This window comes from Plectropomus leopardus, chromosome 5, assembly GCF_008729295.1.
Source record: "Plectropomus leopardus isolate mb chromosome 5, YSFRI_Pleo_2.0, whole genome shotgun sequence".
NCBI lineage: Eukaryota > Metazoa > Chordata > Actinopteri > Perciformes > Serranidae > Plectropomus > Plectropomus leopardus.
The window spans coordinates 6,288,968-6,356,006 of record NC_056467.1 but is presented as its reverse complement, the minus strand read 5'-3'; the positions used below and the strand labels follow the sequence as shown (position 1 = coordinate 6,356,006).

Sequence of the window (67,039 nt, the reverse complement as noted above, 5' to 3'; positions counted from 1 at the left end):
TTTCAAACTATCTGTCTTCTCTAGCTAGGATGTACACATTGTGTGCACTGACAACAGGCTACACATCCTGTCCTGAGTTCCCAAAACATCTTCAAGAAACTGAAACAAGTCCAGCTGCCAACAGAATAGCACTTATGGTTACTTGGTTTGAGTCTTGTCAACTTTGCAGGCCAGGTGTGTTGTAATGTTATTGGAATTATTATTGAATTTTTGAAATGCTAATTAAAACAACAACGCTAAAAAAAGTCAATTTTAATGTTGGTTATTGGTGTAGTATGTTTAGCCATAGTGAGACAGTGTCAATCAGTGCAAACAGTGTTTGTCACACAATGTTATGCTCAGAGTCAGACTTGTGTAGCAGCCATTTAGCAGTCTGTAAAGGTTACTGGTACCACTGCAAGCCTTCAGACATGCCCAGAAGAATTCAAGAGTATTGGCTCCAGTGACAAACCACTATATCCACATATAGTGGATTCTATTTTGTTAGTACTATATTGAAATATGTTGTTGAGTCAATGTTGCGACACCCTGTTCCTACACATGGGGGCGCTACATGAGCAGAAATATTGGAGCTGCACCATGTAAATAATGCATGAGACCACCTACTGTTAACTGTCCTGGGTGAGTCCCAGCAGGGGATTTTACTATAAAGCTGTCCTATTTGGAAGTCAGAAATTTGCATCCTCACTGCCACTAAGTTATTCATGTTTCAAGAAGCTCAAACCTCTCCTCATAAGCAGAGATGAAATTACTAAAATGGTGCAGAGGAATGCATTAAACCAGCTGTAATCCACAGTAGCTTACCCATGAGTCCGTTATAAAGCCAGCAGAGGTAACTGGGTCTATATATGATGATTACATACATGTATCGTTTGCAGTGATGATGTCACAAGTCAAAATGCATCACCACCGTCACATACTTACAGGAGCTTTATATGATTACATAAGCACCAACAGTTGCAGTATAGTTGGAGCCCTACAAACTGTGGCATGATAATAGAGATGTGGTTTATATAAAGACATAAATATTGGAGGATTTATTCATTGTTTACGATTGTCTATCATGTTATGCCAAACACTGAGTGAGCAATGATTTAGCTTGTGACTAAGCGCTCAGATGACTTCATTTTCAAGACTTGTCATCTCTGTGTTCTTTAGGCTTATTAGGTTAAACAGAGCACAGAGAGAAGCCGCCCTCTGTTTCTGTGGCACAGTAAATAGATGATTTACATCAATGCTTGGATTATTTGAGCGACGCAAACAATGAGTGGGTGAGAGCAGACTGGCTCTGGACCTCTCTGGCACCCAGTGCTGATGAGTGACAGCTGCTTGCAGGGGGTGGTAGAAGCTGACACTGTGTGTGTGTGTGTGTGTGTGAGAGAGAGAGAGAGAGAGAGAGAGGAGGAGAGAAAGAGAGAGAGAGAGTACTGAGTACTGAGTTGAAGGATTCTTGACAGAATTTCTGATATGACAGTTATTATGCAGAAAATGTCAGCAGATCTCAGGGTAAAAGCACACACACACACATACAAACTGCATGCAATCCCCTCATGGTAGCTTGTCATGGCCGTTTTGCCTCGTACACAAGCATTAAAATGGATCACTGCTTCACCTCTTTTCAGCATTACTCTTAAGATTTACATTACTGCCCCTGTCATTACTGCTGGAACCAGCTGTGTACTAAACAATAGGTAAGTTGCTGCACTAATCAATAGCAAACACATGCTATTAATCAATGTAATTACTTCCTCACAGCTCCAAGACCTGCAAGGTCACATTGCCAACACTATATTCATTGCAATTAGCAGCATTAGACCAACATCTGTGTGTGTGTGTGTGTGTGTGTGTGTGTGTGTGTATGTGTGTGTGTGTGTATGTGTGTGATTGTGTGCATGTATGTGAGTGTGGATATGTGTGTGTGTGTGTGTGAGAGAGAGAGAGAGAGAGACAGAGACAGAGAAAGAGTACTGAGTACCGAGCTGAAGAATTCTTGAAAGAATTTCTGATATGACACTTATGATGCAGGAAATGTCAGCAGATCTCAGGGTAAAAGTTTATATATACAATGCTGTGTGTGTGTGTGTGTGTGTGTGTGTGGTGGTATGGATGCATTATCCAATGCTGATCTGACAATCTAGGCATGGCCCATTACACAAACACCATTACCAAGTCTACGCTCACACTGCTATCAGACACAGCCATCACGCAGACAGTAGCACACACACACACACACACACACATACAGACAGTATGGACACACACATCACACTCTGAGGCACATCCTTTCTTTCCATCTCTATTTAATTACTTAGTATATACACAGTGATGCAAAGAGCAGAAAGTGGCAACAACTTTCATTTTGCAGACATCCACTTTGGCAACAATGTGACAAACATTCATGCCAATAAAGCTGATTTGAATTTAAAATTGAGAGAGAGAGAGAGAGAGAGAGAGAGAGAGAGAGAGAGAGAGAGCACTAATTGGAAGTGAAACAACATAGCCCGCAGTGATGTTTTCCATTCCCACACTCAAAGATCTCTTACTCTCGTCTTGTATTAGTTGCAATAAGTCATGCCGCACAAAAAAAATAATCACACACATTCTCTTGCATTATCAGCTTGCAGTATTCCCTTCTAAGTGATTACACACACACCTACATACCCTGCACCTACACCTACATACACACACAGAAAAAATAAGCATCTGGCCGCTGTATGTGCAAAAGTTAGGCCTTTAAAACATAAATAAAGAACAAGGGGCATCCTCCAACACACACACACATACACACATTTTTTCCTACCGGCTTTCAGACTCCATTAGGATGATATTGCCTTTTCAGCCACTATCATTTCTGGCACTTTAATTTTTACATATAGGAGGCAGTTTTTGCCGACTATGGCAATTTTCAGCTGTTATAAATTAGTCTTTTAACAGTGTATCCATGGCAACCATTCATCTCAATCTCCTATGTAAGCTGCTGCAGCTAACTTTATTACACAACATGATGCACAGTGCACAGGTAGGTGGAGGCACTGCGGTTGTACAGTTGATCAGCAAGGTGTGGTTGTTGGGGGTTGGGCAAAATAAACTAGTTAGTTATTATGGTTATTTTGGTAAATATAACCAAATTTGTAGTTAGTAGCTGTGTTTAGATGGTGTTTTGAAATCCCAGTTTGAAAGATCAATTATATCACACTGAAAGACGATTCTTGGACTTTGATTTTTAGAACGATGAAAAACAAAAGTACATTTTTAACATTTGACACACTATTACAGTGCTCAATTGCTTCAGTAAATGTTCTAAAACACTATCGCAGTTTTCAAAACATTTAGAGCAATCACATCATTTGTCCTGAAAGGGGGTCACTCAAAAGTTTTAACTCATCTGTCACCAAAATACCTCCCCCTCTGCATGACTGCAAGACAAAACAGTCAAATGTAAAAGGCACTCTGCCAGAATGAATGAGCACACTAAAACATGTTTCTGGTTTTCTGTCATAATGTTACAATGTCAGATGTTCATATTAAATTTGGCCAAAGTTTCAAATGATAAGGTAAATGTATGCAAAAGTAATTAGTGTGAGTTAAAACCTCAGGTTTCGTTCTAAAGACTCATTATGTTTTTGTTTTTTCTTCTTCTTCTTCTTCATCCTCAAACTGACACCAGATCTTTGTATGGTTATTTGCTCCAGGAACACCACTGCAAGTGTTTACATTATGTTGCCTACTTTAATTTAATTTAATTTGTTTATTGAATTAGGACAATGCACATTGATCAACATATCAGAAGTAAGCATTAATGTAAATATGCTGGAATTAGCACAATTGCTAACCAGCCATTCTCAAATTCTCACTGTCTATGTTCACATTTCTACCATGTCACCTAACAGTAATGTAAAACTCAAACTTGAAACAGGAAAATAAATATACAAAAAAAAAGCCTCCATACAACCAATGCTTTTAAAGAAGGATTTTACATCCTCCCTTTGAGCAGGCCATTGTTCTTCTATAATGTCTGCCTCCTCAACCTACATAGACCTCAGTTTCACCCCGAGGCATAAATGTGTTTGAGAATTTTTAGTCGAGGAGCTGCAGGGGCTGTAACCAATTTGTCATACCTTTGCCAAAAATGTGAGGATGGACATGCTACTAATTGCATTAGTGTAAAGATGAATCTGTTATTAGTTTTGTTGTTGTTGTTGTTGTTATTTTATGACAATACTAAATTACTGAAAATGACAAAACTTTTATGTTTCAACAGCCATGACAGTTGGCTTTAATATTTGGCATGGCAGCATTACAAGAGGTAAATGTTGATGAATACATCTAAGAGCTCTACAGATTGTTAGAAAAGCAGTGTAATCCATTTTGATCATTTTGATCATGGAGACTAATGTAATTCATCAGTGGATCAAATGAAAGTATTTGCACGTGTTTGAATTTTACATGGAAGCGACAAGAAATACATAAACTGTTGTGAGAAAAAGAAAATGCACAGCAGTACGATTTTCATTCAACAGTTGTGCCAAAGCAGCTGTGAAAAACTGTGATTAAATAACGACAGAGGCAGCCCGGATCAAAGAACCAGTGTGACATAAAACCATCTCATTTGGCCTCAATGACACTAACTTTGATTTTACTTTCATGTCAGCATGACGCACAATGAATGAATTACAGGAACATTATGTGAAGTTAAAACATGCACACACCATCACTAGAAAACGAGTGTCTGTCCACTGGAGTTTTACAACAGCTACAAAACACTGCTGATCTTCCCTCTTTGACTCCTCAGCAACGCACACTCACTGACTCTGTGCTCAGATCAGAGGACAATGGCCGGCTGAGAATTACTGCTACCACCGCTCAAGAGCTGAGTGCATGTGCGTGCGTGTGCGTGCACGCATATCCGCCCCGTTTCTCACGGCCCTATGAAGAAAAGAGGCCTTGTCTGCTTCCATTAGTGACCTGAGCTGCAGCAGCAGCAGTGATCAGGCCAGCTGACTGGCAGACAGCACTGGTTAGACAGCAGCCACCTCCAGGAGCTGGGGGGTGAGGGAGATTATTCTGGGAGGACAAAGTGGTACATAAGAAAAGAAGAGGCAAGGAAAAACGTAGTAAACAGGAATAATAAAGTTATTAAGTGTCAGCTGTTTCAAACTGTCAAAACAACCTTTTTCTTCATCTTTTGATCTGTGTAAATGCAAATGGACCTAAAGAGCAATAGTAAGTTAAAGGAATAGTTTTGGGAAATGTTATTCGGTTTCTTACAAGGTAAGTCATTTTTTAAACTACTCTTAAAAGTTGAAGGAGAAATTAGGGATTTTCACAGCCTGGGGAAAGATGCTTCTACGTAGTCTGGTGGTTCAGCAGTGGATATTTCTGTATCTTTTTCCAGATGGCAGCACGGTAAACAGACTGTGGCTGGGGTGGCTGCTGTCTTTCAGTATCCTTTGGGCTCTGTGCAGGCACCTCACTTCACCAATGTCACTAATGCTCTGTAAATGGGAACCAGTCATGTTCTGGGCAGTTTTAATCACCCGCTCTAGAGCCTTCCTGTCCTGGGCCGTGCATGAACCATGCCAGTTCGTGATGTTTCCAGTCAGTATGCTTTCTATTTCTCCTCTGAAGTTAACCAGAATTTTTTTCCGGAATTTAGCCTTTCCATAGGAAATAGAGCCTTTTCTGTGCTTTTTTAACCTGGGTGGTGATGTGTGATGACCAAGATAGGTTCTTAGTGATGGTAAATCATAGGAACTTGTAGCTGTTCACCTGCTCCACCTCGGCTCTAAAGATGTAGACAGGGTTTTGGATTTTGGATCCAGAAATGACCATATTTGGACGAGAGGGTGGGGCCATGGAGGAACGCAGGGTGGATATGCCTGAAAACCAGAGGACACTATCAGCAGACAGTCTGTCAATTAAAGTGACTTTGCCCTCAATTATGCATAACTTTAAATGTGTTACTTTAAATTCAAACAAGTGAGTTATATAAAAATTCACCCCCTGTACAGTTGTCATGAATGTTGAAATTAGCAATAGAGACCCAAAGCGTTTTTTTGTAAAGTTGTGCAATTTAACATGGGGGTCTGTGGGGACTCTGTTTTGGAGCCAGGCTCAAGTGGCCATTAAAAGAACTGCAGTTTTTTGGTATTTTGCATTGGCTTACTTCTTCTTTATCCAAGTTATGGAAATGCTTCTGTGCTTCACATTTTTATCGATTGACATTTTTACAGGTTTCACAAAATCTTGGTGGAAACAAAGACAAAAAGAAGTGGAGTTAGATCAATAACAAGAGACAGCAGTTGAGATCACCGGAGGCAGAAATGAAAAGAAAATGAAGGAAGGTCATAGAAGGAAGGATGGAAAAGACATGAGAAAAACAGTAGTTGTGAAAGCTAAAAAGCCACCACCTACAACAAATGAACAGGAGTAATATTATATTACTTTATTTATCTTTTGTACAATGTAATTACAATACAAATATGTAGGTTTAAATACAAAAATTCTGTAAATAAAGATTAAAAATAAATTCCACTGGTTTGCTTTGTTACCATCACTAAACTATGGTTTTACAATCAAGTTTATGAGGTCATTTAGTTTGCTTTAACGTGGAAACACAATTAACCTACATTTATAATTTTGGAGGGCGTGCAAACAAGAGTCTAAAATATATTTTCAATGAAATAAAAGCACTGATTCTATGAGTGAACCAGTCTGGTCTTGCAGAGAGAGGAGGGTAAAGAGAGCAATTTGGATTTGTTTTTGGTAGGGAAGAAATATTTATTTATCCGAATTTTTTTAAAAAAGGGAGAAAAACACTGTAAGGACCTGAGATGGTATAAATTAGGCCGGAGACACATAAATTTGAGATCTCTGGGAAGACAGCCTTTCAGATGGGATGGCTGCCACAGGAAGAGACCTAATGAGCTAATTAAACTGCAGGGAGTTAATGAGCAGGAAACCTAATCAGTGGCAGTCCACATCCATACAATTAAATTCCCAAGGAACATAGCAGGAGCATCTCTGGTCAGATACCAGTTTTTATATAACATACAGAAACCACCTGTTCGTTACACGTCACATGGAACAGCCCTTATATTTTTTTAGTTTGTAATGTTGCGTCTGTTATGACCGCAAGTTCAAACACAGAAGCTTTGTTGACCTTACTGAAGCTTTGTCTATATGGGGAGTTGCACATGAGACTTCAATTATGTAATAAGTAACATCTTTTAAAAATATAAGCAAAAGTGTTGTTTTTGAGGCGTTAGGAGCTGAGAAACATGTAATGGAAGTGGCTTAGCTTAGGGACAAAAGATGTAAAAACATCAGACAGTGCTCAGGTTATGAGCAACATGATGATTGAGTCTTTTTCTCAGTATCTTCTCAATATTTTTACACACCCCGTCTCCTTCTTATATCTTTTTTCACATCTTATCTAATTTTCCTTTCTTCAGACTTCCTCCTTCTCATTTTTTAAAGGTATGATTCCATTCTCCCCTTCAGTCTCTCACATACACATTACCCTTCCTTCTTTTCTCTAGCTATCTATTCTTCTGCTGTTCTATATTTTCTCTTCCTGTTCACCTCTGAATCAAATGTTCTTTAAGCCCCTTTCTTATGCACTAACACCCACTTACATATTGGCTTTTGTATATAAGCAGAAAGGTTATAATCGGCATTCACACCGAGGTCAAATGACTCTGCAGTAATTACAGGTATTTATCAGCTTCGGCTCCGAATGGCAGTGATGGAAAAACAACACCCATGTGAACATGATATTTTTAGCCCCTTTACTGGCATCATGCAGTGACGTGCCACCACAAAATATCATCCATCTCCATCCAAGCAGCACTCAAACATTGATCCAAATTGGTCTGCACCAAGTGTGAAAGATAGACTGAATAAGAGAGAGATATATAAAAATAAGTAGCCATCTTACCATTTTCATAGGCCTCCATGCTGCTTTCTACTGTTTACAACCTGTTTTTTGGCCTGTCTGTGACAACGAACGAGACACACCAAAAAAAAACCCAAAAAACATATACACAGAGGCCTACTCGTCAGCTGCAGAGGTGTGTAGACAGCTCTGGTCTACTGGCAATGGGAAAGAACCAGTGAGAATATATTTAGTTAATTTTAGTGGAAAAGGGTTATAAGGCTGCATTTGAAATGTATCCTTTTTTTCTCTCAGCTTCTCCATTTGCTAGGCCTCGATTTATGTCTGCTCATGTTCCTCATCTCTTTTCACCTCTAATCATCAATCCCAAAATCTGAAATAAATGCAAAAAGGTGGCTACACAATCATACTGTTCGTGATGAGACTTTACCCTGTGTTTGAACACATAAAAGGATAATGAGTGCTGGAATGTAGTGCATCATTTTTTTAAACTAGTTGCACAGTGTTGAAGAGTGTTGTTTTGTTTCCACTGAGTTGTTAACGTTCCTTGGGTTTGTGTGGAGAAGATGGGGTCCTTGTTGTGTGCATTGTCCAGTGTCTGTGTGCCGGATATCCTGAAGTGAGTAAACCTTGAAAGTAGGCTTTAGCAAAAGAAATGGGCTACAGAGCCAAAGTGATGCCATTTTGGCTCAAAAGGTCTTACCAGCACTGAAGTGTAAATATGTGAGGACTAACAGGCGGAAGAAACATGCCGCTATATACAGTAACTGTCTCACATGTCGCACTACACACTGCATTAAGCCCTAGCTATTTGGTTTGAGTTACATGACTCCGTTTCCAGACAATGCTTTCCCTCTACTACTGCCCAATCACACGTTAGCTGTCTGCTACCTGTAGTTTCCCTCCTCTTTACGGTTCAACAAAAATAAATACGGGGATGAAAAAAAAAACACGTTCCTAAAACACTGCTTTAAAAATTTGATTTTTAAGTATATATAACTTGTTAAAATAAAAATGAAGTACAATAAATAAAATAATTTGGCCATAAATCTCTACTATTAGTCAGTAAGTCCTTTTGGGTTGGTAGGGTGGGGTCTTACATCATTGGCTAGTCCGTTCAGGTATCCAAACTTTTGCTGTGCTTGGCTAAGATCAGCATTGGTCTGATCATCAGTCAACTCTTTGCCGCTCTACACATCTTGTCATGTAGCCATATCCACTAAATTCTGCACCGCAATCCTCCACCAGAAAAAATACATGGGTTTGGAATGCATCTGAGTGGAGTCTCCTTTTAAAGAAAGAAACCACTGAGCTGTGTCCCCCCTACAATGTCCTCAGGGGGGCACATACAGTACATCCAGGGACTTGTAGCAAGTAAAGAAAAGCCAGAGTGGAGAAGTGAAAGCAGGAAAGAGAGGTGGGTAGCAGGTGGGGTGGAAGGATTCAGTCCATCAAGTCTAGTGAGCTAGAGACCTGATCGTCCAATGGCAGCCCAGCAATTTGTCAACTTCTTCCAAAACTCTCATAGGAGGGTAAAGAAAGCAAATAGGATCATTATATCACTGACTCCTCTGAGAGCTTTTAGCAAGTTGCTAGGCTGCCACATGTCAGATGCGAGGCTTACTTTAAGGACCTGCATCGTGTTCTAGGCCCGCATTTCTCAGGCTTGAACTTCGGGGAAAGAGCTACAGCTTTGGGAGACCAACTCAGGCTTAAAGCTCAATCTCAAAAGTCTTTTGAAGATTGTTGGAAAATGGGTTGGCTGCTGCAGCTGGTGCCTTATTCCCTTGCTGCTGAGGTGCTGGTTTGGCCTCCAGTGCCGCCCACTTGGCCTCAAAACGATCATCGTCTTGAGAATCGCTAGCTGCTGGAGCTGTTAGCTGGCTGCCCTCTGGTGGCCAGCTGCTACTGCTTCCACCATTCCCACCACTGGAGGCGGTTCCATTCTGGAGGGCCATCGAGGCGCTGCTGTGCGGTGGGAGGCCATTAATGGCTGTCGATAATGCCGGAGTAGGAGAGAACGGTGGTGTGGAAAACCCTACAGGGTGCCCGACTGCACTCGGCACTCCTGTGTAAGAATGGTGCTGCCCTGTTGTTCCAAGTGGTCCCACTTTGGGTCCTCCTACGGCCGAGCCCATGGATCCACCTGCACCAGATGAGCCTGTAGCAGTGCAGAAGACATTAGCCACCATTTGCGATGGTGTGATGCCTACCACTGGCACACTGGCATTGGGATATGTCATGCTGCTGGCCAGGCCTGGCATGTAGGTCTGCATGGGCACGAATGCCGGTTGGACAGGTTGGCTGGCGAACATTCCCACAGGAGCTGGCGTTGTATCAAAAGCCAAGGGGAAGGGTTGCATGGAGCTTGGAAGGGAGCATGGGGGCCCAGGGAGGGAGGGCTGGATCATGGAGGCCCCGGACATACTCGGACCAGACATGGTTGGAATGGACATGGAGGGTAGGGACATCGGGGGTCCTGACACTGGAGGGCCTGGTATTAGAGGAACTGATGATATTGACATGGGCGGGAGGGGCATCGGCGCCTGACCTGAGAGAGCAGAGGGGCCCGAAAGGAGAGGTTTGGACATGGTGCCAAGGGACATAGGGACAGTGGTTACTGGGGCAGCTGATATAACTGCCTGACTGGACATCTGCTGACTCGACATGGGGGGTGGGCCGGGGATGGGGGGGATGGGGGGGATGGTGGGGCCAGGGGGAGGGGTCTGCTGAGCCTTGACGGCCTTGGAGACTTCCTCCAGCCATCTTTCAGCCTCGGAGGGTGTACGCCTGTGTCCACTCTGCATCTGTATCTGCATGGCCACAGAAACTGGAGGAGGAGAGTGGAGTGGAGGTTCAGGCTGCACCCAGGAAGAAGTCCCTGGAAGGATAAAGTTAAAGATTTAGAAGAATAATGTCCTCAGCATTAAAAGTGCACTGTTTACAAAAAATTGTTCTGATGTGGTCTTTCTTACCCTGCAGTGGTCCAGGTGGTGGAGGCAGGGCAGGGGGCACAGTGCAGGTTTGAGGGCCATTTGCAGACAAAGAGGGGTTGGAGAAGAGCTCGTCCGATGGATTGGTGAAAGAGGTGTTAATCTGACTACACAGGGCGTTAATACTACAGTCTCCCTCACCTGGCAACCCCATATCCATCTCTGGTACTAGCAAGAAAGGGGGGGCACAGAGGGGAAGTAGGTAAAAAGAGAATGGAGATGAGGAAAACAATGAAAAGAAGAGGTGGAATGGAAGAAGACAAGGATTGAGTAGAGGGACAAACAAAAAAGAGGAAGAAAAAATATTTATTTAGTTGTCCAAAAGACACTGTTAGCATCAAAAGCAACAGAAACTGGAGCAGATAAAGGCGGGCTGCTATTGACCTAAAAGGCATCCATAAACGCAAGATTCTCAAGACAAATATTGCATTGTGCTAATCAAAATGTCCTTACTAAAAATAAAAAGGTTCATACTCAATCACAAGAATGTCTTCAGGTCAGGCCAAACTGTGTAAACAACCTACTTTATACGTAGCATTATAGTCTATCAGCCTGTTATGTCATTGGCCTCTGTGTCTTGTGCATTGGGATGACTCAGACAGAGGTGAATTCAGCTTGGTTTATCTATGTTTTCAGACCAAATGTAACAGATATGACCAGTAAGGGATTAGATGGCATAATGTTCCTGTCTGACTTTAGTTTGGACCACAGTTTTAAACCTCTCCTGCATAGGCAGCAGATATAAATAGATATCATATCTAATTCCCTGCTCCATGTTCCCTGGTCCCTCCCTTCTCAACAAAGGCCTCAGAGAGAGAGGAATTTTGCTTTCTTCTTCTACTGCCTTCTACTCCCCTCCGGCCAAGTCACCAGAAGAAAATTTTGGCATTGCACGTTCTTGCAAACCACAAAAATGTTACATTGTACATTTCATATGAAGAATATCAACATTTTTAAAATTACGTAGCATTTCCATTGGGGCGTTTCCAGGCGCCATTGAGATGCCAAAGCCAGGTGTTTTCAGGGAGATATCGGGCACCTCAAACTATTATTGTGGTGGAAAAAAACAGGGTTTTTTTAGGGAGACATTAGGGCATTGTCTGCCACAATTGTGGTGCAAAAAAGTAGTATTTTTAGGGAACGATTATGGCATCCAAACCGGGTGCTGTTTAGCGAGACACTGGGGCATTTCCAGCTGTGATTATGTTGCCTTAATTAGGTGCAAGACATGGGTCTATTTTCAGCCGCGACTGTGTACAAAAAGGTATTTTTAGGGAGACATCAAGGCATTTCTAGCTGTGATTGTTGTGTCACAACCATGTGTTTTTAGTGAGGCATTAGGCATTTTCAGCTGCAAATGTGGCACAAAAAATGATCCGGATGATCCAAATGATTCCAGTCGCATTTGTGGCACGAAATCAAAGTATTTTAGGGAGACATTGGGTATTTCTAGCCGCGATTGTGGCACCCAATTTGGATGTTTTTTAACAAAACCTAAGAGCATTCCCAGTAGTGAATGAGATGCCACCACAGGGTGTTTTTTAGCAAAACATTGGGGCATTTCTAAACATGACTGTAGTGCCAAAAGATGGTCGTTTCCTTGATCAAGTGATTTTTGTGCCTAAACCTAACCAAATGTCAACCACAACATTGTCACAGTACAAAATTAAAAAACTAAAAAGTAAAAGAATGGCGCATAGCACATATTAGCATATGAAACATACAAAAGTTACATATCCATGGTTTGCAGAAATGTACAATGTCACCATTTATTCTGGCAATTGGGCTGCCTCCATTTATGCTCTACATGCAGTTGTCCAAAACTCTCGACAAAGAGGAGTCTGATGATGAAATTTGTGACATCGTAAGTTTTACAACATGCACTTGCAGAGGAATGAATGTATAGACGAGTGGGATTAAAGTGAATTAACTTGTTTACCACAAATGGGCCCATTATAGGTCAAACCCCAAACCTTCACAAGCCCACTCCTCTAATACATTTATATCTCTCATCTGTGTGCACTGTGTGGCTACAGGCCCTGAATTATACTGGAGGGTGCAAAGGGCACTGGAGGCATGTGTAAGGTCTCCCATTAAAGATTTCTCTGTGCTTTGTTCTATAAAGACCTACCCTGGGACCCTTCTCTTTCCCTTCCAAGTCAATGTCCCACAGAGTTCAGAAGCACTCTAAGCACTTCATGTGTGTGCGTCTCGATGTGTATGAGTGTGTTTCTTTCAGTGCAGTAGCAGGTTAAAGCTGGCAGAGGGCTTGCTGAAAGCTAACCGGGACAGCTGATTGACCTCACAAATCAATACAGACATTGTTCAGAGAGTCACAAGGGAACAGGGAGACAGTGTGGATTTTTGTGTGTGTGATGAAGAGAGGTAAAGAGAGGGCATACGGGATTCAAACTGCATCAAATCCACCACCACTGGATGCATACACTAACCGTCATGGGAGAATAAGCTACGGAAATGTAAGGAGTGAATACAATGAGAGTGGGAGTTGAATGTTGTGGTTTAGTATTCCAGCCAAAGGAGCCCCCCCATACAACTCTCTCATCTCTTCTAATTACTATAATCAGCCTGGCCACTGAGCGCTCTGATCCTGTGGCACCACACTGAGTGGGTGTGCCCATCTGTATGTATACCTGTGAGTGGTAAGTCAGTCATTATTAATTGTCTTTGGTAAAGAGTCTTTCAGAGTCACACAGACGAAGCCATCAGCGCCAACACTACTAGCAATAATAATAGCACTTCACGTAACTGCTTCTTATCTCAGCCTGCATTCAAGTGTTGGGATTAAACTGAAGAATTACACATTGTATGCATGATGACATGAATAAGAATACATCTGAGGTGTGCTGGAGGTGCATTCTGTAATAAAGACATAAAATCTCCTCAGATATTGGTCTCTGTCACCAAACTGAAGCCAAACGGAAAATGTAAATATGCTCCATTCTACAAACAACCATGACGCAAGTGGAACACAGAGTCCCATATGTGTACTCGTTGTTTGTGTGTGGAGGCAGCAGTAATGCTCCTTGATGTGCTGTTTTTATGCATTTGCAAATGAGGGATCCCCTCTGATTCTACTGCTGTCACTGGAGAGGCATTTTGATACCAAGTGTAAATTAAATGTGGATCAGTCATCTCTAGAAACAACACCAGTGTTAATGAGTGTCAGTTGATGTCATGGGCTGATATTAGTCTTCTGCATCTGTCAGTTTATACCATCAGCCTCACATAATATTTTAGTTTCTCTCAGATTACAGCTGGCGCATATTTATTTATTTACTGTATTATAGATCTGACGAGATGAATTATATTGATGATTACGTTTGAAACCTGCATCGTGCTGCTAAGCCAGCATCACCCCTTAAGAGTCAAAATTCTGTTCAATTGCTCTTTTACTTGCAATAAACTTGGAATGAAATTCCAGATTTGTTTGCTAGTCAGGGGCAAAATTAAACAAACTACTACAAGTAAAAATGGGACCCATTCAGGGCACTTCAATTTATGGCCACAATTATTCACAATGAAAATAAACTGATTCATGCAGGAATTTTTTTTTGTAGTTTGAATGTAAAAAATGTGTCAGAGTGCATTAAAAAGCATAGAAATAGAGCTTGTATATCAAAGTAAGTGCCATGGGAGGATCCACTGCAAACACCTGACAGAGATCCAGGCTAATTATTTATACATCAGCTATTAATGTTTATTTATTAATTGGCCCCAGGCCCGTTAAATAGATAGAAAATAATGCAGGTTAAAGCATTTCACCTCATAAGAGGTAACACCATCATCAGCATTAACAATATGTTATTTGGACCTTTCCCCTGACTAACAAAAAAACAGAAACCCCTCCCAGTATTTCAAAATAATATAACAGTATTGAATTGGTGCAACTTGTTTTATCACAAGCAACTCAAAGTGCATACGAAATTTAATTTTGTGTACCTAATAATTTTCACATAGCCGACAAAATTGAGGTTGAGTTTGCAATTGCTAAAATAATAAGAAACAAAAAAATGTTGTACTTGAACTTTCAAGACACTCACTCTTTTTGCACATACAGCTATTAAATGCAATTATTACCACCAACTTGGTTGCTACTAAGGGGCTCATACTGAGCCTTTATTCCCCCCTGTGCTTTTTTGTCTTTTTTTCTATAAAGTTCACGAGAGAGCTAAAATAAATTAAGTTAAAAAAAAAATTCCCATCTTGCTTTGTTGTGAGTAACCTAACATTAGCAAACACAAAAATCAGTGATAACACCAACGCATGCTCTAACAACACCTGAACAACGATTCAGCAATAATTTAACTGAACATGCTGCAGCTTTGTTGCTCATAGTGTGAGCTCAGCATAACAGATGACTTTTTCCACAAAAGGGTCACAGCAGCCAAAAATTGGGGCCTCTGTTTGGGTCAGATGGCCAGCCTTTCCTTTTATCAACATTTGTGAATCCAACTTCAAGAACTTCCCAACTCACCAGGGTTCTTGTCCTGGAAGTCAGTCTTGCGTTGCAGTGTAGATGGCAGGTCATTGAGGCGGAGTGACAGCTGCCTCTTGAAGGGAGAGTTCTTCTGACTGAGGGCTGGGAATCCCCGAAATGAGCCCTGACGCACCAGCTGCTCAATGGGCGCATGGCGGCGAGGGATGGCGTGAGGTCCGCCAGGCTCCGGCCGCTCCATGGGGGATGCTGCACCCTCAGGTGGGGAGGCTGTGCCAGGTGGGAGGGCTGGGATGGCAGAAGGTTGGTCTGGAAGAGGAAGTAGGACCACTGTGATTTCCATTCAAACCCAATTACTGATGCATATCTGTCTATGCACACATCTTCACAGAGACATGGTTAACCCCTTATATATCGGATCAAGTTATTGCACTGGATAGACGGACCTTGTTTAGAGCCAACAGGACACAAGACTCTGATGCAAATTCAAACAAAATGCACTGCAGGAATTGTATGATGCCATCAGCAGCAACATGTGCAAGCAACCAGATATAATTTTCATAGCAGCTGGTGATTTTAATCATCTCATCCTTCAACACCAAAGATTTAGCAGGATCATGGACAAATTTTAAATTCATTTTTTAAACTTTGTTTAAAAAACATTTTAAGACTCAACTCACATTTCCCACTGTTTGAGGGGTACTTGAAAGTAAGCGGAAGACAAATATGAAAATTTGGACAAAAAAATAGAAAAGGCATATAGTATCCTGATAATCATCAAATTTAAAACTCTACAACACGATACGTTACGCTAAGTTACAATACACTATGTTAGGATATGATGTTACAAAACGTTAGGATACGTTGCGTTGCGTTGCGTTGCATTACGTGACGTTACGTTACGTCACACATACATTTCGTTTAGAAAGATATACATTCATTACATCACAGACAGAACAAATAGTTTTTGAGTGAACATCCAGTTCAGTCAAAAACATATAATTGAACCATCTTTTAACAATAAAATGATCTTTTGCGTTGTGTGAAGTGGGAGTTTGCAGCCTATTTTTGCAGTCTCTTTTATTATTGGTTATCCAGCAGTTTCTTTGGATGCTGCTGGACACAGTATTTAAGATTATCCCAATTTTTGAAATTCACCATTATCAACTGATTGCGTTTTTTATTGCGATCCGTGATAAAATTGTATATCGTCCCATTCCTCCTTCAAAAACTGATCTGAGTATGTGTGCACACTTTGAAATGTCCTCCTACCTTTCTTCTTGTCGTGCAGTTTGTCATCTCTCTCGCTGCTGCTGCTCTGCTGGCAGGAAGGGTTGGAGCGGAAGGAGCCCTCACGCACAAATGAGGTGCGGCTAGCGTCAAAAGAAGCCGTCACGCCGCACTCCTTCTCCCTGCGCTGCTTCCTCTCCAGACAGGCGGCAAAGGCACAGCCAACTGCATGGCTCAGTCTCTCCCCCTGGTGGAGCAAAAATCAAACAGTTTAAAGGACATAAATCTGTACCTGAACTGTCTTCATTTTCAGCACTCTTGGCTGTTTTTTAATCTTTATATGCATAAAAGTGTGATTGTCGTTCAGGTCAACCTGCAAATCAAGTTCAGGCATTCACATAACATACAGCTGTCGCACTGAACATCGGATTAGGGTGCAACTATCAACCTCAAATCTCCTTTGCTGTCAAACGTCAACATACTCCATGGCACTGAATGCAGCTGATTCCAGCCTGCCATTTGCAATTTATTTTAGACTTTCCCACCACTTCTCTAACAGCCTCTTTCCTATTCTGACTCCTTCTCACTTTATAGACAGCCGTGACTGCGGTGAGGGAGACAGTTCCGTTTAAGATGAGCAGATAGAGATATGGAGAGTGTGGTGGAAATAGAGACAGACAGAGATGGACAGATAACTCCACAGGCTTCTGTCTAATCCCTTTTCCTAATCCCACAGGTCTGTGCAGCGCTCTCTTCTGTCCACATGAATAATCCAACTCATGGTCTAAACTGATGAAACCACCACAGGGTTGAAACCACAACACACCATTGTGTCTATTGCAGTTGTCTTTATATTATAACCTCCTCATCCCAAAATCAATAAAACGGAAAGACCAGAAGTTAGAAAACACGCTAATTCTGACAGCTAAACACAACTGAGCTGTTGGTGCTACAAACGGGGTTAATGTGTCCAAATGATACATGCATGCCAGATCGCTCCCTATGTTAAAGGTGAAATTAATCATTAAATTAATGATTAATCTATTTCTATGAACTGAGTTATTGCTTTTATGTATAAAATATGAAAAAGATTTTGGGGAGTCAAAGATTATGTTTTAGTCTCAAACTTTAAAGTACTTCATTAAAGTACTTAAACAAGAAAATACTGACATTTTTCAGAAATTACTTAAATAATTAATTGTATTAAAAAAATAGAGTTTATTCTTTTTTGTTAATCAACTAGTTCATTTCATCTTAAAGGTAAGTGTAGATACTTATCATGCATTATAAGCATTCAACCTCTAGTTTATAACAAGAGCATCCATAAGAACCTTACCCCTTCTAAATCATTATAAGTCACATCTATAATGTCTTATTTCTATTGATATAGTGCATCAGTAATTATTATATCTGTTTATAAGTGCATTCATTAAGTATTATGAATGTATTATAATTCACTATGAATGCCTTCATAATGAGTTATAGATTTGATCTTCATAGAAAGTGTTACTGCAAGTTTTCCTGGGAACTGTAGTTTTATGTTTGCTAAACAATTATCTGAAGTTCACCTTTGTTAAATTAATAAATGTTTCAAATTCTAATACTAATTCAGTTCAGCCAGTCAATCCTTGGCTCCTTTACTATGCTTCTCAAAGTGTCCTCGGTCAAAACACTGAACCCCAAATTGCTCCTGAAGGCTGAGCCGCCAGTGTTTGGGTGTGTATGATTAGATTAAATGCCCTTGAGAAGATTGGTACGATGCGTAATAGTCTGTGTGTGAATGTGTGTGTGAATGGGTGCATGTGGCATGTAGCGTAAAGTGCTTTGAGTGGCCGGAACACATTTAATTATTTTTTTCAGACAGGTGGATGAAAGAAATACTGAATGAGAGATTACACCGAGATTGCAGATACTAGTGCAGCTTCTGTGACTACAGAGAAAATCCCTGCAGGGGTAGACGGGAGGTTAATTGTCCCCTCACCGAGTCTTTGAGAGCCATGAAGCAGTGGCACATCCACCGTCTGGTAGTACCATCTCGGCAGATGTAGGAGAAGGCCTTGTCATAGTTGCGATCAGGTGCGCAGAATGAAACCTTCTCTATGGTCTGGTCCACAATGAGGTCCTAAGAGAGACAGAGAGACAGTGAGGTCAGAGACAATCAGATTTGACAGCTCACACAATAAAGCCGAGCCAATCGAATTGTTCCAGCAGGTAGATTGCATCAAATCACATCTGATGGGGTTTTGTCTTCCTTGCAGCAGATTAACCAATGACAGACAGGAAATATAGCACACCAGCTTGTACTTGACATGCTGCTTTCAACCTCAGCTAACCCCATGAAAACTCCCACCTATTTACACATCCACCATCGACAGAAAAGAAAGTGATGACTAACGACACTGAACCCTCTTTTCATCTCGGGGATGTTTCCACCACTTGCCCTTCCTTCTATAAAAAGGTTATTCAGCCTGTCTTGGTGTCTATAGTCACTGCGGGGGAAACTAAAAGGGGCCCTTCTCTTTCTCTGTGTACATTAAGGGGCCCCCTGCTCACCTCTTTGACTCACCAACAAACAGAAAAACAAGGAAAGAAAGATGAGAGGGACAAGAAAGGGAAAGACGTTTCACACACTCATCCACTCATTTCCACCCTCTCATCTGATGTCGCTGAAAACAAAAAGAGGAGAGGATGAGGAGAGCTGAAGAGGAGGGGACGAGGACAGGAAAGCGGGAGAAAAGACGGAAAAAGAGGCAGAAGAATAAGAGTCCATTCACTGTGGGCCAATTAGTGAATGGAGGGGGATGCTGGTACGGAGGTGAAAGGCTGAGCACAGAGCAATGTGTTATGTGTGTGTCTGTTCATCGCTGGTACAGTAGCTCCCTCTGTGTTACCAGAAACACATTATACTGTGTTTTGGTGTGTTTTTCTAAGATTCAGGATGCTCATGTATGGTGCGTTTTTGAAGAAAAGTACAACAAGAAAGTGTGTGTTTGTGAGTAAAAGTGACTCAGGTCATGTCCCGACATCACTGAAAGGAAGACCACGCAGAAGCAGTGTGTGACTCAGAGTGTCTCATCTATGCTATGGTCTTTCTGCCTTGAGCACAAAAAATGACTTTACCGTTTCTTTCTATTAATGCATTACGAAGGTCACACACTCACACACACACAATCACACACACACACACTGTATATATACACTACATTCACTGTGGGAAAACATCTGAATAATGGCTGTGTGGGCATTATTAAGTGAGCTTGCTGATTCATAGATGGAGGCCGAGCTGATGATAAAAGATGATGAAGAGGCGAGAAAGAAAAAAGGAAGTAGGAGGAGACTGTAAAGGGTTCATAGCAATGTGATGTCACAGAAATATGTGAAAAGACCATAACCTCCGAACAACGCATTGTGTTGTTATTGCACATTGTGTGGCAATTACAAGTGGGCAGCTGGGTTGGGGTTAACACCAGAACTTTTGGTTAGGTTTAGAAAAATATTGTGTTTTCAGTAAAAACGACTGCCCTTGTTTCTTACACAACCTAAGTTTGATGTAAAGTGACGTAGGTAACATGATGTAAACTTTGTAACAATGCAAGTAAATTAAGTTAAAAGAAGTCCACGTGGACTTTTAGTAACACACATGAGAAACATGTCAATCACTCTTTAATTCATTAACTCTTTAATTCATTGTTGGTTTTGGGATTTGCGGGAAAAAAAAAAAATATATATATATATATATATATATATATATATATATATATATAATATAGTCCCAGCCTTATCCTTTAACATGTTTGAATCAGATACATCAAGAAAGAAGAGAGATTAAACAGGGCTGGGGGGGTCATGTGTGTGTGGCCTCCAAACATGAAAAAAAGAGGAAAGAAAGAGGGGGCTTCTCCAGTGCTCTCTCTCTCTCTGTCTCTCTCCTTTATTCTCCGCTGCTCTTTATTCTGCTCGGCTTTCAATAGAGCCACAGCGAGCTGCACTCATTCTGTAGGAGGCCTCCCTGGCCGCCAGACACTCCTCAAGTGCATGTGTGTATCTGCATTCACTTGATCTTCCCTCCCCCATTAGCACCTTCAGCAAGAGACCATGAGTCACATATGTCAGCTCTGAATCTACACACACACACACACACACACACACACACACACACACATACATACATACACACACACACACACACATGCGCACACACACACACACACACACACACACACACATACATACACACACACACACACACACACACACACGCGCACACACACAGGCCAAAAGTAGCCTGGGAGCATCCACACAGTAGTGTCATTGAACTGGGACAGAATGAGATTTTGTTGGTGGTCTAAGGACTTAACCAAATATAATATTTTTTTTTATTTAAAAAAAAAAAGAAAATGCTACAAAAATGGATGGAGACTGTCTTGTTGTCATAGAAAACCTGAATGGTTTAGATTTAGGGATAAATACAGTATTACAGAGAAATACTCAAAGGGGCACGGACACATGGGTGAAGGAGTGTATATACTGTTAAAAAGTTCCTAAGAGAAGCAATTTCAGTGAAAATTTCCTCCACAAAGGGGTTTATGTGGTTAAAAAGCTAATTAAAAACAATAAAATTATTTTAAAAAAATGTAAAAAGTTAAAGGGTGGTAAAAAGAATTAAAAAAGTAAAAAATATATATATATATATACACTATGTAATATAGTAATGATAAAACAGTAGGTAAAAGCAGAAAAAACACAGATAAAACAATTAATTTTCCACCTTTATGACTGAACAAAATTAAATTTAATCTTTAAATATGAAAGTTAATTAAAAAAAAATAAAAGAACATAAAAGTAAATAAATATAAGTGCTGTATAAGACCATCACGTTTGTTGGTGCTGGGAGGGGGGTTAGGGTTAGGGTTGCATATTTTACATAACCATAGGACACACACTTCCTGCTCTTGTTCTTGTTACACAGTGAGTGATGAGGCAGAAAGGAAGCGGAGACAGATGGGATGACTTAAACAAAAAAAACATATTTGCTTACCTTAGTTTTGTCATCCACCACCCTGAGTCCATCAGCTGAAACCCACAATACAGCCTTTACTGTCTTTTTCCCACTCTGGAAAGACAGAAAAGTAGCAGTAAATCATTTAGAACTTCAGATGCAAATAACAAAGTTGTATAGTAAATGTTGCCCCTTTTACACTCCCTGCTCAGAGCAGGAATATTGTGCTTTGTTGTTTTGTACATAACATATGATCACAGAACAGTGTCTGTATACAAGGAAAGCCAGCAAGACCAGATCAAGGATGTGACACTTTGATGGTGTGTTATGTGACCCATCAGGGGAGATGTTTAAAATGGCTGTTAGCAGTTAGGAGCTTCCTTTAGAGAAGAGAAACTGCTGAAAATGTCTGCAAATTCTGCAAACAATGAGATTCGGGAGCTCTTTACACTTGAGGCTGAAGACAAGATCAGCCGCCATATCACAGAGAAGCTAAATGATTGTTATTGCCATGTTAAGCAAGGCTTCCACGCATTCATTGTTTTGTGTCACAACTATATATCTGCTGCCACAAATACACTTTTGGAGCTGGACTGTTAATTAGGAGCAATATTTGATTCAATATACCATTCAGCTATTTATTGCGCTCTTGGGGCAGAGACGGAGCTGCAGAATACCAGGCGCATTGAAAGTGAAATTTAACTATTCATTCTCCTAGATGTATAACTTTGCTTTCACTTACAAAAATCTGCAAACTGCTCCTCTCATCCATTGATTTGATCTGATCAGCTGTGACAGATTGGATTATCCGCCTTGCGAGTGACAAACTGCTGCAGAAGAAAAATAACTCATGGAGTGCGCCGCCCGCTGCACTACATTCATGGACCCCCAAAAACTTAGGAATTTAGAGTTTGGGCGCACTCACTCGTCAACTACCACCACAGATACACTGTCATTCTGTGGGAAACACTGTTATGCAATAGTTATTGTTTAGATGGGGCTGCCAACGCAAATGTTTTATGTCACACAAGAAACCTACGCTGTTGTGTTTTCATGTAACACCCATCACGCCTCTTTTTAATACCACAATCACTGGAGTGGCATGACACCACCATTGTTTGGTTTTGTGTTAAAATGCAAAAGAGGTATAAAGAGGGGACTTTGTAGCAGCCCTATAGCCCAATCTCTGTGTAAAAGGGGCTTGTATTTCAATGATTTGCACATTTAAACAGATGTCCCTTCATCCTTGCACAGTGTGCAATCAACAAGCTACGAGCATGTAAAAGCCACTTTTACTACTACTCGTGGTTATGTGAAGTGATCATTACATCCTCACAGCAGATGAGGTGGTGGTGGGTTAAAAGCGGAGAGGCGGGCAGAGGTAAAAACTGTGCCAGCTGGCACTAAGATTCATTTCTCCAGAGGAGGGCACCAGGCAGAGCTAATAACACACTCAGCATGAGCCTGGCTAAAAATACACTGACTAAAAAAGAAACGACTCCATGTGCGCGCGCGTGTGTGTGTGTGTGTGTGTGTGTGTGTGTGCGCGCGTGCGTGCGTGCGTGCGTGCGTGAGTGTGTGTGTGTGCACACATGAGTCTGCATATGAGTTCATGTGTTTGTGCGTGAGTAAGGGAAACAGAAAGATGGAGCACTGCAGGAAATGGCTTTGAAACCCACAGCGAAGCGACAAGGAGCTTCAATTTTTGCATAATCCTATTGAGAGGAAGACAGCGGGAATGAGAATAGAGGTGAAGAAAGTGAGAGTGTTGGAGGGAAAAGAGTGGAGAAGGAGAGGAAAGCTAAATTAGGAGGTGGAACGGGGGAATCAAAAGAAAGAGATAACTCTGGCAGAAAGTTTTCTGTGCGAACAACTGCAGAGAGGTGATAACACTGCTGAAGAAAGATGCTGATGTGATGGAAGAGTGGGGAAAAAAGAGTTAATCCAGTGGGGAGAATCAAAACAAAACATATAAAAGGAAACTGCGGTGAGAGGAGAGAGAGACAAGAATGAATGCATGAAGCATTTTTCCTGTATGGATGAATCTAGCTGTGATTTAGATTTTCTGACAAAGTGGTGCCTTTTGTTAGATTAAGTTACATTACCACTTGGGGGATTCAGGTTTAGGATGAGTGTGCAAGAACATAGAAAATGTGCTGCTCTGTAGTTTTGTTGAGCAACTGGATTTTTATTTGACAGTTAGGTTTAGAGGAGCAGTGTGTAGGAGTCATGGGATTTAGTGACATCTATCAGCGAGGATTGCAAATTGCAACTAACTGAACCTGTAGATGCAGTGACCAATAAATCTACCTTCTACCATGTGCCAAGCATGAACTCCCAGTTAGAATTCCTTCAGTGTTCATCGTTCATGAAGTTTTTACCGGGAGCTGAATCATCCACAGAGGTCTCTCCTCTCCAAAACAAACACACCTGGTCATTAAAACAAATGAAAACACTGAATAAATCTATTTCAAGTTAAAAATCTGTGTTTTTCCAATGCTGTTTGGCTGATTGCAGACAGGCCACCAATGTGTGCTCTCCTTTTGTCTGATCCAGACATTCAGGAGGTTTGTACCAGGAGCTGAATTATCGGTTATTTATTTGGTGACACTTTGATTATTTGGTAAAAACAGTGATAACAGCAGCTTCATGTTAAAAATCAGCGTTTTTCCCACCACTGTTTGGGTACATTGGCAACTGACCACTGGCCCTGCACTTGCGCTCTTGCATTTTTATTAAATAACTTAGGATCCAGATGTTCGGGAGGTTTTACCGGGAGCTGAATTATTTGCAGAGGTCTCTTCCTCTTCAAAACAAATGGACCTGATGATTTAAACCCGCAAAAACACATAATAAATCAGTTTCATGTTAAAAAATCAGTTTTTCTGATGCTGCTTATTGCGAAGGGAATGCTAACTGCAGTGCCTGACTCGGAAATGTGAAAACAAAAATGGCCCTATCTTGAACTAGTGTTTGATTTGTTTATTCTAGGTTACTGTGGAAAGATGGCGGTGCAACATAATTATCTCAGAAGAAAAGGACCTGTTTGCTATGCAGATATAAAGGCTCACTCTAAAGTAACAATATTTTCAGGTGATTAATCCCTAAATATTATAATATATTCTGTTTCTGCCACTATATTCCATTAAATCCTACACACTGGACCTTTGAATCCCTTTGGATCAAAAGAGCACTGTGCAGAAAGTGACACAAACTCCTGTTTTCTTCACGGCGTGAGTGTGTGTGTGAGTGTGTGTAGCTGACACTGTGTCACTCTGTTCACACGCTCCCTGTCTGAGTCCAGCTTCCCAGGGGGGCATATTCTACATGTGTATCAGTGAGCATGTATATATTATGTGTGCCCTGATCTCATTTTCTGCTCTCTTGGGCGTAGTGGGATTAGATGGACAGACAGATGGATGAGCCGACAGACAGATATGGAGTTACACCCTCCAGGGAGGGTGATGAGGGAGATGAAAGTGGTATAGAAGAGAAAAAAACAAAAAGGTAGAGGTAACTGTAAACAGTATTGAGCGTGTGTGCATGTTTGTGTGTGTGTGTGTGTGTGTGTGTGTGTGTGTGTGTGTGTGTGTGTGTGTGTGTGTGCATGCGTATGTGCATATGCTCTTTTAGTCGATACTTTATAGCATGAGCTTTGCGCAACTGGGTCTGTAATGAGCTCCAGTGAAGTTTTTAGATCCTTGGGGTGGGTATTTGTAACTGCCTCAACACAACAAAATGAACCTCCAGCACTGCAGCAGGGGAGGTGTGTGTGTGTGTGTGTGTGTGTGTGTGTGTGTGTGTGTGTGTGTGTGTGTGTGTGTGTGTGTGAGATACTTACAACTTTTAGTTTCTTCACCGCCTCCTCACATACGTGCATCCCTCTCGACTCCTCCACCTCGACCAACCCCAGGTACTGCGGAGAAAAGAGAGCAGGATTATTACATAACAGATGCTGACTGCTATGAAGTTTTTGATTTCACTGTTTCTGTGATTTTGAATTACTCTTCATCTGACTGCCAACAAGGCAGACTGAGCCGAAGTGAAAACTATGTCAAAACAAAAGAAAGAGACAAAGTGACATAAAAGCAACCAAAGCCTCATTAGCCCCGATCAGTATTTCCATGAGTGCTATAAAATTGACAAGCAAGCAGCTAATAGGCACTGATACTGGATTTACAGACGCATGTTGATGCTGGTAATAAAAACAGGAGAGAGAGAACTGTAGAAATTTACAGCCTCACATCCGCTTTTGTTGTCTCTCTGGTGTTCTGCTCTGCGGTGTACGGAGAGCCCACAGGGACACAATTAAAGCTCCCCGCAGCTCTGCTCCAGTCAGGAGCCAAGCAGTGAGGCAAGAGGAGAAGAGGAGGACAGGACAGTTTTGGGGAGATTGGTCCCCGAACTAAAATACCTGTTGTAAATAATACGCGTGGCAGATTTAAGAATGAGGTTTTTTTAAAATGATGAAAAAAAGTTGCCTGTTTTGAGCTCACAGAACACAAGTAAACAGTTTTCAGAGCCATCATTAGATACACACATGCTGGGGGCATAAAACAAACAGAGATTAATGACTGAGAGCTTATGAAGAGATCAACATGAGAAGTTATTTGTGTTGCATAAATGGTACAAATTACAAAAGCAATGGTGGGAAAATGTTTACAGAGCATAATTAGCAATCAGCATCCAGTGATTTGGTCACAGACCTGGATTTTAGTAAGGCGGCTTTGGCCAGAGGCAGATAAGGGAATTTTTTTTTTTTTTTTAATATCTTGAGGTAAGACAGCTCACATCATTACTGCATCTTTCAGTCTGTTTCATGAATACTGCAAATACCAAGCTCTATTATCAATGCTTTGGTGACATGAGCAACTCATTTATAATTTTTTAGAGAGTTTTTGCATCGCACCTTGGCAAGTGCAGAGGAATCAAACAGCGGCTGTTATCCTGAGCACATCTTTCTACCAAACTAGCATCCTGCCAGTCATTGAGCACCTGACAATAAACTAAATGACCTCCATGCCTGCATCAGTTTCCAACGGGATATCAGGAACTGTAATAAACTTTGTTTCACCAACATAGTCTTACTCCCAACACGTCAAATTTGCTTTGTCAGTGGTCCTTGGTTTTTTTTAACTTTACTTTCCTCTGGGTTTGTGTTATGACCGCTACCAGCTGCTGATTCTCACTTTTATTTCAAGTGTCACATTAGCTTACTAGATGCGACAGATGTCACAGTGGTAAAGAAAATAAAAAGTTTAGCAAATATGCAGATGAAGGCCACATATAAGTACAAGGAAGACTTGCTTGTTGCCTAGGAGTCAGATAATGGAGATCCTTATAATAATCAAATAAACAAATGAAAGGAGCAACCTCCTCCTATCTACTGTATACTTTTCATATCCACAGGAAGTTGTCCTGTGCAACAAAAAGTGATTAATTAAGGACACGTAATATTTGCCTCAAATGGTAAACTTTCCAGAAGGCTCTCTTTTTAAAATTTTACAAACTCTCTGCTTTTCTATAAGTCAACGTTTTTGAGAATTAGCTTTCATTCCTCTGGTACAGCTGAGCAGCTCTCCTATATGCACTAATAGCGCATGACTTGTGAATACATTTGGAGTGAAAACAGAGAGAAATCAGAGATGTGAGAAACACAAGATGAACAGGGGAACGAGGAGGAAAGAAAAGCCACTATAAAGGGCCTGAGAGGTTTCTTAGTGCTACCACCCCTCCCAGCTCCACTCCGCTGCCCATCTCATCACAAACTCTGTGAAGCATTACCATCAGGACCATTTTCCATTAGCTTGCGACTCACACTGCCTTTTCTTTACACTCTTCTCCGCCTTTGTTATCATTCTCTCCCTACATTTTCCTTTTGCTTCTGGTTTTTCTTTTCAGTCTGCAGCTTTTCTGTCTTCTCGTCCCTCTTATCCAGTTCTATATCTCTCTGGCTCTCTCATTTCATATCTCACAATGTCTCCGTCCCCTCCGCGTGCCCTCATTCCTCTCCCTGTCATATCTGGTGGTCTCTTTAATCTACAACCCCACCTCGATGTCATTCCTCCGTCTCTGTCCTCCATCTCTGTCCTCCATCTCTGTCCTCCATCTCTGTCCTCCATCTCTGACCGTCATTGTTTCTCCAGCCTTTCAACAAATCACTTTGGCACACAGCAAACCCTGACTGAAGCTGGTTATCAGTAAATTGGGCCATCAATAATACCTCTTATTTATTTATTTATTTACTGATTGCAAATGAGGCACGCAGCTGTAAGCTACGAGTCTTTGCTTTGCTCAAAGGCACTCTAATTACCACATGGTTTCTATAATCAAATGGCCTTTAATCTTGTTGAAATGAAAATGACATGTCGTTTGACTGTGCAGCCAATACACAAGGTCAGTGTTTTTCTTTTTCCACAGACTTACTTACTGTTGGGTCATTTTATGTATTGACATCAAATGCACCAAACTTTGTCAAGTGTGTATGATCAGTGTCAATTCTGCGTATATTCCCCTACAGAGCTGTTATATATGAAGCTCCATATATGTGGAATCTTCTGCAGAAAGACTTAATGCTGCATTCACTGGTTCCTCCAGGCTGTTTCAAAGCGCTGTTCCAGGACTTCTGTTGTTTTGGTTGTATATTTTGATTTTGTATTTTTGTTCCATGTCGTCTGTCTGTGCATTTTGTTGCTGCCTGTCTTGGCCTCGACACTCTTGAGTTTAGAGTTTTCTAAAGAGTTTTATTCTGGTTAAATAAAGGTTAAATAACATTTATGTTTATATAGACGACTTAGGCAGCTTTGTGCAGAAGCAGGGTTTACTCTTTCTCTGTGGTGTTCAAGGATAAATTGCTAAATAAAAAAAGTCAGTTCACCTATTCTTGTTGGGTGTCCTTAAACAGGATGCACCGGCACGAGGTGTGATGAATGTACTGTGGTCTCAGCCACAACCCAGAAAACTTTCCCTTGCCCTTTTGTGTTTGATTTATTTAGCTGAGGTTCATGTCACTGTATACGCAGAGCAGTTCCTCTGAGATTACATTCATGACTTTGCGACATTTTAAGAGTTACATCCTGTCATACCTATATACATATTTATTGTATATACATACTCTTTCATTTACAGAATGTGATCACTTGTTACCGGCAAATCTTAATGATGCTGGTATGGTTATTGTGGTTTACAGTAAAACATCCCCTCTGGTAAAAAAAAAAGGACATTGAAATATGACTGTTACATTACACCAGTTAAGAAAGGACCTGAAGTGTTGCTTACTCACCCGAACAGGGAAGTTACATTTGCCCTTACGCACAGCCTCCTCGTCAGCCTGCCACTGATGCGGTCTGCTGGCCTCTGGCACGTAGGTGGGCTTCTTCCTCCTCAGGCTCTGACGAAGCTTGTTCATCTCCGGGGTCACGTGCTCCCTGGTACTGCGGATGCGGGAAGAGACAGTGGTTTAGTTGCCTAGCACAGCTGCATGTTAGGTCTGAAATTTGCTCAAGAGCTTTAAAAACACTGAAGAAACAACAATTATTACGACCAACTGACTCCTTTTAACACACACAAAAACACAACATTCATTTAATGTCAATTCAACAGTACAACTAATTAAAAGCTAATTAAATGCAACAAACTATAATTTAAAGAAATGCTGCTGGAGAGTTTTGAACGGAAACTGCGGTCCTGTGTTTCATGCTGGATTATGAGTGAAGTGGGATGAATTTCATTGATTAGCTCAAGCTCATTATGCAGCAATCATCCCTAACAAGGCAGCGTGTGCATTAGCATCGAGAACGCTTCCCTCCACGACGCTCCATTGATTCTCCATTCAGAGACGGCCTGTACAAATCACACAGGTAGAGCGTTAACGCTAATGAGCACAAAGCATAGGGTGTGCTTTCATCTCCCCAAGAAATATAAAGAACGCAGAGCAAAGACTGATCAACACATACACACGCACGTGCACATGCACGTGCACATACTCCAATCCTTCTCTGAGCACACACAATCCTCCCTGCGCTGCTTAATTAGACCATTCAGCCCGCTGGCCTGTTAAGCGATGCTAATTTTCCCAGCACAATGAAACGTGACGCCATCAAAACATGACCTGCTTAAAAATGATAATTACTGTTTTCATTCCTCCACAGTCACATCCACCCTCAGCAGAGGGTCGGGAGTACAATAAAAACACCTCTCCTCGCATGCATCTTTCTTCTCCGTCAAGACTGAATTAAATGCATCACCTGCTCCCTGTTAAAAGTGTTCAAAGTGTTAAATTCGACTTTACCGTTTCCTGCTGTTTTTTCCTGAGTACACTCCATTCAGACTAGTTTCTTTTATGTCACTACTTTACATATAAAGGAATAGTTCAGTTTTGTTTTTTTGTTTTGTTTTTTTTTTTAGCTGGGGTTATATGGGGTACTTCATAGAGCATATTACATACAGTAGATGTCAGTCGCACATCCCAGATTTGGAGAAGCAGACTGGAGTCTAAAAGAGAAGCCAGGCAATCGAGCAGAGAAGTCAGCAACAAAATGGATTTAAGCCTCATAAAAAAAAGCCCCACCTAAAAAAATCAGCATCAGTTTAACCCTTTAACACCAGGATTGATATCAGTTTTCTTATGCTGAGTTCGGACGACTTTTAATGACATTTAAACCTCCTAGATCTGAGAAAATTGGTTTGATTTCTTTAAAAAATTGTGGAAAAAATAATGAGCAACTTGGTAAGAAGTGACCTGCAATGGCAAAAAAAACTGTAAAAAGGTTACTATTAATGGATTATTATATATTATCAAAAAATGATGGATAAATGTCCTGAAAACTGTTTTTGTAATTGTCATAATTATATATTTAAAATTAAAGTACAGAAATTACTGTAATGTTAAATTTCTTGAGGTCATTTTATTTTTTTTATTTATTAATTTTGTTTGTTTGTTATTTTCTGGTAATTGCATATATTTTTGTTACTAATTTCTTGCAAATTTTTGGGCCATTTCTTGCAAAGTTTCTCATCTCTTTGAAGAAATCAAGACAATTTGCTGAGGTTTCAAAGGGTTAAATGCATGCTAAACTGACTGTTGGTCAGTGACCTTCCACGTCAACGACGTTTTAGGTATCCTTGCCGTGTCAGCCTAAGATGCTACAGAGATGTCAACAAATCCACGTGGTGGGATGACGCAGCACGGTCCCTATGTTCACACAACAGCGCAAACTGTCACAATGGTTGGGATTAGGCACCAAAGTCACGGATGGTTTGGGCAAAAAAGACACATGGTAAGGTGCAGAAAAAACACACACACACGCATCCACACGGGACGTGAACTCCGGACACCCGCACGAAAGTCAGTTGTTCATGGGCCCCATCTACCTCCCCATCCACCAGCCCTGCAAGCACATTCACACTCCTTATACCACATAAATACCCAAAAACTTCATAGGATGATGTGGAAGGTCACTGATTGACCATCACCATGTGAAAACTCTGGAGTGAAAACGTGTTGTCCTCCCAAACTGGGGGCATGCTGACAGACTTCTACTGCATGTAATATTCTGTCTATGGATAAGTACCCCATACAACCCCAAATCAAAAAAATCAGAACTATCCCTTTAAAGTGTTTTTTCTGGTCTGATAAGAGACACACCTGGAAGCCTCACAGAATCAAGAGCCATGCGTTATGATACAAAATAACAACTGTAAAAGGATGTGAGACGTTTCTCTGTGTCCCTCTAAAAAAACATACTTACTATACTCATTTTCTTACCATCTGCTCGCCCCATGAGTCGGCATCCTGGCTAAAACAGGGCGTGAAACCACACAAATATTACAGTGAAGAAATGTGAAGTCCATCTGTAAGCAGAGTGTGTATACTGAAGTGAAGAAATCCTCTCTGCTCAGCCTCACACAGCAAATATATATACACACACACACCGAGGACACATCACTTCTCATAATCACTGATATGTTGCTGGTAATACTGCAGGCGTGCGGGAAGGGTGTGTAATTAGACGCTCCCGTGCATCTAACACACACACACCGGTGTTTGTGAAATGACGAGTATTCCAATGAAGCAGCCTGTGTGGCTTTGCTCATTTCTGGCATGTGTGGCATGCGTCCTCTGCCAAGCACACACATATAAAAACACACACCCCTCTGCAGCTCGATGTGCACACATGTCCAGGCCTGTGCCAGTCATTTCTGGGCAAAACGCCAAGTGACTGGCACCTGACTGGCAGCAGGTGTGAACTAGCTGGTGCGTAATACTCCACAAGGGAGGCGGAGTGGGGCGGGGGTTTACAGTATAAGGGACAGGATGGGGGGAAAAGGAGGCACTGGTTGGGGAATACAGGATGCCCTGTAACTGCCCTCATATGGTTTGGGACAGCAGGAGAGGAGGACGAGTGAGCGGATAATCATCTGATGCCAGGCCGCAGGGGAGAGGCAGAGCAATGAAGTGATGTGAGCTGAGAGTACGGAGACAAGTGAAAACTGACTGGAAGAAGTGGAGGAAAGAAGAAATGAGGTGAGAAAATTATTGCTGTAAAGCAATGGAAATGTGTGGGTGTGTGTGGTTTGACAGCAAAGTTTAACAGGCCAAAAGACCAGGAGGGTAAGGAAAGGAAGAAAGAAAGACCAACAAATCAGCAATATCAAAGAAAAGAAATCCACTTTATACTGATAACATGCAGTAACAGCAGAAAAAGAACCTTTACCATTATTTTAACAAACTCAGATGATCCACTGACATCAATTTTGAGAAAATCTAATTATCTTATACACTTTAAAACACAACAGACTTTCATATTTTCACCAGTGAGTACTGTTGTCACAATATTGGATTTCAAACTTTGATACAATCACTTAAAATTATCAATATTCAATACTGTGTTTAATGTTTAATGGTAAAATTGACGTTGAGGGCATAAAATAATAATAATTTTTTAAAAAAATAAATCAATAGATAACTCAGATGATCCACTGACATCCATTCTGAGAAAATCTAATTATCGTTTACACTCTTTATTCTTATTATCATTATTACTATTAAATCATTTGTTTTAAATATTTATCTTTCTGTTTTTTATTAACATCCCATTTTCTCTCTTTATTGATTTGTAACTCCAGTATTACTGTCATATAATTTCTTAAAATGCAAATAAAAATTAAATACTATTAATAGACAAATATCACGAGGCTATAACAACAACAGCTTGGATGAATGGGTTTAAATGCTTTACTTAATGTAGATATTATATAGTTTCAATGATGTACTGGAATGAGTGAATACACAAAGAAAATAAGCTGAAGAGTGAAATGATGAAGAAGGGGGAAGAAGCAATGAGGTGAGAATATTAATATTGTGACACACCCAATTATCCTGTCCCACAGTCATCAGTCATCCTGCTTTAATTAAATGGAAATAAATGGGGTTATGTGGTTTGACACGAAGATTAATGAGCCAGCTGACTAGGAAGAGTAAAACTATGAGGACAGAAAGAAACAGAAAAAACAACATGAACATTATCATAAATGTATGCACTGGGCTAATATAATGTATTGAATAGAAAAAACATATGGCAAAAATGAGACCTAATATTAACTTTAAGATGTGAGCAAATTAGCTTGGTAAAGAAAAAAGTCAAAGGGCAACGAGCAAACTTAATAAGAAATGGCCCAAAAATTAGCAAGAGATTAATAAGACGTTACAAGAAAACTACTGGATAAGAGGAGGGGGGGAGTAAAGTAAAAAAACTAACATACAAACAGCAAAAAAAAAAAACGAAATAACCTCAAGAAAATGCATAAATATGTGTTGTTATTGTTTTTTTATTATTAAAATTATTTCATTTCATTAATTCATTTCATTCTACAGCAAAGTTTTAAATACATCATAAAGAGAATTACAGTTTTCTGGACATTTTCTCCGTTTTTTTTGGCAGTGTACGGAATATCTCTTGCCATGTTGCTCATTGTGTTTTTTTCTGTATTTTGAAAGAAATCAAACCAATTTTCTCAGGTTTCAGAGAACAAAATGCCTGTGAAAGGTGTCACGATGGTCCAGGTTTTAAAGGGATAAATCTACGTCATAAAGCAAAATTTAGCAATAAGATTGCAAATGGGTTTTTTTAATACATTTTTACATTTTTTTTACAAAGATAAGACTTATAAAAAATGTTGTAAGCTAACTTGCTGCTGTAGCTTCACAACTACTAGACAGAGATTCGGATGTAAAACTGGTATCAAACTTCTCATCTCACTCTACTAGAAAGAAAATACGTGTATCTTCCAAAATGTCAGACTATTCCTTTATAGAAGAAAGAAATTAATTCGAAATTATATTCAGCTGAGAACATGGAGGACAACTGTGGAAAGTGTTTCACTTCCACGGACGACATAAAGTCCGTCATGGTGGGAGGACAGAAAAATGACCTACACCAGACTGCAGCGAGAACACAAGTGAAAACTAGTTTTCAGTCCTTCTCTTGCTGAGCAGCACAGTGTGACATGAACTGAAATCTGGTAGTAAACCCTTTTTGATGGAGAGACGCATTAGGGTGGAGACATTACCCAGCATGCAACACATGAAGGCCTTGCATAGCTGTGACCTCACCATGCACAACAAGAACCATCTGCACGAGCAAAAAAAAAAAGACAAGAGACAGACAGAGGGGGTGGGCTGGCAGGCAGGCAAGGACGGAAAACATCACAATAAATCTATAAATCAGCTTCACAAATGTAGTCCCCGCTCTCGTCATAAACCCACGCAAAACTTATAAGCACTTCAGAGCAGACTACACAAAACAGGAGGCCTGGTGCCAGAAAACACATAGTTGTTTCGCGTCCAATGTTTGAGTTAGCAGCCATCTGGAATGCATTGTTGCAGAGGAGATGGCAGGAGAGACGACTTACGATGATGTTACGTCGTAGACTTTCAAGTCCGTTCACCCAGGGTGACCTCCCTTCATCGCGGCTTCCTTTCCTCCCTATTCTTGTTCTTCGCTGGTGTTTATGCTCCAGGTCTCCCCTTTTCTCTGCTCTTGTGCTAAAGACGTCAACGACGGATGCGAAAATGGATCCCGGAGCTAAATGTCTGCAGCCCTGGCGATGTGAGGAAATGGGTTTCACAGGGATGAATTTCGCGAGAAAGGTTCGCCTACGCTTGCAGACTAATAAAATGTGGAGGAAAATATTTCAACATTTTGCTCCAGCTTGTAAAGTTGGTGTTTTAACTGTTAGTAGATCTGGACAATTGTAATTAACAATGTGTGTGTGTGTGTGTGTGTGTGTGTGTGTGTGTGTGTTTGCATGTGCATGAAATATCAGTTTTCAAGTTTTAGAAAGTTAATATTATTGTCATCCTGCGTTCATCTTTGTGTGTGTGTGTGTGTGTCACCTCGCTGCACATAATCTGTGTTATGACTGCATGAACTCATGTGTGTCCAGCTGTGTTTCGTGCATTGCCAGATGTGCGCCTGATTGATATCTTTGGCACTCTCCCTCTTTTTCACACACACTCACGTAGTCACATTTTTTGACACACACACACACACACACACACACACACACACACACACACACACACACACACACACACACACACACACACACTGTACCTCCCTGATCCAGATGTTCTGTGTTCAACAGCGGCTCAGAGATTTTGGCAAAACGGGACACACTCCTCCCTCACACTTCTTCTCAACCAGATGCTCAGAAAACTCACCTCGTACAGGGAGGGAGATGGAGGAGGAGGAGGAGGAGTGATGTTGCCACTCACACACACACACACACACACACACCACACAAACACCCAAAATGGGTCAGTGCCACCTTGCGTTACGGATTACGGGAAGCCATACATCTGTGGAGCTCCGGAGAGACAAGGGGGGGACAGCGAAAGGCGGAGTCCAAGTGTGTGTGTGTGTGTGTGTGTGTGTGTGTGTGTGTGGTGTATGTGCGTGTTTGTGGTGTGTGTGTGTGTGTGTGTGTGTGCATGTGTGCGAGCGCAGAGGATTGTCTCGGCTTAGTCACTGAGCTGACCACTGTATACGGACACGATGTACCTCTCGGTTTTCTTCTCTCTGTTCAGTTTTAAATGAAGTTGTGAGCGATCAGCTGAGCAGCTGGTGTGTTTCGTGAAAACACTGAGTGAGACGGACTGAGTACATTTAAAGTTATAGTGGAAGTAAAAAGCATCAAAGGTCAGTATTACTACATCTACAGTGCAAAGTGCTTGTTGTTCTGTTTCAGGATGCAGCTTTATGGCTTGTTTATTTAAACCATTTCATACAACCATCTGACAGACATAAACACATTTAGCAGCAAAATCCCGGAGAGTTTTTGTTCCATACAGAAGACAGAGAAACACTGTGGTGTGTCTTGTTGTTTTTACATAATAAAGACACATCACTACCTTTGCGGCCATGACACTGAATTTGTGACGCCTGCTCCACACTTTCCAAACAACAATCATTTCAAACTTCTTCTTTCTGCAATGTTTTTTTTGTAATGATGTCGAAAAAGTAAACAAAATAAGAAGCAGTCATCAATCATCAAAAAAAAAATCCAGCGCAATAGAAACCTGAGAACAGTCGCAAGAGACACATGACGGTTTTATACTAAAGCAACATTCAGAAAGGTTTTACAAGTTGTAGCAAGTGCTTTGTTACTTTATCATTAACTCAACATTTAGAGATCAACTGAAAGCCATTAACAAGAACATTTGGTGCGCACTAATGCCATAAAAGTTGAGCGGCAGCTAAGGACTTTTTTTGCAAGTTATATTCCAACTATTTCTCCTCTCTCCTCACACTCTCTCCTTGCTACTCAGAATTAAATGTAGGACAAAATCTACATTAATCAAAATCTAAAACTACATGAACTGAATCAATGATTTAGGGAAAGGGACAGTTTTGGCATTATGGTTACTGTAACATGAAACTTGACTTTTTTGGTGAAAAGATGTTAGATGATCTACCTTAAATGCTGATTTGTTTCTTACTTTCTAGAGTGGAACGAATGGATAACAATCAACATATCATGTTACCATAAAAGTATGTTTGGTTTGCTTTGTAAAGAGGTCATCATCCCATTGCCATTTGATTGGATGCGTTAAAGGAATATGAGTGTCGTTTGTTCTCTATCCTGATCTGCGTGATATGAATGCGACAGGCACTGAGTAACATATTTTGAAAAATGCTATGACCAATTCTTTTGCGATTTTACGATGCAACCGCAGAAAAGAAATAAAAATGTTCATAAAATCCTACTTCCCATGTAAGACTTTTTAAAAATTGATTTTAGACAGTTTGATACCAATTAAGGCCTTATTTCCAAATTAAGGAATTCAGTGTCTGGAATCCTGTGCACGTTAAAAGTAGAAAAATGCCTCCCAAACATTTATGAATTCTTTTTTTAGGTAAGATGCTTGAGGATGCCAGCTTGCTAAAAACTCTCTTGGACTAGTTTGACTGTTTGAGCACTTTCTTTGTGGAAAAGAAAAATCCATTTATTAAAACCTGACAGTGACATTTACAACTGTAGACTTGATACTAGTACTACCACGTCTTAGTGAAAAGAATCATGAGACCGGATAAATATCGGCCAAAAGCATTTTTTACAACTTGGCCACCCAAAATGGTTTATCTGTGGCTTTCGCTGGGTTATTATTTTCTATAATATATTCAGTTCACTTTTTCTCCTCTTTTTAGCTTCATCGGCTTTGTTATAGATAATTTTACAACAAAAGTGTGTGCCCTCAAATAAAAAGACACACACAAAGGTCCTCCCCCACTCATTTTTAAGACCAGCTTTAAATGTCACTTCAATGGTGATTCATCTCTGAGCTAATAAAGGACAATATGCAAACGTGTAGTTAATAGAATTAAATCAGAAACACATTAGACACAGCCACATTATGCTGACACACACACACACACACACACACACAAACAGAAAACTGACCCAGTTTCTGGGCCCTGCAGACTTCGACTGACACTGTGTGACCCGAATAGAGACAGGGACTCTTACTATCATCCAAAACTCCCTCTTCTTTTTTCTCTATCTTTTACACACACACACACACACACACACAACAAGTGACAGGTGGTCTGTGTTTGTGTGTGTGATTAAAAAAATAAAGGAGTGCGACGTGGCGGAGATAAACCAGGGCACTTGTGTTTAGACTGAAGGCTGACCCAGGACAGGATGGCCTTATTCATCGCAGCGGTTTATAAGGCTGTGCAGGAGTGTGTATGGGTGTGAGAGAGTGACGGACGGAGAGCAAGCTACACACTCCTCTAAGCTCTTCCTTCCTGAAAATAACTATAAATAAATAACTATAAGGTATTTTTGGGCAGGCAGACTGCACCCCAGCACAACAACTAAAACATACACAGATTTTCATATAAAACACATGCACAATTCATTATGAAATGAGACCACATACCTTTTTTATTGGTGGTTAAGAGGAAATAATGATATTAATATCAACTGAATCAGCATTCAGCAGAGGAATATTCTTGAAGCTTTGACTTGAGTCAGTCAATACTGTGAGACTCGCCTTATTCGAAACACAAGACTCACCAAAGACTTTACTTCATTTAAAAAGCAAAAACATTTGCAAATGTCCTGTTATTGAAATCCCAGAACAATGAAAAATAGATGAGACAGCTTCAAGCAGCCCTTGTAGTGCTGAATATTTCATTATTGGTTAAATAATAATCCAGCAATGTAAAAACACTTTTGACACAGCTCTGAAAGATTATTTTTAAATGTTGTGTTTTAAGCATTTTAGCATTCAGAGATCTGAGAGACATAAACATACATCTGCCTTTCGGTACAGAGGTTGCAGGGTTATTTTTTAGCCTAGTTTAGCACAACAACTAAAAAAAACAGAGGGAAACAGCTCAGTTCTACCATAATAAGCCTTCCAACAACTTCATTTAAATTTAGTCAAATTCCTGAAACTTATTTAAATCCTAAAAGTACAGAGCATTGCGTCCTACATAAAATAACATCAAAACACAGCTGTGGTCTGTAACTGCTGCTGATCGTCAGATGGCTACTCAACCAAATCAGACTGGACGGGTGGTGTGATGAAAATTTCCACATCAATATCACAACTGGAAAACAAGACAATCCTGCCAATCATTCAGTCACTGCAGCAGGAACAGAGTCATAAAAGCAGCAATGTATTTGTGCTGCCATATGAAACGTAAATGCCCTTGGGTGCAGCGGCAACAGTGAGCAAACATAAAGACGCAGCATAAAGATCAGTGGAGAGCTGTATGCGGTACAGCGTGTAGGCGGCTTGTGAGGCATACTTTTCTGTAAGTGAGGAGGCAAACGCGGCCGTATTGCATCAGTAATGCTCCTTTCTGTCAGGATTAGGAATGTGTGTGAGCGTGTACGCCCTGATGTACAGTGACAGCTGAGGCAGAGCCATGTGTTTAACCATCAGCCTGACACCTACTGTGACTATTGTCTCTGTCAGTCTGTCCCTGTCTGTCTCCTACACACACACACACACACATACACACACACATACACACAAGCCTTATCTCGATCCATAAAGCAAGTTCACTTTATAAAAAAAGGGGTCTGTGAGTTCACATATTTCTGTCATCGAAATTCAGAACCAGTCAACAATCTATAGTCATTTGTAATGCACTCAATTCTGTTCATATCACAGCATATAATATATAACAGTGTTATGTCCTTGAATGATTTTCTATACTGTAAAATTCATTATTTAGGAGGTCAATTTTTTCTGCTCACAGTTAGATTCCCAAGTGTTTCCTGTACTGTGTGTAGGGTTATTATTTTCTAAAAGTATTAGAAGCTAAAAATATGTCTAGAAGAAGAGATACACTTACTGTCTGTGTCTAAATTTATTGTCAGCAAATGATTGAGCACACAGGCACTAAGAAACTTAATTTATTTTGATTCTCATGTGAGGAAATAGCACTGAAAAGTCATTTCTCGCTACATTTGACTCAGCATGAGGTTGCAAATGTGACCAAAATTTGACACAACTGAGGCCAGGGTGCTAAGAAACTTGGAAGACATGCATCAGCGACTCCAGCAAACCATCATGAACTCAATTATTTCTTCATCAGCAAACAAGAACTGTTGGAAATGTGACTTTATTAAATTCATTTCCAACTGTGACTCAATTTCTAATCAAAGATTGGTAACATTCTCTGGTGGCGACGAACAGACGTGATTTATGTTTTATTTTACTGCCACTGGCTCCGTCCCACCCACCAGGTTGGTCATATTGATTGTGTTGTATTTTATGAGCTATGGTTTCTCATCAGTGTCTACAAGAAAAATTAGAGGGTAGATGGATGAAAAGAAGGACCGGAGCCCGTGTGTGTGTGTGTGTGTGTGTGGTGTGTCACAATGTCATGGTTATGTACAGACGCCAATTAGCTTGACATTGACTGGTAGACACATCCTGTCCTTCCTCTGACCCTCTAATGCAATATGATCTTTCAGTGGGGGTCTGTGCAGAGTGAAGCATTACAGAAAGCTGCCCTAATGTAATTATAGTCAGTGTGTGTCTGAGTGTCTGAGTGTGTGTGCAGGCTGGTGGTCATCTTGCATAATGAGATTGAAAGGCCCTCTGTGACTCAGGCTGCAGTGCAGTGTTGGAATTTAGTGCATTATCACAGCAACAAGTGGACAGAGTGTGAGAAAGATGTGGTGACTCAACTTGCTGATCCAGGATCAGTCCAGTGACTGCTTCTTTGTTCTGAAATCAAAGTCTGTCTGCAACAAGTGACTCACAATCGCATTTGGAGGAGGCAGTTTCATACTTATTTGGGAATGATTGAGACATTTAGCTGCTTCCATCTTGGGTCTTATTTTTGCAGCTTTGGTCATTTAGATAACTTCAATACTTCAGTCAGTTGTGATAACATTTTAGCCTATTCAACAAAGTAATTTCTTAAATCTAGAAACACTGCAAAACCACAACATCAGGGCAAGAAACAGAATGCCAGATGTTCATGATGATCATTTATTTGTTTTTATTTCTTCTATTTTATTTCTCTTTCTTTTAAAAATGTTTTTATTGTTGAGCTGCAGATAGCGTATTGCTTTCCTTGCCCTGCTGTTGCTTTCTCTCTGTTTATCATGAGACTGCTGCTGTAGGAGTGTGAGCTCCACAAGGTTGGTAAGAGTCCACACGCACATACACACAATGACAGGGCTAACTGTTGGCAACACACAGCTAATCATACCTACCAGTTATTAATTTGTTTAACAATAGATTCGAGCAGAGTTTTTTGGGAATGTTAACGGCCCAGTGTCAGATGAGACCCACTGACGCTGTTTCAGCTCATGCTAACCGAGCAGACATTGAACTGAACAAGAGGAGAGCAGCTTGGTGACCGTCCCTCAGTGCTGCATCAAAACTAGAAAGTTTTGTGATTTTTCTTATGTTAACTTCAAACTGATGGTTTAGTAAGCTAATTGAAGCCTGGTTGTTGAATTAATGATTTTTAAATTGCACTTCTTTTCCATTTTTGGCCACTTAACATTCCTATTCTGCTGCTGCAATAGGCTGCCCCAGTTTTTAGCCAATAAGGCCTGACTGCCAGACACTTTCTTGCTTGGACAGCTTGCCTGCATGCCATGACAGCGTTGTCATGAGAATTTGGTCTGTAGAACCTGGACACACCTCTCTCTCCACAGAACCACAAGCAATAGCTGCCAATCAACCAAAAGCCAAAATTGTACAACAGCCTGTTATCCCGAAAACAAACCTCCATTGCTTCAAAGAGCCATGAAACAGGATGACTAATTATTATGCATCATCAGATCTTCCTACTATAGCGATTATTCTGCAGATGTTGCTTACACCTCTATGTCATTCACTTTTTGCAAATGTGACATCTTTTTGTTGTTGTTCCAACTTTAAGCCCATTAAGCCCTGTAATGTGAATGTAGCCTCAGATAACCTTTAGGCTTGGAATGAAATGAGATGTCTACACAGTGAAGATGGATAGATCCAGGAAGCAGCACAAGTTTCTAGAGCTGACTCTTGTCCTGGTTTGACTATGGCGAAGTAAAGTGACACACACATCTAACGCACAATATCATGCTCAGACACAGTAGCACAGATGCCTTTCCTAATTTTCTACACGTACATACAATTCATACAGTGCACACATCATGTTCCTGCTCTTCCTGCCTCACTAATTCCAGGCGCAAATCAAATAAAGGACCGAGGAGGGCAGCCTGGAGAAGCCGGGAGTCTGAGAAAACATCCTGCAATTAAAATTATCTGCTTCCCAGTCTTTTTCTGCAAAATAGGATTTAGCTGGGAAACTTCAAGTGATACTGTGTTAGCTTTGCAGAGAGAGAGAGAGCATGTGCTGGTGCCATCACACATGTATATACACACGCACTGTCACCTCAACACCAGGACACAAACACACATGCACACACAGCTCTCACACCTATTATCCTCTTCCTCCAGGCTAATCTCGGTGCTGTGTCACTGCCCCTCCTGCCACTGTTTCAATTCCCACCCACCCAAGTTAAGCCTGGAGGAGACTGTGCTTCTGTGTGCATGTGTTTGTGTGTGTGTGCGAGAGAGTGTGTTGTAGCCTTTGTTTCTGCAAGAAAACTTGCAGCCACTCTCTTTTTTTGCAGGAAAAAATATTCTTGTCCCTTTAAACATCATTGCATGCATTGCATTTGTGCACAAAATGCTTGAATATGCCCACACCTGTGTGCACGGGATTGTGTGTGTATGTCTGAATATGTTCCAAGATACAAAGAGAGATAGATTAAGAGAACAATATCCAAATCCCCCTCTGCCCTTGGAACAGCAGGCGAAGAGGGCAGGGACCATGCCAGCTGTATATGCACTCATATGTGTATGTGTCTGCAGCCATGTTAAAGCATGCCCATGTTTGCACAAATGTGTGATGGGCAGAGTGTGTGTGTGTGTGTGTGTGTGTGTGTGTGTGTGAATGTGTGTGTGGAAGTTAATCTAAACACAGTGCAGCCAGGCGTGAAGTGGAGCAGTCTAGTCGATATGCTCCAGTATCATATTGTCATGCTGTGTTCCCACTTTGTATCCCCTCCTGTCAGTCTATAATAGTGCCGATGGCCGGCTTATCGTTTGAATTATGTCTCTCATATGATGGCAAAGTGCACAGCACAGTTTCATCTCTGTGGTCAGAGATGAGGCTCACAAACCACGGACATTATAGAATAACTCAAGTTTATAGACTACTGCAGGGATGGCATTTATTTGTAGGCTAACACAGACATTGACACTGCCATGTACCCTCAATAAAAAGCCTCTATAGGATTTTACCATTACATTTTGGATTATTGCAAAAATAAGTTTCATGGCAAACAAAAGTTTTGATACTCACACTTTTTGTTCAGCAAGATAATCTTCTAAAATGAACACCACTGCAATCATTTTTTTAAAGTATAATTGCCAGCGCCAGAAGTAAAAAGTCAACATTCAGTAATAAATGAACTACACTATGGTCGCATGAGTTCAACATCACCACCACAACGTGCCTGTAGAGACGTGTTTGGCGCGGTTCAGCGTGATGACGCTCTGCAGTCTCATTTAGCCACAAACAAAATGTGACCTTTTAACCTTGTGTTTATCACAGGCCTTATTTCAGGCATCTAATTAAAACTCACAAGGGAACTAGGAGTGCTAAAATGCTAACTAATTTTCAGGTTTTAGGAGTCATTACTGCAACACACACGAGGAAATTCACACCAATGCTCCAAAACTCAACTGTCAAAACTTTTCAGACATAAACAAAACACATGTTGAACACTATGGACTTTACTAGACTCTGTGTTATTCAAGTTTTATTTAGAAAACTAAAAAACAACAAAAAATGACTTTAAACACAATCACTCAACTCAAATGTTCCCCATCTGACGAAACTATTATTGCTGCTATAATTCCTCAATGTCTTGTCAACCCCACCCTCCAGCTTGAATTGTGCAGATTGTACGTCAGACTCTTGGGTCGGAGAAGAATGCCAAGTGACCTGGTGTGGCTCTGCAGCCTGCATTCATAAACACTGAACACTCGCAGTCAAACAAAGCTTTTTCAATTCTCTGCGTATGTAAGTCTTCTTCTTTTTAGCTTTATTATGACTTTTTTTTTCCTCATGTCTCTTACCTCTTTTAAACTCTTTCTCTTCCCATTTTGAAAAGAATTTTCTCTAATGTTAGCAGCACAAACCTGCAAAATACTTTTGATATTTTACAAGGCCAGGTAATGATGAACCAAGTAACACAATCTTCAGCCTAATTTTATCATCTGCTTCCTCTGCATCCATAATGAATCTTCTTTTCCTCTACTTCTTCCACTCATACTTTTTTCAGCACTTTTCACCCTTCACTTCTCAAACTCAACTTTCACTTTCACACCCCTCCTCTCATCTTCTCCCTCCTGTTGAGTCGCAGTCTTGCTGTTGTTCATTTGTCCTCATTTCACTCGTTACACCGGTCTCTGTCGTCCACAGTGTTCTCACACTTTGCCGTTCTTTTCTGCAACACACATGAGAGCTGTCCTTCTAAATTATCTAATCGTGAGGGCAGAGAAAGGAAGGAGAGGAAACATTGAATTTGAAGCAGTCCCCCTTCCTTTCAGCATGGCAAGACTTGGAAACAAACCTTATAAGGTTATGTAAAACAAATGCATGGCAGGTGTACTTGCACAATCGTGTAACATACTCATATCTATACGTGCACACAAAAACATGGAGGATCTAACACAGAAAAACTGGTGAGCGTTTGTATCAATGTAGCAGGTTTAATCTCTTCCATATGGGCATGGGGGCTAATGCATCTGCTAAGGCTATTAGCCGCTATGAGCCCTGTGGATACAGGCTGGACTAGACCTATTATCAGTTTGGCACTGACCGAAAATACCACCGAAGCCAATAACACAACAACAACAACAACAAACCACAGCTATCACTATCACAAAAACCCAACATCTCCTGTTGACCTCTATAGAGCTTGCACATTTGTGCCTTGTTGAAACAGGGTCAACTTGATGGACAGAAAACGAGGTGAGGCTGAGAAAAATAGCCCAAGGTACTGACTGCTACGGTAACAGTCGACCCACTTTGAAACCAAAATACTCCCAGGTGCACAATCACACACAGAAATGCAGAAAAAGGGATTAGCGTATGCACATATTCACATAAAGCGCATGTGCATGTTGGAAATAACCTGCCAGTTCCCAAACAAACACGCACAGTTCACACCTACTGCTCTGCATTCGACTCACCTGAGTTCGATGGCCTCCCCCATCTCGCCACAAGAACTCATGTCACACAGCAATGACAGCGGATGAGAGGAGATGCAGAGATGACAGGCTGAGAGCAAGAACTCCCTCAGACTGGCGGCCACAGCAACAACAGCACAAGAAGAAGATGAGGAGCGAGAGAGCATGTGATGATATTGTGCTCGGAGTGAGGGACAGAGAGGAGAGGGAGCGCAGAGCGGAGCGAGAAAGAACCACACCTCTTCTTAAGGGATTAACTTGGAAAAAGGAGCTCTGACACACTCGCAAAGACATGCACAGTGATGCACCCAAACATAATCAAACTGCCCACGACCCAGCATGGATGAGCATCTGGTACCCAGATACACACAAACAAATACTGCGTATGCACATACGCTTGCAGCTGCTCTAAAAATAAAGACAAATCAATGTTTGATGCACCAAATCCTGGGAGTGAGGATAGAAGGGAGTGGGAGGATAGAAAGAGAGAGTCACAGAGAGAAAGAGAAAAGGGGAGGGGTGAGGGAGCGAGTTATGGCTGGTGGTGACACAGTTTTCTTTGCTCTCCATCTGCTATGGGTGCACTGGTCAAGAGTGCAGTGGGGGAGAGGGCAAGAACTGGGGCTGGAGCCTGGGGAGAGGCGCTGGAGCTGGAACTGGGGAATAAGGCCAGGCCTGGACGATGGACTGGAATTCAGCCTGGTAGTATGTTTCCACCAGGATGTTATTGGACATGAGGGAGAGGGCTGCTTCCTGGTACTGGGTGCTAGAAGGCTGGCCACAGAAAAACAGCAGACGGTGTTCCCAACAGATGATTGAGAGGGGTGAAACCTTCAGACCACACCCAAATAGGCACCTGGTCGTAACAATGTTCCATGTTTTGAGAATGTATTCTTTCTGTTCCAGATTTCAAAGCTGGAAAACATCTGTAGGCCAAGCTTGAGAAACCTTGTACACCCGAACATTCAGAGAACTGTGCAATGTTGAGGTGAGAATAGGTCTAGAAGTTGCTGAATTGCTACTCATTTCAGACCTACAGTTACGGCTAATTTCCACCAGATCTGTGCTCGGTCAAGTTCCGATCTGCCACGGCAGACGGAGCGAATAGATTACACTCAAGTCTATAAGTTTACTGCCACTGGCTCCACTGTGTCGCAAACTCCATCCCAGCTCTGGCGGTCCGAACTCATGCTGATCAGATACGCAAGGATTCTATTTTTGCCGTTTGCCGGAGCACTTTGCATCAATTCAGCCAAATTAAGCACAGACAGCGACACAACATCAAAACATCCGGTTAATTTTCAGAATAATACACTCCGTGTTTACGTCCAATCGTATCTCACAACCACATAAACAAAACTTCACAATGAGCGAATCCAGGCCTGGAGTCAACAGGTCAGAGGGTTTCAGAGGTCACATCGGACACCATGGACGAGGAGAAGCTAATTATAGAGGTGGAAAACCACAAAATTATTTATGACACCACACATCCTTTTGGCGTGGAACACCATGTAAGGAGTTATGAGAGTGGATGGTGAATTACTAATTAGCTCCTGTACTGATTAATGCGTGTGATTCTGTAACTGCTGCAGAAACACCATGGTCTCGCCAATCCAGCTGATCTGGTAGTGCTGCACCCTGCTGCACTCAAACCACAACCAGTGAGAGTTGGCGGATGAGGGAGCATGGAGCAAAACCGCAGCTGAGCCGTTCTGCAACGCACATGCAAGCGGTGGAAATCCACAGTTACAGTAAATCTAGTTCAAAGTTTGGTCACAAGGCTTGAGAGTTTCAAGAGGTTTGTGGGTCACGCTGCAGATTTTACACTTTACTGTATATCAGATGTGGAGCAGTCAATGCACCACACTGCCTATTGTGCCATTGCAGGAATTAAACAGCCTCTTATATATAATGGGATATTTTACTCCAGGTGAGAACATTATATATATATATATATATATATATATATATATATATATATATATATATATGTTTTCTTAGTGCAGTGAGAGGAGCAAAGTAGCTGATGCTTAGGTAGGAGGTGGATCAAAGCTAAATCAGGACATAAGTGCTGTGCCTTGAGGGCTGGTGCAGGGAACTGGATAAAGGTAGAGATAAAGCTAGGACAAAAGACTAAAGCCATGTTCTTACAGACAACAGCACTGCCTGAAAAACACAGCCTCCTCATTTCTTTAAACAGGACCTTACATTTTACAGAAACACTGCAACTCAATGCAAAGTCATCCAGTGAGGTGGCTATGTTTAAGGACTTGCAACACTTGGTCAACGTTACGGACAGATCATGGATTTAATACTTAAAAAGTCAGAGATGCAGAGATGATTGAAGCATGAGACATGAAGCGTTTACATTATTAATATTTAACTGAGACCATGATCTGTCCTTCATGCTTCACTCTCGTCTCAATGCACTTTGTAGATCATATTTCATCATCTCAATGGTAACCAAAGCAACAGGTCCACACCCACACAGCTCCTTGCACAGGTCTTTTTTATGTCTGAATACCCAACAGGGCTCAAAGGAAAGGAGAGCGAGGGTTGGATTAGAGTTGGAACTGAAAGTAGAGTTAATTTGAAGGCCAAATACTTGAAGAGTTTTTCAATTTGTGGAGTAAAACTGTGGAAAGATGCACAAAAATATTATTTTACAGAGGTATGTGACTGAGGAAAGACTTTGAAGACAGTCATGTCTATGACACAGTATGACATCCATGTTGTAAGCACAACTTGAATTACTGTTTATAAACTGTATATTGCGTGTTTGGTTTAAGCACGAATATATGTATGCATATTATGTTTAATATATATGAATATGCATGTATGTGTATGCTGTACAGGTAGATTGGTGGACGTGTGTGCGTATGTTTGTATATATGCAAGTTTGTGTGCGTAAATATTTAAGTGTATGTATAATGTTAGAGATGAAGTTCACGAATTAATTAACTGATTAGAAACAGAAAAAGTTTATACTTTCTCCTACTCCTTTTCCAACATGTAAGATGCAATTCCTTGTTGCCTATTGGGATCTATTCATTGAGTATTGGTTATTATCCGTGTTTTATTGCCATTTTGTTTTAATTTTTATCTTCTGTTTTTTTGTTTATTACACGTTGGAAATATCCATCTATCTATCAAAGAGGGAACTTGTGACCGAAAGAGTGCAGAAGCTGAAGCAAGAAGGGAAGAAGGAGGACTTTCAGAGATCGAGGTGGACGACTGGTAATTGAGCTTGAAAAAGGGCGGTGGAGCGCTGTCTTTAGAGGTGAGCTGTTTGGGGACTGGGCTGACAACTGTAGACATGAAGGAGGGACTGACCTTGGGACTCTCTGAGGGTTTTGAAAATGACATGGTGAGGGTTAAAAGGGTTTTTTGGCTGCTGGGATTTGGGCAGAGTGGATTTAGAACAAATGAACTACACTTTGCAGCTTGTTCACACCTTGCACTAAAAAGCATTGCAGGTTATCTAACCCCATGGGTGTACAACTAAAGCTACTTTTTCATATGAATTTTCATACTGTCAGAGGTTTTCCTTTAACTGATGTAGCCCAAGAGATTTTCCATGTCAGAAGCGTTCTCACCTACTCGTAATACACCGTTTAGTGTTGGTGAGTGGTGCAGGACGCAGGGCATGACAGTTGTAGCCGGTTTATAATTTGGTTACAAACAATCAAGTCTTGCCATTCCTTGAATTTGACAGACAATTTTGGCATTGGCCCTTACCATCAGAAGTTTCTGAATCTCGTCATCTGTTTACTTGCTGATTGACACATGGTGATGCTCGGTCAGTGACCTTCCGCAAAGGAGTGTGACGCCAAAGGCCACCTTCTGCATCCACATGCAACATGCAGGGACATGTCCGATGATAACGCAGCAAATCGGTGGCATGCAATGCCGGTAATCATGTAATATGTGAGCGTGCTTAGAGGGTGAGCAAGTGTAGAAGTGGACAACCAACTTTTTTGCAGGAGTCCGGAGTTCGGTTCCTCTGTGTGTGTTTGTGTGTGTGTTTTCTACATTTTGCCATGTACCTCTTTTGCCTACACCTAACCACCTGTGACTTTGGTGCCTAATCCTGACCATCCGTGACAGTCTGCGCTGTTGAGTGAACATGGGGACCATGCCGCGCGACCCACCACACATGCATTTGTTGACATCACTTTAGTGACGTCCTGGAGTGTTAACAGCTGATTCACAGGGAAACCTTAAACGTCATAGGTTGACACAGAAGGTAACTGATCGAGTGTCCCCATATGATGAGTTCGGAGTGAGAAATCGGACTTTACAAGGACTTTGTACCAGGGAGCTGGTAAAGCAAAGTCTGGTCCAAGTGACTCAGAAGTTGCATCCTCACACAGCTTGTCCGGGTAAGTTCAGGATTGCAGTGCATGTGTCAAAGAGGCTTGAGTAGAAGTATAAACGCACCTGGATCCAGACATTTCAGCCTGTGTTTCAGGCGAAAGGAGGGTTGTCAGTGGATACCAAGAGCTGTGGCTGAGCCAAGTGATACTGTAACTCAGTTTAGCGTTAATGCTATCTCTTTCGTCTCACACATTCCTAGCCTTCCATGATGCCACTTCATCCCCTAAGCTATTTACCCTGCAACACCCAGAGCCAGAGATCAACAATGGATGAGACTGAGAGGGATCAAAACGTCCTTGTTGTCCTTGTGGGTATTTGTAGCTGACTGGCAACATTCAACATCATCTGTCTTTATGCTTACTGTCAGTTGTTTCCATTTCACAGTGTGCTGACAGAGGTGACAGGAAATGTTGACAGGCCTAACATCATTGTGATTGTGATGTACTTAATTATCCCCGTGGGGAAACTTGCCTTAATGTTCACTGCAGGAGGCTTGCTCTGATAACAAGAAGTCATATGAATAAATATGTACATAACATTCACAAGCAACACTGAAGACTGCAACAGCTTATGCTGTGAAGTAACATGACATGTCAACAAAAACAGCCCTCCGTGGCTTAGCGTTGACGAAAGTCTTTGAGAAACAAGAAGAAACATTAAACACAAGAGGTTATAGGACTAAAAAAGATGACTCCCTATCACGATACCGTGACACACTCACTGCAATATTTTGAAACAGGTAAGTGATTTTCTGCTGTTGAAAGCAGCACAGCAACAGCGACTGTGACATTTACAAAAACAGATAAAACTCCACACAAATGTCACTGTGGTATTAATGTTGTCAGTCTATTGTTGTGTAAATCTGATGTCTGGACTCTGGGGTGTAATTTCCGGCAATTATTTTGTGCATCTAAATTAAATCTAATTTTCTGCTTTGGCAATAACGTGACTACAAAAACAGTTTCATTGTGTTGCAGTATGAGACATCTCCTCATGTCTCTCCTGTTAAAGGTGATACAAAACTTCTGTATTAACTTTAGGAGTGAATTTTGAGCTGCAAGTCATTTCTGTTATTCTCAATGTATTATATGGACCTTTAATCGGTGTGATTAACTTGTCCTCCTCCTCTTTTCTTTCACACTCCTCCGGGAGAGAGATGCACAGACAGAAAGAAGAGGAGGGTGAGAAAGAAAGGAGCCTAAAAATAAGCAATGAGACAGGAAGACAAAGCCACCGATGAAGACAAAGGGAAAGAATTTTAAACTATTCAGAGGAGGGTGCATTAAATGTTATCTCTATAGTGCTGAATAACTGTATGGCATCTGCACGCATATTCATCTGTATGAGTGTGTATATCCGTCTACTTCACAGACACTGGCATAAGCCTATTATAGCTGCCATGTAGTTATGAAACATGATGAGCTCACTGACTAGGTAGCAGACACACTTCCTGCTCGCAGTAAATAAGCCCTCTGGCACGTGTGTCAAGTGAGCTTTGCCACCAGTAAGAGCTGAAACAGAGAAACCTAATCATGCTGTCTGTCTGTCTGTGTGTGTGTGTGTGTGTGTGTGTGTGTGTGTGTGTGTGTGCGCAAACATGTTAAATCTGAGACTCTGTGGTTTTACAACCACCATGCCTCAGTGACTCCATAACAGCCTGTTATTTTAACCAACACTGTCTGAATCTAAATGAGGCTCCTTCTAATACACACACACACACACACACACACACACACACACACACACATATACAAAAACACATGCAACCACGATTAATGATCTGTGGGGTTACAAATACTCAATAATCTAACTGGTAAGCAATCTTCCAGTGCAGCACAGGCCAGCACAGTTTCGAGCACAGACCTGCATACAGTAACAGGCAATAACATACTTACTGGAGCCTCACTGGAAACTGTGACAACAACAAAATAAATTATGTGTGATTACCAAGCAAGTTATTAATTTCGTGGAAGTTTATTAGGAGTTGATTTGTCTTAAAGTCACTGTTTTTCTTATTTCAGTATACAAATCAGGCAGATCTGACTTGAAATGAGCAAAGTTGAACTCGGGGAAAAAAGCATGAATCCTCAGAAAGTTCTGATCAAATAAAACAATAAATAAATAAATAAAGGTGATCAGTGGAGACTGTGCTCATATTTCCTTCCAGACACATCCAGTGTTATTGCTGCTTTTAAAATAAAGGTGAATTGAGGCTCTCATGGACTAAAACTCTAAACTTTATATTAAAGTTATCTGCATGTATGAGGTCCAATCTGAAGCTTTTTAAGTCTGTTTTCCAAATTAAATATAATTAAATTTAAGTAAAATATCACTAAAAAGTATTTGGAAAAAAATGAGAACACAGTAGAGGAGAACATATGACATTCACACGAGAAAGAAACAAAGTTGTGTTTTCATGTTTTCTTTTCTGTGACTATGCGCCAAATGGAGGAAATTAAAAACCAACCACTGTCAATGACATCATTTCCTTTTACATACCAAATGCTTCAGGCATGTACCCAAAACCTCAGTGGTCAGAGTGTGCGTGTGTGTGCATGTGTGTGTTCATGTGTGCAACTGGTCTCTAATTTAGCAATATTAACAGTTAAGAATGGTCATGTTGGGCAATGCACCAAGCTTTAAATGCAACATGTACATGTTTCTCCTCATAAAATGCTGAAGCGAATATGGTAGCAAATAGTTGCTTATTTGCACATCCAGCATTGACACCAATATTCATCTAGAGTCGTGTTTTCAAGTCCAATCCTCACTCTTCTTTTAGCTTTAAGTTGGTCTCTATGAACTCCTAAAGGGAAATATCTGGCTTTTGTTGTGGCTGATCTCATGCTCAATAGGCAGAGTAGCTACAGTGGGTTTATTGGAGCAGTAAATCAAACGGTAACGTATCGAGCTTTTAAACCAAAATACTTAAAGAGAAAGATGCTAAAACAAACTGTGGGAGGAGGGACCAAGTGACTGTTGTGCAAGTCAGAAGTAAGTCTAAAGTCTTTGCACTTAAGTCCTGAGTCAAGTCACTTTCCAATAAAAGTAATACCAATATTACTATTAATTAAAAATACTTTTTCAAATTAGGATTTATTTGTTTAAACCAGTTAGTTAAAAAGTTAAGCTTAGCATTCACTCACCGATAACTGTATGTTGACATTAGTTGTAATTGACTGTTATTTGTGCATTTTCAGCTGCTGAACAAAGTTGGTGGTTGTATTTTTGCCTGTAATTTACGACCTGCACATTTCGCAATTCATTTTTTGTTGACAACTCCATATTTTTGTACATAAACTAAATCTTTGGGCCTGAGTGAAGGTATCAAGTTTTAACAGTTTAGAGGTCATGAGTCATGGGTCACTGGTGCTAATGTCCAAGTATCAAGTTGAATTTAAAGTCATCAAATATATAACCTAACTCGAGTCCTGGCCATGTGACTTGAGTCCACGCCCTTGTGAAGCTGATGAGAGCTAAGGATTTGTCTACAAGCGCCATTTCAGGGGTGCATGTCGAAAAACACCATAATATAGCATGTCAAAAAACTGGCTAAAAAAGTCAACTTTTTTGACCTGAGAAATAGTCAAAAGTTGTTTTTACTGTACTCAATATGGCAGAGAATCAGGCCAGTAATCTCAAAATGAGCTTACTTGTCATGCTTCTTTAGGAGATTTCAGCCACTTCAGCTCCTCATTATGTATTAACGCTTCAGTGACTTCTGCCAAACCAAACACTAGCTATCCAATCATCGGCTGATAAGAGTCCACCAAAACTTTCTTTTTCATCCAGTCACGCTCTGTAAAACTGCACTTGGATGGTTGGGCTGTCCAATAGGGAGGCGTGACAGCCAAATCCACTGCCTTATCCTGACAGGTTGCTTATCGATTTGTGCTTCTTGTCAATACCACTCTCTTTCTCTTTCTCTTCTCTCTCTCTCTCTCTCTCTCTCTCTTTCCCCTAATCCATCTCTCCTCTCCTCAACAACTCTCCATCATCATACATCTCCATTATCTCGGTCTTATCTTTTCCTACAGACCGACGCAAAGCCTGTAGTTACAGACAAAGCCTCATTGAGCAACTATAAGATGATAGAGGAGTGTGTGAGCGTGTTTTCAAGTGGATTTGGACGAACACACACTAGATGCATGTCAGCTGATCCAGCTTGGCACTAGATAACATGATCAATAGCTTTAAGTCCTGTGTGTGTGCGTGAGTGCGTGCGTGTGCGTTTGTTTATGGTTCAGGTTTTTTGGGCCGACTACGTCACAGCAGCTAGTTTCAAACCTCACATCCCAACTCAACACTTCTCTCCTGCCACCCAATCAACATGGCATCCAAACTCCGTCACGCTACGGTAGATGCGCATACACGCGAAGACCATGTGAAAACCTCACTGCTGCTCCATGGCAACGGAATCCCATGGCAACCAATGGTATGGGTTTTTTGTGGTCTGAGAGAGAGAGAGAGAAGGGAAGAGGAAAAGAGGAGGGGTGACAGATATTTGGGAGAAAAGCAGCAACTCTGGAAAAGAACGAAAATAGAAAGAGAGAGGCAGGCAAAGGAAGTAGCAGAGCAGCATGAACACACACACACGCACAGACACACATTTCTTTCACTGGAGAGAGATCAGAGATCAGATGAGCATGAGGAGAGAGAGACAGACAGTGACAACATTGTGGGTGAACGGAGACCTCCCCCTGCGCTGATCACAGCAAGGTCTTCCTGGTGAGGAGCAGGGAGGAGGAGGAGTGAGTCAAATGGAGGAAGATATAGGGCAAAGTAAATGTCATCCTCTCAATCATTCACGATTACACTTTAGATTACAGCGCGCAAATTACACTGCACGTAAATACTTGTGTGCAAAAAAACACGTGCTGCTGGGTGTCTACGGGCAGTAAGAGGGAGAAGTAGAGGGAAAGCAGATTTAGGAGGGACTTTGAACTTACTTTGCTATTACAATGAAAAAGGGGTGAACAAGTGAGTTTTATTTTACAGTCCGCATGCCCTTTACTTACACTGTGATAATGGAGCTTTCTCCCGTTTATTGTCCTTATGACAGAGTACACACACAAAAAGTAACAGCCACCAGCTCCTAACCTAGCTCACACCCTGCAAATGAATTACAATAAAAAGGTGGAACAAATGACGGCTTTATTTGACAGTCTGCATGCCTTTTACTTAAGCTGTGATAGTGGAGCTTTCTTTTGCTGTTTGAAGTCCTAGTCCTTATTTTCATGTACACACACCAAAAAGTAGTGGCTATAACCTCCTGTACCATATCTTACTCTGTAAGTAAATTGTAATTAACCCGTTGAAACCTGAGCAAATTGAGCAAAAAATGTGGGGAGAAGGCAATAAGCTGCAAATTTGCATTAAAAAAAAAAACTTAGAAGTATATTACCTGAAAATAAGAAAAAAAAAAATAAAGGAAAAAAGAAAAACAAAACAGAAAACAAGAAAAAACACTTTAAAGTGCTGAGAAAGTATGTGTATTTATTTTTTTAAATTATGTAAAATCATTTTAACTATTTTTTGGACAGGTTTTTACTAATATCTTGCCATTGCTTTTTTTCCCACTCACGTTTTTAAAAGAAATCAGAACAATTTGTTCAAAGGGTCAAATAACTTATCAAAAGTGTCTGAACGCACCACACGAACAGTCGATCCAGGTTTCAAAGGGTTAAAAAGTTGAATGAGTCACTGCTTTATTTTATAGGTCCACATAGCCTTTATTTACATTGTGATAACAGACTTTTCTTCTACATTTTCACTTCCTGGAGGTTTCGTACCGTCACCAAAAGATAACAGTCGTTAGCTCCACAATAATCATTCATGCAAAAAACAAGTCAATGAAAACTGAGAACTGAAAATAACAACTGAGTGATTTTGCTCTTTATGCCATACATTGTCCAGTAAATTTCAAGTTTCTGTCCAACTTACATATCTATATATAACAGTCAGTTGCTATATTATTTACTCTCATGATTCAATATGACAAAAAAAACAGATGCAAAGGCGTAGGTTTTGTTTCAACCTTGCGGTAAACATAAAATGCAGTTGGATGTTCTTGGCCAGAAAATTTAGGGTATAAAACACTTAATTTCCTGCATTTTGGTTAATTTTTCTGCACCAGTTTGTGCCTTTCCTGTATCAATTTATTGTTTTAATGTCTGTTATTTTGTCAAAATAAATAGATTAAAGTCTGTTTCTTCTTTTTTTTTTTTAATTGGGGGTAACAAATGAACATGTCCTAAATATTAAGGGGGATGTGTGAAGATATCGTAATTTAAAATTACATATATCAGAAATTGCTCCACAATATATTGTCTTTTTGCAATATGCATACATATTTGTCTCTGCACAGTAAGCATTTTACTGATACCTTGCATGTACATAAATTAGCTGTCATTTGGAAACAAAAGCTTAATTTAATTTTCTTGCAAAGCACACACACTGACGGATGGTGCTGAAATGGACAAATATCAACTTCTGCTATCAATGGCATGGAGGAGAGGAGAGGAGAGGAGAGGAGAGGAGAGGAGAGGAGACCTTTGTTGCCTGTGTAACAGCGCCCCTGCTGGAAAATAGGAGTATTACACATTGTCATGTGTCCTGTCTTGTGTTCATGTTGTGTATTTGTGTGTCAACATCCAGTTTACTCGGTGTGACCTTTCCCCTCCCATCTCCTGTCAGATCTGTCCAGACAGGAAGAGATTTTGCCGCATACATGAATGTGTGCGCTGAATGCACAACACATGCTGTCTTGCTGTGTTTCTTCAGATTTCTAGCGTTGACTGTCAGCACAAAGCATGCATGCATAATGCGTGTTTATGCATGTAAAGCAAGTGGATACAAGGCCAGAAGTCTAAAATCAATAAAGCTTTTAAAGCTTTTAACATCTGCCCCATCACTCTCTGTCTGACTGCCAGTCTCACTAATGTTTGTCTTTGCTCTGTGAATTCCTAAACAGGAAACACTTGGAAGTTGACTAAATGTTGATATAATGGACCACATTCAAAATATGCATCCAGATTTTGAGTTGAAATGATTTTTTCTGCTTCTAAATGTATAATAATGTGCTTCAGATATCAGTTTTAATCAATTTTAAGTTATTTATGTATTCTTTGATCCTTTTAAACCTGGGAAAAATGGCGTGATTTCTTTAAAAAATAAATAAATAAATAAAAAAGTTATAAGGCAATGAGCAAAAATAAAAAGTGAAAAAGAAAGTAAAAAAGTAAATGATCTTGAAAAACTACCTAAGAATTATAATAATTTCATTTTTAAATATGAAATAAGGAAAATTATAAATATAGTTTCCCATCCTTGATTTTTTCTTTACAAGACATTTTTACCTAGCATTTTAAACCTAATTTTCTAAATCTGCATATTTCTTGCAGTTTGCGGGACATCTCTTGACAAGTTTCACATGGCTTTTTTCCCCATGTTTTTCAAAGAAATCAATCAAGTCAATGTGCTTAGGGCTCAAAGGTTTAAATACCTGCGAAAGGCATATTAATGAGGTAGAAAACTGATGTCAATCCAGGTTTCAAAGGGTTAAAGCTTGCTTTAATTTGAACTTTACCACCTCCTACAAACTGCAGATGGTCAAAAGCTCACTCTGCATATATGAATCTATTATCTATCTGCCTGTTTTATCCATCTGTCTGTCAATCCATCTATTCGCCCGTGTGACATCAACCATCTGTGTGCCCTCAAATCTGCAAATCTTGCAGCATTTTCTTTGCCACAAGGAAGCAACATTTACAACAATCCTCCTTAGAGCAACATCTGGTGACACAGAAACTCGCTACACACATAAAAAAAAGAGAACATTTCTCGGAGGCATTTACAGTACGCCACAGAGACATGAAAAGAAAATTACAGTGAGTCAGTGTTATCCTTTTGGTGATAAACAAAGCCAGTGGCGGGCTTTACAGTGGTTTGGGAGTTTGGGTTGTTGTGTAGAGGCGAGACTGAATGACCTTCATGGGGTGGTCGTGTCTTATCGACCGGCACTAAAAGCTCTGGTTGGTCATGCAGAAACACAGACAGAGGGTTCAGAAATCCAGGCAGGCATGCACTGTGGTGGCGCTGCAGCACATGTCTAATAGCTGATGTTTTGAGTAAATATTTAATATTCTATGTATGGATGTTCCTCCTTTACATTGTCTGACAATATAGTGAAGTGTATCTAAGCTAAAAGATCCACTTATTAATGATTCAACCCCATCTGATCGCTGAAACCTCTTACAGTAGCTTTACAGTAGCTTAACAGTGTATGGATCTTTAGATTTAACGGTACACTGTAACAAATTGCTATAATTCTTACAGTAATGTACAGGTTTTTAAAAAATACAGTAAAACTTTGTAAATTTTTATGCTTTTTTGTAAATATCACATTCTGCTGTAGAATACTGCAATTATATGGAAAAAGATGTTTTGGTGAAATTGCTGTAAAAATACTGACAAATTCCAATACTTATGTACAGCTTTTCCACAAAACAGTAAATCACAGTAACTCTTGATGCTTTTTGGAGCCAAAATTACACTGTAAACCCACATCTCACTGTCTGTTGTAGAATATTGTAATATATTTAACGGTAATATAATATTGAAGCAATTTATGGTATTGACATTGTAAAATAACAGAATGCTGGCAACTACAGCTGCCAGTAGTTTACTGTAATTCTATGTGAACATTTATTACAGTGAAACTGCTGTAAAAATGCAGCCAAATTCTAACAGTTATGTACAGTTTTTTCAAAATACAGGAAAACACTGTAAATATTGAAACTTTTTTGAGCCAATATTACACTGTAAACCTCACATTCCACTGTAGAACACAAATAAATTCATCAGTAATATACTGTTGACGTGATTTATGGTAGTGAGTCTTTAAAATAACGGAAGAATGCCGGCGACTACAGCTGCCAGTAATTTACCGTAATTTTACAACAGCAAACGTCAATACAGCAGACCTAATAGGCTGTTTTCATGCATTTTTCATGTGTTTTTCTACAAAATGTAATGCATCAATATCCCACGTAAAGATGACCCTGTCATTAACCCATATATTTTGGAAGACTGCAATCACATGACTAATGCGCTGACAGGAGGAAAAAAAGGAAGCAGTCCACTTGGAGACAGGTTGGGGACACAGGACTTTCACCAGGAGACTGGTGTTCAGACCTGTGTGAACATCCTGAGGTACGTCCTCACCAGGCTTTGTTTCCTAAACCTCACACAGTAACTTTACTCACCTCACCGTTACCTGTGTAACTTATTAATATTGTAACTTTGCATTGAGGATGTGATCTCATTCACGGGGTGCTAATTCATAAGATTGTATGAGGGTACATTGAACCTAAAAGTTCATGTCAAACATGTTACTTTGTTCTACTTGTTAATTTGATCTAATTTATAGCTAATATGTTTTTAGTTTGCACTTTTTGGCGTCAAAAGTTCTGAGAAACTGGTTTGTCAGTATATTGCCTGTTAGGGAATGACTTTCTATACCCCTGTGCCAAATGTTTAAAATTTATTCAAGAGCAATAATACCATTTATCGCAATTATTTTTGGGACAATATATCGACCAACAAAAGTAATTATCATGGCAGGCCTACTTAGATTCTCCTCACCAAAAAATAATCCAGCGACAGATATTTTAAGAAAATTTTAATGATAAAGAAATTTATATGCTGGCCTTTTAAAAGAGTAGATGCAAAATGTTTTAGAATTTTCAGTCCACAGTTTTTGCAGTGCTGCTCTGGTGCTCTTTTCTGTCTGGATTGATATTTGTATTTAATGAAATTAAGAGAATAAAAGGACATGCCCTGCCCTGTAGTACACCCGAAGAAGTACATCTCTTTTATGGTGTAAGGGTTCGGGTAAAAGCAAAAAAAAAGATAATCAGAGAGGATTTAGAAAAGAGAAAGAAGAAATGCCAGTCACGGAACAAATAAGGAGTAGTAAATGAAAAAGAATAAGAATGATGGATGGGAAAAAAGGAATGAATTAAATACAGATGGACTGAAGGAGGATGAAGAATGATGGAAGGGGACACATAATGGAAAAGCAAGGAAGTGAATTAATGCAGGAATTATAAGTTTAAAAAAGGAATGAAAAGCCGCAGAAAGGAAGGCAGGAAGAAGAGAACAAGACAGCCGCTGGGCAACAAGTTGGGACAGTTATCTAATATTTCAGCTCGCTGAAAACATCCCTCAGAAACTTCCAGAAACTCGTCCATGTTGGAATTCTGAGAAGATCAGCTAACCTCCAGGGAAAGAGGAAGTTTAGGGGGAAGCGGGGTAAACACTGCTGAGGTGAAGACCCTCAGGCAGACTGGGTCATCCGAGGCCGGAGAGAGACGAAGAGACAGAGAAAGAGGAGAGACAAGTGGACGGGTGTTCAGGCCTGTTGCTAGAAATCAGGCGTTCAACAATAGACACTTTGACACACAGAGGACATGAGAGGATAGGACATTCTTGCAGTCACTTTCTCTCCAAGATAGCAGCTTCACTTCAACCATATCGGCCTCTTTGACACACACACCCTCTCTGTCTCTGTCCACGTCCCGCTTAGAGCAAAACAAAACCACCTCAATAGGCATCATGCCCCGAGAAAAGCGTGGCGAGACAAAAGAGAGGGATTCTTTTAGAAACCGAGAAGTGTGTGTGTGTGTGTGTGTGTGTGTGTGTGTGTGTGTGTGTGTGTGTGTGTGTGTGTGCGCAGTCACTACAGATTACAGACACGCACCACAGATGGCCAACGCGTCTCGTCTTTTCACCGCCACCACCGCGGAGAATAATGGCCAGCGGTGGCCCCTCCCCCCTCCTCCTCCGCTCCCTTTCTCTTTTGACAGCACGTGTGTCCGTCAAATGGAAGCGTGTGTCTGGGACAATGGCAGCAGAGACAAAGAGCCCGCCTACCCCCCACCAGGATGCTGAATAGGGGGGCACGTGGGCCTTGTCATCGAGGGAACAATAGCACCGGGGGAGAGGGGAGGGTGTGGCACCCGAGCACCCACTGCAAGTGGGGATGGCGAGGGTGCAGCCTGGGTGGCCTGCAGATTTGAACTTGTAGGGTTTAGTTCTGTTAATGAGGGCAAATAACACACAAAATAGCCAGAAATCAACATGTAGGCCATCTGATGAAATAAAAACATCACATCAAAGGAAGATTCAGCATCAGTGTGCCCTGTGGGCTGTGTGCTTTTGGTGAGGCTAATTATTTATTATTAATTCACCACATTATTAGTCACTTCCTCTCTTTGTCTTCAGATTCAGAGATAATACTTGTGGTTCTGCATGTTTTAGCCCGTCGACAACAAATCATGATTGCTGACGTTTTTATCAGATAATGACATCAAACTGTGTGTTTTACGACTTCATACTTTCTAGGAAGCAAATTGATTCCTTTCATTTTAAAACACTATAATCAACTGCATGAGATCAGTGATCCATCACAGTTAATTTTTTGCTGTTTGGTGGTCGGACAGTTGGGATTTGGGGTGTAAATCACAAGTTCCATCATCACAAATGTGTTATTGATTACCGCAATACAATATTTGCTGATATCACAAAGTTTGCAACAAAATGACTCTGATTTAACCCTCCGAAACCTGGATCGGCATTACTTTTCCTGTGCTGTGTTCAGACAACTTTCACAAGTATTTAAACCTCTGAACGCTGAGATAATTGGTTTGAATTATTTTCAAGTCAATGAGCAAGGTGCCAAGAAAAAAAAACAAAGAAATTAGCTGATTTAGAAAATTATTTGTAAAAAAAAAAAAAAAAAAAAAAAAAGGGGGGAAAAAACCTCCAGGAAACTATATTAAGAATTTATATATTAAGCACGTTTTTTTTGCCTCAAACACTTTTTTTTTTGTTTTTTACCTTCCTCCATTTTTTCTTTTTTTTTTGTTGCTAATTTTTTGATAACTTTCTCGTAATTTTTACAAATTTCTTGCACATTTTTAGGGTCATTTCTTCTTAAATTATCATTTTCTGTTTTTAAATGTTTTTAAATAAGATCAGGTTTCAAAGGATTAATTAAGTGCCTGCAACTGGATCATTGATCATTGAATCGATTTATCGATCCAGACAGATGTTACACCCCGAGTTAAAACACTTAAAAGTATAATTAAATCAATTATAATTATTCATGCTTTCAAGGAATTTACAATCTCTAGGATTTGAAAGTCAGTGGTTGAACAGCACATTTTTGTGACCACAGGCCTAAGTCTCAGGATGTCTGGTCTGTCGGTCGGTCCATCCATCACTTTGGCCCTGATTGAACTACATCAAGATCTATCCGATGGGAATTGATTGCCATTAAAGTTTCTGGCCAAAACCAACAAAAGATGCAGAATTAACATGATCTATTTCATTACACTAATTTCTTTTGCTGTTTGCCTCTTTGCTTTTACATATTTCTGATAACATAGCTGTTTATTATAATTCAGCACATTTATCTTGTTTGCATACAAGGTATTTGAATTTTGTATTTCTTACAGGCTTGCCATCAATGTATGAAGAACTGTGTGATTCATTTGCAAAATTACTCTGATGTAATGCCGCTGACGTAAGGATAAACTTGCTTGACTGTAAAGTCAGATGCGTCTTATGCTGCAATCGCACATGTCTGGGCAGCTATTTGATGTGTGACAAAAAGTTCACTGCAAGTTTTCATCAGAACTGCATTTTCACATTTTCCTGTCCCTGTTAGCAACAGGATGACGTGTAGGTGATGAAGCGATTCCTGTGAAAAATGACCTACTTTAAGCGCATTTCAAGTCTTGGAAAATTGATTTTAATACCCCAACATGATAAAACAAAATTAATGGCTAAAGTAAATGGTCAGCAGTGATGTTAAATACTCATAATTTGTAGTTAAAGAGCACAAAATGCGAATAACCATTAGCTTTAAGTGGCAATTTATGTCAGATTCAGGGACTTAGCCATACAGTGTGACTGATGCCAATGAACAGACTTTAAACAGAAACCAAGTCCATCCCGAAGGGCTCGGACCCAGCTGGTGGATTTACACCTGCCTCAGGCTTCTGCTTGTCGGTCCAACAGGAGACACCACTCCTGAGACACCTTTGATGTGACTTAAAGGATTACTGACTCCGCTGGGCAAAATGTATCAGTGCACAGTTGTTTGTAAATGCAGGAGGAATTTTTTTCTCCAGGGGTCAGGGTGCATAGTGGCAGGGGGGAGAGTAGAAAGCTTGGAACAGCTGGGCTGAGTCTGCAAGGGGACAGGACACAGGGGGAGCTGGGAGGGGGGCAGAGGGAGACGCAGAGGGGCAGGCACATACAGGCAGGCAGGCTGCTGACGGGCTCTTTTGAGGCAGCAGCTGGTTGGAGAGGGGGTCTCACCAGCTGTGCCTCCTCTGACCTCTGCCCACACTTCTCCACCTCCTCTTCCTCCCCAAACTCCTCTTCCCATCCCCCCACGAACCAGAATCCTCACCCAAATGCAGGCAGAGGAAAAACACACAACACACACACACACACACACACACACAACACACACACACCACATGACCATCTGTTAGTAGGAGGAGAGTTTGTGTCTCTGATTGCTACATAACGGTGTTGAGACACTCTTGGTAAAACGCAGCACCACGCCCCAAACAAAAGCCCTGGAGAGATGGAACTATTCTTAACCAGACATCTTCCAACAAGCCCCCCTCTGACGTTTCGAATCCAGAGACAGGTTCCCTGGATAGATCACTACAGCTCAAAGCCTGTGACTCATGCGCGACTGTGTGGCAATGCAGAACTAAAACTGCCTTCAGCAGTGAAAAAGCGACAAAAGCAGACTGTTTTTTTATACCTTTATGAGACAGGATCAAGTTATCATTTTTTTACGAATACATATATCTATGCAACTTTTGGATCATTTGTTATTTTACGATGATCACTGAATACAGGTCATGAGTCAGTGGAATAAAGTTGATGCCTTTTATTATGTCTGTAGGAAAAAATAAGTTGAGAGAAGGTGGCTATACGCACATCAAGTAGTTGCACGGCTGTCAAAGAACAGCGTACATGAGGAAAAAAGTAACGCCTGCACACTTATACAATACCACACAAGTTTAATGAAGACAGCATTTGGATCCTACTTTATATATATATATATATATATATATATATATTATGTGTGCGTGTGCATGATGAGTGTGTGTGTGTGTGTGTGTGTGTGTTTGTATACATGTAAAACTTGTGTTGTGTGACATGGAGAAAATGTGCAGGCAATGCTTTTTTCCTCATGTAGGAACACATACACCATTTATGCCACATGTTTTGACATAATCGTGTAGATTAGTGAAAGAATCAGCATTTATTAGGCCATTCTCTAAAAAAAAACATCCTCTGATTCCAACAGTGGATCTCATATTTCTCAAATCAATCCTCTCGGACAACAGAGGCTGACTCATGAATCTAACCACCTCCCTTTTTGCCGCCTCCTTCATTATGATCCGCACCGGGCTGACAGCAGATCAGCGCAGATCAGCTCTGATTTATACAACATACACACACACACAGAAAAAAAAAAAAAAGTTGCAGATGCAGCCAGCATCGTTTCAGAAGTGCTTATTCAGAGCACCACTAAATCAAGTGCATCCACAGAGTAATTGATTCAAGCTCTGTCCTTGTTTTTCACTCCGTCGTGTGTAGCTGGCGGGGTGAACGTGCTGCGTCGGAAGAGAATAACAATGCAAAAGAGAAAGAAGAGAGAGAGAAAAGACCAAGGCAAGACTGGTGATCGCTTTAGAGAAAGAGAGAGAGTAATATTAGGCACAGCCAGTGGAGAAGTTGTGCAAAACACTGGCAAAGTCACTTCGGAGCTGCAGTGAATTTGATTTCACTGCGTTAATTAGAGCCAGCTTGAAAATATTGAATCCATTTTCTATTTTGTCTTACTTGCCTTACAGCATTTATTATAAACTCTGACTAGAATAACTACATCCACATGCTTTCCTCCTCAGCAACACAATCACAAAATACAGCAGGGTGTAAATGAGATATGATTGGTTCATGCTATGGCACATCACTTGGCAGATTGACTCTATTAAATGGAAGCAGCGGTTTTCTGCTGCTGATTAGTCAGTCTATAAAAGCTTTCTCTGTCCTTCAATCTATTCTGCTACTCTAATGTTATCCGGGCATACTCGAGCCCCTGAAAAGGTGGTTTTAGATCTTGAGTATATAACATTAAATATTTATAATTACATGCCACTAAATGCTAAATGTTATGGATTCAGAGGCAAACAGCTCCACTTATGTCACATTCTGATTTAAAATCTTGCAATATTCTGATTGGTGTACATTAGAGCTGCAACAATTAGTTTATCAATCGATTGAGAGACAAGTAATCATCAACTACTTTTATAGTCAGTTAAGAGTTTCAGTAATTTTTCAAGCAAAAATGTCAAATATTTGCTTGTTCTAACTTCTTAAGTTTGAGGATGTGCTGCTTTTTTCTGTTTTGTAATAGTAAATGAAGAGCTCTTTTTTCTATTTTTACAAAAAAAGCAATTTGAAGATATAATTTTGGACTGTGGGAAATTGTGATTGCATTTTTCACAATTTACTTATTTATTTTTTTGACATTTTATACACTCAAGAGCTAATCGATTAATCCTAAAAATAGTCGAAAGATATAAGGAAAATTAAAATCGCGTTTTTCCAGTTAAGCCCTGCCCACTTCAAATTTAACCAGAAGACCATGAACAAATTACAGAAAATATCTCAAGTGACAAAATCAAAACTTAAAAAATTCACAGCAAATCATATGTCAGAAACTACTTATAGTAAGAAGCTGAAAACATTTTTCGGGGCGTTTAAAGCTGGTCATAAATGTCATGTCTGGGCATGAGTGTGCATGTAACTGTCACATTTAAGTAACTTGCACACATCTGTAAGTTATCTTTTAATCCATCAACTACTGAAGTTTCTGCAGCTCTGACTAACTGAGTGTACTGGCATTTGCCAGTGTGTGTGTGTTCCTCTGTGTGTGTGTGTGTGTGTGTGTGTGTGTGTGTGTGTGTGTGTGTGCCTGCAGCTTTTTGTGTTTTGTGTATTAAATCTGTTTTGTGTAGTATTCCCTTTTAAAGTCAGTAGACTTCCAGGAAGAGCTCTGTTTATTGCTCTCTTTTCCTCCCTCTCCTCTCCTCCCTTCAGTCTCTTTGCCCTCAAGGGTTAGCAGTGTGAATATTGGATAGGGACAGATTGTATTAGATAACACAGACCTACATAGAGCCATGCACAGATTTATAAACACAGGGAGCATTAGGACGTACAGATATGCAGATAGTTATAAGTTTGTACTTGAAGAACACTCAGTGACTGCTTAATGACACAAGAATGGTACCCGTATAACAATACATCTTACTTAATAGATCTAAAAAGTTATTTCATCTTGACCAAATTTCAACCTAAACTGTGTAAGTTGGTACTTTCCTTAGAGGTACAGTATTTGCCAGCATGGACCCTATTTTCACATTTTTCTGTGTGTAAGTAACAAAAAGGAACAAAAATCTGAAAACTGGTCCAGTACTGAGCGAGGCAGCTGCAGTCTGCAGCAGTGACACAGGCTGCAATGTAACCACTCAGGGCATGTTTTTGCACAGTCAATTTAAGTCCACTTAAAGTGCCTTACCACTTATGGAAAAAGTCCCCACAAAGATAAACCTTTTCGGTTAATTAGTAAGTTCCACCACACTCCATTTATATAACCAGTCATTTTAGTGTGTATAGAGTCAACATATTTTCACATTTAACTGGGTGAATTAAGGGTTTATTTCAACCAAACTAGAGTTGGTGATTGCTAGAACAGTAGAAAGACTAACCATGATTGTTTTGTGAGTTTTATTTTGTTTCTTTGGACTTTGAATGAAGTGTGTTTTACGATGATAAAATTACCATTTATTTAAATGAAGCCTAGTTTGGCGAAAGCAATTTTTGGGCTGTTTCTCGTTAAACAGAAAGGATTTTACTCTTCAGCAAGAAGGTTTACCTCCGTGAGGATCCTTATGGAAAGGATCCTCACGGAGACACTTATAATACACTTATAATAATCTGAGCCTGTCAGTAGTGAAAAACAAGCACTTTTAGTGGACATCAGTGGCTGTGCAAACATGCCCTGAGTGGTTACATTGCAGCATTTGTCACCACTGCCATCTGCCGTCCCCTTATGCTGGAATAATTTCAGAAATAGTTGTTGTTGCCACTTAAAGACAAAAACACGGAAAATAGAGTCCAGGTTGTAAAATACTTTAGTTACCCTTTAATATTGTCCTGTGTTAATGTGTCCAGTCCTGTGATGCTAACACTTAAATATCTAAAAAGTCTACAGTTTCACAGGAAACAAACAAAAAGTAATGTGTTTAAAGAGAAAAGTAAGACATCACACCGGAGTATGAGACTAATTGACTTGTACATGCTTTGAGGTACAACACTAATTAAACACTGTGTTGCTTCTCGTCCTTGTTTCCATAACAATGCATATTCTCTTTCATATCTTGTAAAACACACACATACAGTAGTCTCCTAAAATATATGAGAGGGAGGAGCCCACACGGCACACTGGGGGGCCGAACACCATCTCTCCTAACTTTACTTTGTAAAAATAGAGCCTCAGGCGAACACTTAGATTAGATTTCTTTTTTCCTTGCATGTTAGGCAAGGTTTAAAAATTGTAGTTGTGCACTGAGGGATTTCTGCTGAAAATTGGGAGTGAAATAAATGAGCGTGGAGTGATGCCGAATGCAGCATA

General features: G+C 40.5%; 1 protein-coding gene across 3 annotated transcripts; it reads right to left on the bottom strand.

Annotated features, from left to right (window-relative positions):
- Positions 1 to 6,422: 6,422 nt before the first annotated feature.
- Positions 6,423 to 44,982, bottom strand: numbl (NUMB like endocytic adaptor protein). Of its 3 annotated transcripts, none has more exons than XM_042486647.1 (9): positions 44,872 to 44,982; positions 28,858 to 29,008; positions 25,417 to 25,491; positions 21,615 to 21,689; positions 18,558 to 18,698; positions 16,619 to 16,823; positions 15,386 to 15,655; positions 10,873 to 11,058; positions 6,423 to 10,778 (listed from the first exon to the last, which is right to left on the bottom strand). In XM_042486647.1, the coding sequence occupies exons 1-9, from the start codon at positions 44,910 to 44,912 to the stop codon at positions 9,610 to 9,612; spliced, it is 2,313 nt and encodes a 770-aa protein (XP_042342581.1). In that variant the 5' UTR covers positions 44,913 to 44,982; the 3' UTR covers positions 6,423 to 9,609. The 3 variants fall into 3 exon arrangements, with proteins under 3 accessions (XP_042342581.1, XP_042342579.1, XP_042342580.1); XM_042486645.1 differs by lacking the exon at positions 44,872 to 44,982 and adding an exon at positions 31,342 to 31,427; XM_042486646.1 differs by lacking the exon at positions 44,872 to 44,982 and adding an exon at positions 31,342 to 31,427 and having other exon boundaries at positions 10,873 to 11,052.
- Positions 44,983 to 67,039: the final 22,057 nt, after the last annotated feature.

Coding starts and splice junctions, on each gene's coding strand:
- numbl (XM_042486645.1), bottom strand. CDS start 31,427: ATGGACTTCACATTTCTTCACTGTAATATTTGTGTGGTTTCACGCCCT. Junction 29,009..31,341: donor ACTCATGGGGCGAGCAGATG/GTAAGAAAATGA, acceptor CCGCATCCGCAG/TACCAGGGAGCACGTGACCC. Junction 18,699..21,614: donor TGGTGGATGACAAAACTAAG/GTAAGCAAATAT, acceptor TGTCTCTCTTAG/GACCTCATTGTGGACCAGAC.